The following is a 72,089-nucleotide window of genomic DNA, read 5'->3' as shown; positions in this document are numbered from 1 at the left end:
AATGCAACAGGATGCTGAGAGAAGTTTCCAGGTCATGTCTTGACCAAAGTGAGTCCATTTACATGAGAAATACTTAGGGGCTAGGTGATGGTGAGAACTACTGAAACCTCCACCTTGTCCTACCCAGAGGCGTCTACTTCCTCTGGCTTACTTGATCATAGATCCCATGTGCCGAAAAACAAGTAGGCGGGGAAGGAGACTGGCCTGGCTAAATAGGGACCTTTGGCTGGACGTCAAGAACAAAAGGAGAGTCTAAGACCTTTGGAAGAGGGGGCAGGTCTCTCATGAAGATTATAAGGATATAGCAAAGCTATGCAGGGAGAAAATTAGGAGAGCCAAAGTGCAGCTAGAGGTCAACCTAGCTACAGCTGTTAAGGATAACAAAAAATATTTCTATAAATTCATTAACAACCAAAGGAGGATTAGGGAAAATCTCCCTCCCTTACTGGATGCAGAGGGAAACATAGTCACAAAGGATGAGGAAAAGGCTGAGGTGCTCAATGCCTACCTTGCCTCAGTCTTTAGCAGTGGAACTAGCTGTTCCCTGGGCACCCAGCCTCATGAGCTAGGAGACAGGGAGGGGAAGCTGAATGAGCTCATCACAATTAAAGAGGAAGTGATCAGTGGCCTGCTACACCGCTTGGATGCGCACAAGTCTATGGGGCCGGATGGGTTACATCCAAGAGTGCTGAAAGAGTTGGCAGACGTGCTTGCCAAGTCACTTTCCATTATCTACCTGAAGTCATGGCTAACTGGGGAGGTCCCAATGGACTGGAGGGTAGCAAATGTAGCTCCCATCTACAAAAAAGGCAGAAAGGAGGATCCAGGAAACTATAGGCCTGTCAGTCTGACCTCGGTAGCAGGGAAGGTCATGGAGCAGATCATCTTGAGTGCCATTACAAGTCATATAATGGACAACCAGGGGATCAGGCCTAGTCAGCATGGCTTTATGAAAGGCAGGTCCTGCCTGACGAACCTGATCTCCTTCTATGACAAGATGACCCGATTATTGGATGAGGGAAAGGCTGTGGACATAGTCTACCTAGACTTTTGAAAAGCATTTGACACTGTGCCCCATAGAATTCTCATGGAAAAACTGGCAGCTCATGGCCTGGATGAGCATGCGATCTGCTGGATCAAGCACTGGCTGGATGGGCGGTCCCAAAGAGTGGTGGTCAATGGAGTTAAATCCAGCTGGCGGCTGGTCACAAGTGGTGTCCCTCAGGGCTCGGTGTTGGGACCATTTCTGTTTAACATCTTTATTGATGACCTTGATAAGGACATAGAGTGTATCATCAGTAAGTTTGCAGATGACACGAAGCTAAGCGGGAGTGTTGATCTCCATGAGGATAGGGAGGCTCTACAGAGAGACTTGGATTACATTGGACCGATGGGCCAACGCTAATGGAATGTGCTTCAACAAGGCCAAGTGCCGGGTCCTGCACTTGGGCCACAACAACCCCATGCAGCGCTACAGGCTTGGGGAAGCGTGGCTGGAGAGCTGCCTGGCAGAAAAGGACCTGGGGGTTCTAATTGACAAGCGGCTGAACATGAGCCAGCAGTGTGCCCAGGTGGCCAAGAAAGCCAATGGCATCCTGGCTTGTATTAGAAATAGTGTGACCAGCAGAAGGAGGGAGGTGATTGTCCCCCTGTACTCAGCACTGGTGAGGCCACACCTTGAGTATTGTGTCCAGTTCTGGGCACCTCAATATGAGAGAGATATCGAGGTGCTGGAGCGAGTGCAGAGGAGGGCAACGAAGCTGGTGAAGGGCCTGGAGAATAAATCTAATGAGGAGCGATTGAAGGAGCTGGGACTGTTTAGTTTGAGGAAGAGGAGGCTGAGGGGAGACCTCATCACTCTCTACAACTACTTGAAAGGACATTGTAGAGAGGTTTGTGCTGGTCTCTTCTCACAGGTAATTAGCGATAGAACAAGAGGGAATGGGTTCAAGCTGCAGCAGGGTAGGTTTAGGCTGGACATTAGGAAAAAATTCTTCACGGAAAGAGTGGTCAGACACTGGAATAGGCTGCCCAGGGAGGTGGTGGAGTCACCATCCCTGGATGTGTTTAAGACTCGTTTAGATGTGGTGTTAAGGGATATGGTGTAAGGGAGAACTTTGTAGAGTGGGGTTGATGGTTGGAGTCGATGATCCCAAGGGTCTTTTCCAACCTAAATGATTCTATGATTCTATGTAGATTTATCCTGGTGCATGTTCATAAGATGTGACATAGACCAGGAGCAAAAAACTCATTTGTGAAATGAAAGCTGAGCTTTGACTCCACTTTTCCTGCACTTTTCAGGTCTGTGAGAACCCTCCTGCTAACCATTTGGCAAGGCCTGAAGTCTAAGTGGAACAAGAGTCCATGAAATCTGTCTATCAAAGTTTACGGTAACCCCTAGTAAATGGGCAATATTTATTTTACAGGTGAATTCAGACACCCTCTGCTAATCTACACAAAAAGTAAAATGATGCTGTGAGCAAGCATGTCAGGTTCAGCTGGCCCTGGTGGCTGAGTGATGGGCTATCTGCACAGTAGTGAACTCCACTGTCGTGCCCTAACATAGAAAAGTCACTAAGATCTGGGCTCGTTCGACTCCAACACCAAAAGCAAGTACCACAGGGCAATGCTGGGGTAAAACTCTACCCTGCACAGCTAATACAAGTCTCCCTATGTCTCAGTTTTTGACCTTGAAAGGTCCTTTTATGACAGGTTTTTGTGTGTTGTGTGCCACGCCGCAGCCCTTAGTGGTTGGCCACCCGTGTGTATCTGTCCCTACTGCAGCAGTGTGAAGCATTGACCCTCCTCCAGGCAGACCCTTAGAGGAGATCAGTGAGCAGCAGCTAATGACATCTGGGCTTCTGTCCTCTGTCCTCTTTCTGTCCTCAGCTGACCAATCAAATGTGTGTCTGGCTGAGGGGTTTTCTATTTTTTGGTCTTTCGTAAGCTTTTTTTCCCATGCCAATTCCCTGATGTCTAATATGGAATAAGCCAATACTTAAGCCTCTCCTATCTAGCCACTTATTTTAACAAAACCTGTAACAAACTTTAACAAAACTTTTTGACCCTGCTACTGAAAATGTACAGTAAGTTCAAAAATTAATGAACACAAGAACTAAAAGGCAAAATGCCAAAGATAAGTATGTAAGTCCATTGAGGTCTCACAAGCTTTGCTGCCCTTAGAATTCAGATTAAAAGCCCATGAAACTTCTCCTTTTGTGTTAAATTAGTCAATCTTCTTTCAAACCATTAGGCAGAACAGACACCTTGTGAAGAATGCTTAATTCACATTTTTGTAATACATTGCCCTGGTTTAGTTTAGTTTCTTATATTCTACACAAGAAACCGTATACATACAAAGTATTTAGCTATTCATGTAAAGGGATTTATCGGGCATAAACATTTCCATGTTTGATATTTCAGTCGTGCTCAAATATCAACACTTATTATCGCTTTTTTTGTATTTCTCCTCCTCAGAAAAATATTATTTGGGATGAAGTATTTTCCTTCCTTATTCTTTATAGTTTTTAATTTTCTGGTTGTTTTCCTTTTTTTTTTTAAACTAACTGATTCATTAACACATTTTACAAAGATGTTGTGAAGTACCTGAGAACTGTATAATTTACTCCACTGTGCTTCAGTTTCATTGTATGCAGAACATCCGTATCAGATTGACAGCTCCTCAGGCTGAATCTGCCTGTCAAAACCAGCAAATGCTCTTTTCAGTTTTCATGTCTGAATTGCATTTTCAGTATTTTAAACACATACTACTATAATGATACTGAAGAAAAAAGAAATTAAAATCAAACGTATCAGCTGTGTGGATTGTCAAGACTCGCATAAACAGAAGATGTTTTCTAATTTCTTTAAGTTACAGTGTTAAAATTCATGACACTGACCTGAGAATAACTGTTTTAATAGGTCCACAAATGAAAATAAATCCTATGCAGACAACATATGCATGATTATCTTCTCTAGCTCGTGCTGATGACTCTACTGAGAAGCAGTATGGGTCTTTTACTATATTCCTAAATTTTAGTGGCAAAACACTATCCCGTTGCAGATTATTCCCATAAAATTATTTGATAGATATTAAAATAAAAATTAAATTCAGTCTGTAACAACCTCACATATATAAACATACAGACAAAATTAAAAGATCGGTATTATTCTTTAATTCTAGCCCTTACGAAATAATGCAACATCCACAGTCCTGCATACCAGACTGGCCGCTGTGAGAGTACTCTGTTACAGAAAACGTCCAACACACTGCAGAAACCAAGGAGGGCAAATCTCCGGTTTCTGTTCTGCAGATCTATCAGATCACAAGCTGCCAGGGCAGGGACGGAGTGCAACCTAGAATAAACCTGCATAAACTACCTCTTCGCCCTCTGTGCCCTACCAGAAAGGATTTTTGCCCTGTTTCTGGCTGTTAAAAAAATGCTGCATAACTCATCACTGCCTGCAGCCCCGCTTCTCAGAAGAACTGCCATTCTAGACGTCTTGGGAATCCACAAATGATTCTTCCAGAGCTGCTACACAGAACACGTAGCCAGCAGATTTAGGAGAAATTCATGGAAACTAGCTGTGCTGTTACACAGCATCTGCCCTTTGTGTGCTACTTTACACGGTCACTGTGCAGTCATTTATATAGCCACACTTACTTGGGTTGTGTGACATCTAGTTTACATCTCATCTTGCCTAACTAGAAATCTTGGCAACTGTAGAAGACTTCTAGCACTTCCAAGGTTAGACATCTATTTCATGCTGTTTCTTGCTTCAGTTCATTTTTTTTCTTTACTACTTCTCACACCATTGAAACTGCTAAGAAATTCCTTAGACATTGGATTATTTCATCTTCCATCATTTACTGAGACCTTGCTACAGCATGCAGGACACCAGCACTGACTTGGTGTCTGAAGTGCTCCTCTATCACATTTGCAAAGAAATTAAGCGCTTTATTGTACACATTTTTTATACTGAAGCTATGATTTATTTTGCTTACATTTCTCTCTGATAAATTTTCTTCTCACTTTATGATGGGGATAGGTAAGCTTTTCTTTTCCCACAGTTGCTCCTATGCTCTCCAGTCCTGTGTCACACCCAATCTAGACTCCACCTGATTTATGTCAGCCCTCAGAAATAACAGGACCTTTTTGGGCTGTGCTGAGATCAGAGCAGCTCTTTTGGGGCAGAACCATGAATATTTAAGTATTAGTTAAAGGCCAAAGCACTGGACTGTTAACGATAAGCATTCCAAAAACAACCATGACAAATAAAGTGGCCAAGAATATGTAAGAGGCCTTTTAAAATAACAGTTCTGAGCTGTGTCACTTTAACGACTTTGAATGCTATGATACTTCATAAAGAAGAGGCCCATAATAGCTGAGATGTTTTGAAGTATCTAACTGAATCCATGTCTGCAGAGGATTATGAAGAGCAGAGGATTCACAAGTTGGCTTCAAACTTGATCCCACTTGGCTTTTCTTATGTTAGATGTAAGAGTATCTCCAAACTCAGCTTGGCTCCAAAAAAGATCACAATATAGGAAACCAGAAGTCCCACATTTTCCCAGTCTCCTTAAATACCCAAGAAATACCCACAGAAACAGCATGCATGCTGAGCAGCTCTCAGCTGAAAATGAGAGGGAAGAAAGAAAAAAGATCCGGGTGTATTAAGTTCACAATAGCCAACATTGTGATACAACTGAGAAACAGAGAAATTCTGTTCTGTCCTGCCATTATAGAGTGAAGTATTGATGCTCCTACGTTTGTATTAAGATCTCATCCTCAGTGTTGCAAGCATTGCTGTTCAACAGCTTCTATAAGAGGAACATCCAAATGAGAGCAGATGTGAAGAACGGCTACTAGGATGGCAAACAGAGAGCCTTTTCACCTAAGGAAGCTGGAAGAGTCTGGTTTCTTTAGTCCAACAAAGTTAGAGCTAAGGGGGAAAAGGCATAAGTGCCTTCTACAAGCAAATTAGGGAGGTATTTGAGCTACTGAAGCAAAGGATAGACTTGACAAAAGAGAAAATAAATATAAGCTGGCCACAAGTAAATTTAAACAGGGAATGAGATTGCTAACCCTCAGAAGAGTGAAGTTAAAGAGTTTTCGGGTAGAAGCAAAGTGGGTAGTTGAGCTGGAAACTGAGCTTCCAGATGGCTCGCAATCTCTCTAGGAAAGCAACTGCCCGCAACATCAGGCAAAACCTCGTGATTCAAGCAGTGCCTTTGGGCCCTATTTCATACAGCCCTGAACACGGCAAATAGGAAGAAAAAAAAGTTGCAGGGCAGACTGGAGACCCCAAAATATTTTGTGCAGATATTTTACTGAAGCCAAAACATAGCATCAAAAAAGCAAGTCGCTGTGAAGTGGGCTAAGGCTGCTACTGACAAGTGGGAAGGGAAGAAAGGCTCCTATTTTCCACAGTGAAAAGATCTTGTAGCCCCAGTAAGTAACTGTGGAAAGGAGACAGGCTCAGGGAACAAGACTGATTAGGACATGGTAACTGTTCAGGCTCTACCTTAATAACAAAGAAGTCTTTAAGAATTCTCCTGCATGAATTAAGATTTCTGCACAAAATATGCCACATGCTTACACAAACAGTCTCTTATTTTCTACATGTTTTTTTTCTCTACTGCACCTTAAAATAAATAGTGGGGGTGGGGGGTGGGGGTGGAATCTAATCTGGATTGAATGAGAGCGTTGCATTAGGGAAAATACTGAATGTTCCCATTCTTGAAGACTGCAATTATTAATAGATGGAGGTAATAAGAAAGAGGGAATTAGCTGCTTCATGTAGCTGCTCTGAGACTGGAAATTCTGGGCCAGAAAATACCAAGCACACAGAAATGCCCTGTCATTTAGCATACGAGGCAAGGCTGAGACCTCAAGTCGCTGAAGACTAGACTGCAGGGGAAGGGGAGGAGGCAAGGTCACTGAACCCCTAATATATAGAACTGTGGCATCTAAGGTATCACATGAACTAAAGCCTGGGGGAAAGAGCATTAAAAAACAGACTACATCTGTCTATGCACTAAGAGTGATGATCCCTGTCAGCCATGGTTTCCTGCAGGTATGTTCACTGTGACAGGTGATAGAGGATTGGTGAAGTTTTGCTGGTGAATATTTGCCTGATGTCTGACCAAAGCACATAAAGTGCAGAGCATGTCCCAGTACAGTGCACAGGTTCCCAACTGCGTGCCAGGAATCTACTTACAGGGACAGAACAAGAAAAACAGGAGTCAAAAGTGAAAAGCCCTTCCCCTCTGTTAAGTGGACATAGTGGAAGAAGAGGAGTTCCTTTCAAAGGTGGATAAAATAGTCTTGGAGTCTGAGCAGAGGTAACAGTGGTGCATCTATATCCAGAAATCACTTTGCAGAAACTCTGTTCTTCATAGGACTAGGGTGGGAGAAACAGTGGCCACCTTGCCCGGCCTCTCTGCTTCTCCTGAAGAAGGAGAAGGTTTCAGTAGTGCAGGGTCCACTGCCTCAGTGGAGGCTTCCCACAGAGTGGTTCCCCTCTCACTCATGCAGCCCTCAACCAGCCATACTGCATGTTCAGAGAGGACACTGCATATGTTCATCCTCCGAAATCCTCACAGTCCTCTCCATTAACAATGTGAAACACAGAACCACAAGGCACCTGAAGTTGGAAGACATTTCTGGAGATTGTGCAATTCAAATCTGTGCTCAAAGCAGGGTCAGCCAGAGCAGGTCCAGTTTGATTTTGAGTATCTCCAAGGAGAGAGAGTCCACAATCTCTCTGAACAACCTGCTCCCAGTGATTTTTCATGCTAAAAGTAAAAAATGTTTTTCTTATCTTTAAGTTGAATTCCCTTTATTTCAGATTGTGCCCATTGCCTCTTGCCCTTTCCTTGGGCACCACTGAGAAGAGCTGGACTCCATCCTCTTTACTCACCCTCCACTGTGTATTTATACACACGGATAAGATCCCCCTGAGCTTCCCCTTCTCCAGGCTGAACAGTCCCAGCTCTCTCAGCCTCTCCTTGCATGTCAGACGCTCCAAGCCCCTAACCATCTCCGTGGCCTTAAAGAGCAGGTTTGTTGACCTATGTAGCGCAACTTTTAAAACGGGATAGTAGGTATAATGTTATTTGCCACTCTTAATTTAAATTAGAAGATGGTATGTCACTTTCCATTGATGTTATTGTTAGAGATTACAAACAGGTTTTGTACTTTGAAGAGAGAGCGTATATTTATGATTAAGTGCTTCCTGAGTGTTAACTTGTTATTGAAGGAATAAACGTTCTTACAGACATTTGGGTGATCTGAACCAGAAAGGAACACTATATTCAAACTATTGTTTTCCAGAGCAAGTTGCCCCTCCACGATCTAGTGCAATTGCTGTTTCTTCTAAGAAAAACAGGGTCTACAATTAAGACATGTTAATAAATCTCTGAGAAATGTAGTCTATAAAGAAACATTGCTTTCATTCTTTGAAGTTACTTGGACAGGGTTAAGAGCACGTGTGCAGACATCACAGCGTTTGCAGATAATATGCAATATTTTTAGAAGGAAGTAGGCTCACGTATTTGTGAATAGAATATATGACGATTTCTGCCATCTGTGGGAATGCACATTAAGGCAGACAAAGATTGCATTCGTCATATTGCCTATGTAGTTTTGTGAATGTATAAGGAAATTAGTACACAACAAAGCTCAATGTTTTTGAGAGGGCAAGATGACCAGATTTTGAGGCATACTTAGCACCTACTGAGAACAACAGCTGATGGGTTTCTAATACTGGTGAAGTTTAACCACAGCAATTAAAGGTTAATTAGTTTAAAAGAAAAAGATGGTTTGTAAATCACATTCACTTTGGATAATAAGCCTTAGATGGCATCATTTGAAACATCACCTTTTATTTCGTGAGATTGTAGCTTAATAACTTTAAACTTAATTGAGGTGGCTCGAGCCAGTGCTGCTGTGGTAATGGAAATGGAAGCAAAGATTGGCTCAACACCCAGTGTTTCTCTCAAGCCACTCACAATATTTCATGGGTTAGGGTCCCAGATTTGAGCGCTCCAGCATAAAAAATTGAGTCCTGGAAACCAAGACGTTACTTTGTATTGACCAGACTACAAAAAAAACCAACCAACCTTCTCCTTGTGAGTCAGTTTCGGAGGGCTCAGGAGAGGGGAGGTTGTGAGCCGGTGCTTGGGGGGAGGGGAACATGAATGCAGCAGAAGATCTTGCCCAGCGGTTCCCTGGCAGGAGCCAGTGCCCGTGCCACCAGCAGCCCTCATGGAGCTCCTGGGAAGCTCAGGGGAACCAGCACAGGGGATCCTGGCATTTGGATTCACGTACAGGGCAACAGTATTAGTGTGGCAGCTTACACATTTCTTCCTGGTAGGGGAGTCCATATGAAAGCATCCCATCTGGCCTTGGTCCCCTTTCTTATCCGACTTGCTTCAGTTTACTTCCACCCTCAAGCACCCTCACGCTGCAGTTTGAGGCAAGTATGTCAATCAGCCTGAAATAAAGCTGAAGCTCTGCCTCAGGAGTGCTCTGCTGCCTAATACCTGTGCTTTAATCACAAGGTCTGACAATCCCAGCTGATGATCCCACAGTACTGTACCGCACTCTAAGAAAGGTACAGCATGGCTCCATGCAAAGTATTATATTTAATGAATATAGTATATAAAGAGCAGAAGAAGGCCCATGGCAGGGGTGTCAGAACTAGATGATCTTTAAGGTCCTTTCCAACCCGAACCATTCTATGATTCTGTGATTCTTGTGAATTAAGGATTTCCAAGTGAACACCTTTAAGGGAAACTTAGTTGAAATAAATGGGACAACGTAATAGAGAAATTATTAGAAAATCTGAAAACTCCCTGATTAGTCAGAAGAAGTAACAGAAATTCGTGTTCAGAAGAATTCTGAGCACTTTCTCTCTGTGCTTTGGGGAGGGGACTCTGTCATCTACCGAGAAATCTGATGAAGCGAGACTGAACGGGTCATGTTAAAAGGCGGGAAGCCCCTCCTATTCAGAAAGCAGCTTACGAAAAAAGAGAAGCTAATTTTTTTCTTTCACTGTATTTTACATGTCTGTAAATCTGATTAATATAATCAACAGCTTATTTTTGAAGAGTAGAAGCACGCCTTTACGCGTTTCATGAGTAGCAATCGCAGAAATCAGACAGTTATTATTATCCCTATAAAATGTACTCAAAAGTTTAGTCTTTTTGAACTTATTTATGGTAGCCTAATAGATAGACAGACTAATTCCGAATTTTACACAGCGACATCTGAAAGTGAATTTTGATTTAGTAAAACAAAACCAGAGGGATGACTTTGGAAAATTAACTACTGAGTTTCTCTTACACACACAGACACACGCACACACACTCAGATTCACCGTGACTTTGAAGAATTTGAGCAAGAGCATAACTTCATATCTGTGTACAGTCAAGCATCATATTCTTCACTAAACTTGCCATTGGATATTTTAAGAAATGCCAAACAATATTGTACTTCCTGTGAAGAACTGCTGCCTGCCCAGTAGTAGTTAAAACAAGACTAGCACTATCACTGTTAGGCAGAATACTGGAGTCAGTCAAGAGACCCAATATTTTTTTCCCTTTCTAACACTGAATATATGATCTGCAGTTCACTGGGGTCTGTGCTGCTGTATTCCCAATTATGACTTGGCAAAATTGTTTTCCCACATCTACAAGGGACTTTCTTCACAATAGATGGAAATTGTGACCTGAGGGCTACGCGTTTTTATTCCACAGTGTATTTCATTCTACAACAAGCACCCACTGAACAGTAAGAACTAATCTCTTGCTAATCCTGTAACTGACGTACAAAGACAAAAGCTCAATTTCCAATCCATGGAAAGTTTATTAAGTAAATTATAAGGGGTTGCAAACTGGCGGTGACTCTGTGGCGAAAGGTTAAACCATCAACAATTTCGAACCTAGCCTAGCTTGATTTTCACTTCTCCCTTTTACTGCCACTCTGGTAACTTAAAGAGAAGTGGTATATGCTTAATGGTTCTTGCAACCTATCCAGAACAATTGTAACGTGGCACCTACATCACTATACAATTGTATGCCCTGGCAGCCCTCTTAGTTCTGTTTCTTCTTCTGGAGATAAAATAAATTTGTCATTGGCCCAGCAATTACACAATTCATTATAAAGAGATGCCCACAAAACCCCTTATGTCTCAGGCTCCTTTATCCTCTAGTTCCTCCACCAGGAACCACTGGAAGGAATGTTAACAGGACAACAGAAAATATTTTGTCATGAATATGAAGTGGATACAGCCTCTTTCCATGAACACATGTTCTGCCTTTTCGTTGCAGTACCCTCGCATTTAATTTATTCAATATTTAGCAAAATACTCATTTTTATTTCCTTTCTCTGCTTTGATCGTGGAACGTCTTCAAAGAATATTCCATGTGCACTGTTCACGCAAGTGCCTTCATTTAATTGCTCAGGTAATTCACCACATGTGCTCAGCAGGCTGGGGGAGCACCAGAATTTTTCTGGCATAAATGCTCTCGTGTGAATGGTAAATTGGGAAGTGATGAATGAAGCACTTTCTGTTGAGTTTGCACAACCACAGACACCATGGGCACAACCAGGAACAACAACAATACACGCAGCTTAGGAATCTGATTACCATGGAATTGTGCCAGTGAAAATCAGTCACTCAAAACTCTCGAAAAATGCACAAAAAAGGAATGGTACAAAGAAAGGCAAAATTAATTCATTTGGAAACCGCAGAAGAACACGGGTGGCAATTGCTCCCTCCTGTAACACCTATTCCAACATCTATTATTCTATTCAATGATGTCTATTGCCAACCTTAAGTATCAAAATGCCTCCAGGAATCACGGTTTACCATAATATGAAGAGAGTTCAGATGATCTTAATATGAGGTTGGAAAGGAGCATACTACAATGTATAAGAACAGAGATGCACTGGAGAGGCAAATTGCAAAGACTCCTCCCTGCAACAGCCCAGGACGGTTTCCAGTGTGCCATTGCTATTTAGATAATGTTGTGACAGGCACTTTACAAATTACCCGGAATTTATGGGCCAGATCGTGACACCATTACTCATGTTGAAAACCAGCATATAACGGCAGCAGCCCCACTGAAGTCAGCAGACTACCAGACCTGAAGTCACGAGCAAGGGTTTCACAGTCTAGTTCAACTCCGTCCCCGGGCAGATAACCTATGCACCCGCAGACGTGTAGTCAGGTTTTGCAGCAAAGGTACATAACAAACCTGAAGAAATGCTCTCCAGCAGCAAAGTGGGGAAGGGGAAAACCGGCAGGGAGGGATGCTGTAGGCTGCTCTAATGCTTTGTTATGCTTCCTGGCTCCAATCTTAAAAAAATAAGCATCTCAAGGGATCCAGAATTCCACCCACCCCCCCTTCTTCTTTTCTTAGTGTGAGATCAACTACAGTTTTCTTAAGGAAAAAAAAAATAGACGGCGATGTTAAGAATATTGCCTTATCAGTCAGCTACATACAAGAAACAGAAGAGTTGTCAAGACAATATTAAAGGTTTTAATGATATGCCAATGCTCCTTTGGGAGGATACAGGCTCTCTAAATCTTTTTTGAATGTGATACCAACTTACAAATTACCCACATCTCATTCCTGTGTTCTCCTTTATCTTCTCCTCCACTCTTCCTCTATGATTGCTATAGTTTTTGTATTTTTATTTTCTTTGTGGAGTTAAGCTCTAATCATACTTGATCCTAGCCATATTAGCTTCTTTTTCTTTATGAAAGGGGAAGACTCTTATAACCACAGCAACAAATTTCTTTGTGACATGATTTATCTCATTCCTTTTTATGGCGGTGAGGCTTTTTTCCTCTTTAATTACCCAACAGAAGCAAAGCCTCTCATCCTTTCCTCATCTTTATGTACTTTGCTTTCAACCAGTTCCAGATGACAGCACGGAAGAAAGTTTTCCAGCTCAGTGCAGCCACCTCCTCTTATATATTTGGGCTGACTTGCACTGTGGAGAACAGGCTACAGAGTTTGTACTGACCACCCAGTAGGAGCGTCTTCTGCTATGAGCGCTTCTTGAAGTAATATTCCTTTTCCCTGTATTAAATTGGCTCTTCCTCACAGGCTCTGTGAAGACCCCAGCCCTTCCAGACCTTAGCTGTGGAGTGAGGTCTCATTCTCTCAGATCTCATCTGCTCACCCGCTAATTGCATGCTCTGCAGCATTTATTGGCTGACTCCTCTGTCCTTCAGTCCCGCAGCGCTCGAGCTTGCCGAGCACTCCCAGCTCCATCCTCTGCCTTTGCCTTCTTTGCCTCTGCCCTGTGGTGCCCACAAGCACGTCCTGTAGCTCAAACGGCCTGGCAGCATGCCGCAGGAACATGCTTTGATGAAATGGTCACAAGATAAATTCAGCCATTTCTTTTCCCTCCCCGGCTTGCCCCATTTTCTGATGTTTATCACTGTTTCCATGGGAATTGCCTTTCTCCATTCAAGACGAACAACTAATATTCATATTTTGGAGGGGCCAAGCTTTCTCTGTCAAGGAGCAGCTGTGCCAGTGGATGCGTGCAGCCACGAAATGACAACAGGAAGGTCTGAGCTGGGTCACCCACAGGCGAACGCCTGGATTTGCCCAAACGCGGCGTGACGACAAGGTTTGCTTTCAAGGACTTGCACAATTCCCAGGCTGTAACCAGCCCGGGGGCTGCACTGGCACTGGAGGCTAAGCAGTTTGGTAGTCTCAGCTGCTTCTGCTGCCTTCTGTCCTCACCTGCAGAAGCTGCTGCCACCCCTCAGCACCTTTGCCCCTCGGTCCTGGCACCGGCACCGCTCCTGCCCATGGCGGTGCAGTGGGAAGCCCAGGCAGCTGCCTACCTTCTGCTGGGGCACCACCGCTCCCCTCTGGTGAGATGGGCATGTTTTTTAATGCTGCCTGTGGCAGGACTGTGTTTGGAGGGGGAGAGGTCTCGATCTTGCACTGCTGCTTGACAGAGCTCCATTTCCCTTTTATTTCCCGAAGAATCACGGCCAGGGAATCCCGAGCACCCCAAAACCTCCTTAAAAGCTCAAAGGGCCTCGGCAGAGCAGCTGTAACTCCCAGTGGCACCAACTTTGGCAGATTCTGAGTGCCGCGAGTGGTCCCTCAGCAGCCCCAGCCCTCGGCAGCTCTCTCGGCCGAGGCAGGGGACGACTGCGCAGGCACAGCCGGCTCTGCCAGGGGCCCGGGCAGCCCTTGGGAAAATATTACTGTAATGAATAACTGACTGACATTTAGCAACGCAAAGCCTTTTGTGCAGCTAAGGGAAATGTCACCGTGCATTTTCTTTTCAAGGAAGCGTGTGGGCCATGCTTTACAGGCGGATGTTTGCTGAGGGGAGAGGGGCACTGGGGAAGGGACCTTCGCTTTTTTTGCAGCAAACAGAAGCAAAACTCCACCTTTTTAGGTGAAGGTAAATATGTCAAACTGCTGACATCAGAGGGGAAACTCCTTCCCTCTGTGCCGTCTTCACCTAGCTTGCGTTGCTTTAGCAAAGCCAGAGGTTGCTAAATAACACATGGAATGAAAAATAAAATAGCCCATAACTCTGCAACAGTTGGAAGGGATTTTTAGCTCATTCTTCATCTCTTTCACGTGCTGTGTTGAAATATGAGGCCAAGAAGGAGGCCAAAAGACTTAAAAGGCCTATCATGAGGTAATTCAGCCACAAGCCCCGAGCAGGGGAACACAATGATAGCACTGTGCTCGTTGTTTGCACAGAACTTGAAAAATCAGAGCCCCATAGACCCTAAAATGCACAATTAAAAATGAAACAACTCCTTGGGGCCCGGAGATTACCCACATCTCCTCCTCTGAAAATGCTTCACTCAAGTGTCCTATAAAATTGGTAATTGCTTGTGGCACCTGCACGACGTAGCTGTTGAGAAGAAACCCATAAAAGAACAACTGAGGTTAGGTAGCCGTGCTTACCATTGTGTCCTCCAGCGACCGTCACATGTGCCTGTGCCTTATGCAAAGGGCAGAAGATTCAAGCAGCAGCAAGCAGCATGTAAATGGTCTTCCCAGCCTCAGGAAAGGCAGACCTTTCCCACACGAGGGCCCAAGTTCTCCAGCAGGACCCTAGAAGGGAATCTTCCACAGAGGAAAGGGGGTCAAAGAAACAGACTGCATGGGGTCCACCTCTTGAGCAAGCACAGATCTGCTCCTGGGTTTACTTCCTTATCGAGGCTCTTGGGTGGTAAAGGCAGAGCCCAAGAAAGCAGAAGGCAGTGGTTTGCCACTTGGCCACAAGGGCAAATATGGGCTTATGCCACTTCTGTACCCCCATGATTTCCCCAAGGAGCAACCGCCCCCAGCTGACAGAGGGGTTCCGGGCAACTTCTGGCATCTAATGCAGATGGAGGTAATACCAGCCAGGGAAGAGGCAGTGAAGAAGTCCTCAAATCCAGCGCTGAGATTGAAACCCGAGGCCAGTACACTGCAAAAAACAGGCCAGCAGCAGGTGGATTGAAACACAGGGCAGTGCAGCGAGCACGGACCCAGTTCTTAGCAATTGCTGGGTATCACGCATAGACATATTTGTAGTACTCATGGGATGGCAAACATACAGAAGAAATAAGCAGAATTACAAAACATCCCAGCCTGTTAGGATACCTACTTACTTGCCAAGAGGGCTACCTGCCCCGCAGGTGTTTCTGGCAGGCCTTCCATGCTTAGCCAGATCCATTTAACTGAAATGGGGAGGGTGTCACAAATGCTGTGTACTTATTTTGCATGCTTGATCCCACAATCATTGCTGATGTGGCATTTACAACTGCAGAATCCAACTGTATAAAAGCAAAAATCAAAAAGGAAAAATTAGCTGTAGTAAGTAATCTCACTTCCCTGCTCGACTGAATCAGTGAAACAAAGAGAAAAATAGACCCTTTTTGGAACGACTAAATACATACAGAAGAATTTTATATTAAATAAGCTCAAAAACACATACCAAATTTAAAAACTGAGAACTCTAGCTTAAATGATAGCTTTAAAATATTAACATAGGATAACAGTCACAGTTTACAAAGTGGATAAATTAAATTATTCATACCTTCCTTCTCGAGTGCCAGTCATTTTAGCTGCTGTCTTCAACTTACACTTCTCAACAACTACAAAACAAGCGAAAGGGTTGTTGGCAACCTCACAAAACTACCTTCTATTTTCTTGCAGTCACAGCAAAACGTTCATTTAAAGATAAAACCTAAACATGAAGACAGTAGCTGTCTCAACCAGATGGTGGCACTATAAGCACTTGCTATGATAAGCGCATTATATATAGGAAAAAAAACTCCAAACCAAAAACAAAAAATAAGCCACCGTAGCAACTGCAGTATCACTTTACAGCACTGCACCTTTTAATTTATGAGAGACCTTCACAGATGGCTAAACGTACATGAAATGCCTGTGTTGCCCAAACCATTAGCTTAATGAACAGCATGCTGAAAAGAAATAGAGTAAGAGTGTCTCCCAACATTTTAAAAAATGCTTTCAAAAGAAAAACAAAATCTTTCTTTCCCCATTCCCTTTCCAGTCCAAGTTTTTCAAACCATTCTCAAACAGCAGGGAGGAATCCTAGTGGGCTGCCAAATGACCTCTCTCACTGCATCATATCAGCACATGGATATCAAAATCTATCAAACACAGAAAGTGCGGGCCCCGACTCAAAACTGTGTCTTGAGCAGATTAAGTGGCAAGGTGTACAGGAAAGTGATCTGGTATTCAATATATCAGCAGCAGCAGCAATTTGTGAAATGTACAGATTACATTTGCTATGGCGTATGAAGCAGAAAAGTAAGGAAGATAGAAAATCTGGGAGGAAAGCCTGGCGCCTCTGGTGGCAGTGGGACTTTTGCCATTGACTTCTGTATGGCCAAGATTTCCCCTTAAGGGTCACATCAAAATATACAGGACCTGACTCTTTCAAACAAGTGTGAAACCACGTGCATTGGCAGAGCTGTTCCTGGTTTACAGGAGGAAGAGTGTCAGGAAAATCAACCAGAAAATGTCTCTGAAAGTACAATGGATGCTCTGCCTGTTGGAGGGAAAGAAGAGAAGCATGCAGCCCTCCAGACATCATGCTAACCAAGATCCCCTGCTAACAAAGTTACTTAACATTTTTCTCCTGCTTTTATTGCATTTGCCACTGATTCTTCAGAGGCTTCTTTGCCTTCTTTCATGCGTCATTTTTGTGGGATTATTCCTTTTTAAGAACTATTTATTGCTTTCCCAGATTAATCTCTCGACTCCTCTATTTTATTACTCTTTTTTGTGGAAATCGGAAAATACTCATTTTGTTGGTCAGTATTGCTTCTCTTCTCTGACATCAAGGAATGACACATTCGTATATACTGCTTTAAATTAATTGATTTCAAAGTCTTTAACAAATGAAGCCTGTGACATTGCTGGTTTACAGATGGGGAAACGTGAGAGAACTCAGAACCAGAACAACAATTTAGATACTGATCCTGCAAACCCTTGTTCATATGAATAACTTTACAAGAGCATTTGATGTGGCTACTTAGATACATACAGTTACTTGTGTGCAAAAGTGTTTGGGGACCCAATCCTTATCCACTAACAGTAGCTGCAATTAGCTTCTCTTCTCCTTCTTCATCTACCTTGAAAAAAATTGTAATTCTGGAGCAAAACATTGTTTTTAGCAATAGCTCTTCAGAATGGGAAGTAGTAAAATCCAAAGTTGTGATTTAAAAAAGTAATTCTAATTTACATAACAGTCCAAATTAAAAATAAATAAAGGATTTTCTTTTTTTTTTTTTTTTTTTCTTTAACCATGGAAAACATAGAGTAAAAATTTCCCTGGTCATTGTCACATTGAAAAGTCAAAATTTGTGTTACCAAAAAACTTCTCAAGTTTGGTAGCACCAACAGCATGTTTGAGGTTACACAGGAGGTTTCACCACATGACATTTCAGCTGCTGAGAGGTGTGGGAAATACCAGGGATTTGCCTCAATTATATAAAGATACTTTGTTCATAGCAAACTCACTTTTTTTCACTGCATTGTAAATGAGAAAAACTATGTAACCAAATACAGAAGGCTAACAGCCATGCTCCCAAAGGAACGACCATATTTTAGAGATGCACGGCACACATAGGAAAAGGCTGAATATCTGGCTTCTGATTCCAGTTCTCCTGAAGGAATATTTTTTTCAACCTATACATTTATGATAGACAGACGAACAACATGGGGAAGTCAACAACTTGCCAAAGCCTGATGAATGCGAAAAATGTTGTTTCTCTCTTTCCTGGACTTCCTGCAGACAGGCGTATTGCTCCAGACCTCTGGGGACCCACATCTTCCGTGAATAGCATAGCAGATGACCCTCCCCTTTTACTATAGAAAATAACCAGTGCCATCTCAGAAGAGAGATTCCTTAAAACTGATAGCATTACTGTGCATACCCACTGGACTAAAAATCCTGCTTTTAGGAGGGATGTTCTGTTGTTTTGATCAGGAATCTGGTGTGTCCTACCTTGCCTCTTTCTCCCATGCTGGGTCAAATAACAGGTAACAGCAGATGAAACAGAGCTCCAGAGTTCTACAGAAGACTGGAGAACCCGAAGCATCACATTCATATCATTAAATAGGATGGATAGAGTAATTCTTAAATTAGACCAAATATTCTCCATAAAGCTTAAATCACACCCAAAGGATATAACTTTCTACAAAATATGCACTTTTTTTTTTTTTTTTTTAAATCCTGGACTAATGAAAACATGGTGAGTTACCTTGCCTTACATTTATAAGAGGTTAATTATTACTGTGATCAGTTCCTTCACTGAAATGAAAATGCTCTGAATTAAGATGAGGGAAGAATGGGTATCAGTCCACAAACTTAACCTATATATATGTGTGTGTGTGCATGTATACATACACACACTTTATTTTTATTTTTCTAAATTTTTCTTCCTAGAATGCAAAGAAAGCTAAGGACATGTCTCAGAGTGAATAATCTGACTGACTAAGCATTTCCTTAAGGAAACAGAAAATGAGGAATTGTCACCATAATTTGCTTCTCGCTTTGCTCAGAAAAATAAAAAATTATTTTTACTTCTGGTTTCCCAGTGAAAAAAGCCCACACAAAAAAAAAGATATCCTCATGGGGACATGAGCTCACTTCTGCACACTCCAACATGCTAGTCATTCCCACTTGGTTCCTCTTGTTCAATTGCTTATCCTTGCTCAACTTACAGAAAATGAATTCAATGGGTCTTTATCAGGCTACCAGAACAGTAGGGAAATAGCTTACATTTCCCTCTGATATTGTTCTGCTCTACTTGTTGAGGCCAAAGCATTCAACAGAAACCCATCAGCCGCCTTACAGGAGATCCTCAATCACCACACTGGAGGCAAAGTTGTGATGAATTAACAGACAGCTCCAAACTTGAACTCAACAACATCCTACCAGCCAAGCCCTGCAAAGGTCTTTGTGCAGAAATGCATCACATAGAAGAGGTTTGATTCAACATACACTTTAAGCAGCCTTCTTCATGTCAGACTCATTTCTCCCACTCTTTAGCTTCTCTGCCGGATCTTTTATCTTTCCCAGAGGTGATCAGATGAAAAAGGAAGCCCATAAGGAAGAACCACATAGGGCTGTGGCCCATTTACCAGTATTGCAATGAGGACCACTGAGCAGCAAAATTAAACCATGGTTTGCTCTGTGAGTCTAGCCTGCTCGTGTGTGCATGCTTTCCTGACGGCTCACCATGTTCCCACTGCTGGTCAGGAGCAGGACCACCGCTGCTGCAAGCAGGACAGGATTCAGCCCCAAGTGAGATCACTGGGTTCACAGCGAGAGGCTGTTTCATAAGGGAGCGCTGCCGGGAAGAGTACCAAATCACTCTTTTAGACCCACTTCACTTGCTAATTTTAGCTTATCATTAATAAATAAATAGTTATTTCTTTTCCTGTATTTGGTCATTACCTTCCTCCTTTAACTGGAATTTATAGTTCAGGATAATCCACATACTGTGATGTAAAGCGGAACAGCAAACTTAACATATTTTCCACTTAAGATGCTTCAGTTTCCTCTGACTTAGGCTTTCGGCTCTTGTCAGGCCAAGCTCCCTTCCTTTGTAGAGCTCGGACCAGAGTAGATAAAGAAAACACTGTCTGCTTATCTGCTTGATGATACGTGATCCTGAGAAGCGGCAAACTTGGGTAAATGGGTCCATCTCCAACCCACGCTCTGCCGGGCAGGTTGCAGCGCTCCTTCTGCCCAGAGCACTGGGGAGATGCTGGGAGAGCTGAGGAGGACAGCAGAGTAATCCTGCCTGGAGCCAAAGCAAACCATGTGAGAATCAACTATCTCCTACAAAACTGCTGCAATGCACAAGCTCCATGGGCCCACTTGCAAAACAGCATCCCTCAAGCCTCAGAAAATGTCCCAAGACAGCCCCCAAATCCCTAGCACTTCGTTCCAGAGCGGTGCAGGAGAACGTGCCCAGCAGTAAACTGCCTCAAAATCAGGCAGTCTGGGGGTTTCGGAAGCTCACGATATGAGAAGCTCAAGACATGAATTTCTTCAGGCTTTATTTCCCTACATCTGCCTGGAGTGCAGTCTTAGCACTAAATTATATCACTAAGTAGGACCAAATTTACCCTTGCGGTTCTTCAGAGATGTACTACAGTGTAGGGACTCTCAAAAAAGCATTGGTTTGCTCAGCCTGAAACGCTGTGTTCATTCAACCTCGGGTTCAAGTTGTTTTCAGCAGCATCATGATTCCTGGCCTGTCCTCCTTGGGGCTGGGAACCCTTCAAATTTCAGGGCTCCCTGGCCACCAGGGAAGAAGGACTCCTTGACGGTTGATGGCTCCCTGAACAGCTTTGCTGTTGTCCTTCTCAAATTACAGCAGGATAAAAGCCATGCAGCTGCACATGGCACCTATTTCACAAACCCGTCAGAGATTTCAGAGCGGGAGAAGAGTTGATTCTGCCCACTTTATATGCAAACCTAACTTTACAATGAATTTTTTTGTGAATTGGGAAAGATGACTGTTTTTTTGGCTAGCTTTGTACATAAATACTAAAAACTCTCTAAGCAACAGCTCTAAAACAGAACTGTGATAATTCACCGCAACCATCAACACTCAGGAAATCGTACACATCTTTTAGTGGCACCTCAGACACAAAAACAGACTCTCCCTGGTGCTGTAAAACACAGAAACTGAATCTAGATTAAAAATACATACCGCTATTATGTACTATTGTTGCCAGGCTTCAGCAGAACTAAATCATCCTTCTACTAACGGAGAAAGCAACCTCAGCTAAAACCGACTGGAACAACTAAAGCAAAAATCAAAAGTAGCGGTACAGAAGTGACTGCAGAGGGAAGATAAAAGCCGCTGACAAGAACAAGCCAGGCTGTGACACAGCCTTGCACGAGCTGGCTGCCTCATTACAGGAAAGCCTGCAAAACCCAGGCAGGCTCTCAGTGTCGATAAATTAGAAGCAAAAACGGAAAGATAAAGCCCACTATGAAGCCGAAGGGGAACAAGCGCATTGCTCCAAAGAGCTGCTCTCCGGCTGAATGCTGAAACTACGAAGGAGGCCAAGGCAAAATCGTTTCTTCAAGATGTCTGGGAAAAAAATGACAGACCTTTAATTAAAAAGTTTGTGTGTGGGAAAGCTGTATGTGGTCCCAGATAGAGGGGAAAATAGCAGACAAACTTCTTGCTAGATGGGCAGCCTCGTGCCAAACGAAGACTCAGGAACTGACAGGCAGACATAGAGGACGCAATCCCAGGGCGAAGGGAGGTGCTTGATACCCTGGTAGCTAAGTCTGGCAGCTACTCGAGGGTCTCTAACTTTCAGACTTAGGCAACTTAGGTAGTACTTACCCAAGCTGAACCCCTCGCAGCGCGGAGTGGGTCCGCGCAGCCTGAGGCTGAACGCTCCCACCTCCACTGCAGCCCTTGCACTGCACCACAGCTCCTGAGGATGAAAGGCTCTTTAATCATCATGCGACACTCCCTTTTTTTTCCAGATATAGGTCACTAATCCAACAGGAGGGCTGATAAGCAAGCCTAGATTTTAAAATCTTGTTCCTACTTGCGTCTTCACTCCGATGCTTCTGCTGACAACACGGACATAGGTGAGACATTTATGAAGTGCCCTGATGGCCATGATGTCTCTGTGGAAGAGGCAAACCTTGGCACACCATGGGACAGGGCACTAAGGACTCACACTGCTCTCACCCCGTTATTGGATCTGTGAGGGTGGGTCGTCATGCCACATTGACAACGGAGGACATCTTGGGAAAGCCAGGGAAAAAGACTTGCTGGAGGCAGTGGCAATCTAGCCAGAGGAAGAGAGGTAGAAAAAAAATTTAAAGATGTTTTCTTTTGAAAGGGTGAATAGAATGACGACTATTCTTTCTGCTCTTCAAAGGGATCCTACCTCCAGGGATAAAAACCTGAAAGATTAGGAAAGAATGAGACTCAGCAAGGTAAAGTCATAACTGGAACGAGAAGTGATTATTTTATTCTGCACCTTTCTGCCTGACTTTTGAACAGCTATGAAAAAAAGTATCTTCATTTCAAAACTTCCTGAGGCAGGAGCCACACCTTCCATCACAGATAAACTCTTCCAGGTAATCCCATCAAAGCCAAGTCCCGCTTACCTTGTTTGCTATATAGAGACCCACTGATTCCAAATTACCATGTCCTTCTTCAATTCATCACCTTCAGGAAGGAAATATTCTTCTGGAATGCACATGTATTATTATCCCCACACAAATCCATTTCTGAGGCATAAAAGCCCCCCAACCCTTGCCCTACAATTACCTATGGCAGTGATTAAAACCTCATTTAATATAATAGCAACATTGAATATTTGCAGCAAGTATCTGACACTAGCCAGCAGAAGATCCAATCAAGATTAGAGGCTGTGGTGTGATTTACTTCCTGTCAGAAAGCTCTTGGTAGCTGAGAGTGATTAGGTTGGAAAACCTCTCTGCATCATGTAGAGCAGGCACAAGTTCACAGGCAAAGGTCAGAGGTAGCTGGAGTTTGCTTGCCTCCCCCGCAGACTCGTAACTGCTCATATAAAGAGGGAGGAAGACAGTCGAATGGAGCTGCTGGGAATAGCTCAAAGCCAAGGGACCTCTCTTCCATAAGTATAATTCTCCCTAGGTCCTTCCTAAGCCAAGAGGAATGGCAAGGCAGGAGGTAGAGGAGACAGAAGTAACATCTGTACATTGAGGGAAAATGTATTAAGGCATATGAGGTGCTAAGATATTATGGGAACAGGACCATGTAACTACCTCTTAGGGGACCTGCACAAAACAAGATATCTGCATCACAACATCATGTGTAGTGGTATGCAACTGCCAAACACACTGTATTGAGCAGCAGAAACCCTGTATAGAAAGCCAGGTTTGATGAGAGAGAATGATTAGGAAAAGTGATGGATATGGTTTGTCTAGAAGATCACACAGTAAGATACAAGAGGAGCAGAGAATTTACACCTTGAAAATGCCACATCAGAGCTTTGTTTATTTGGTCCTACAGCTGTGTTATACATTTCCTAAATGGCTAGCTTCCAAAGAATAGGCAGGGCTTTCAGGTGACCTACCTTTACATGCCAACAGGTAAGATACCTGCACAGGTAGCAAGTCACACAGGGCTCCTTTCACAGCCAGTGGGAGCAGCCAGCAGGCGGCAGTTCATCTGACCTCATCCATACATGTAGTAGAAGGAGATGAATCATGCCCTACAGGTGTCTGAACTTCCCCACTGACTGCAGGTGGAGCCTAGATGACTAACTCTGACACAGATATTGAGGACACTTATTCCTGGTCAGATTAATCTCTTCCTATCCCCCTGTCGCCCACTCCCCACCTCACAAGCGTCCACGTGCCTCAGTACTGAAGGTATGGTTAGTGCTTTAAGTCTTTTTGAGAGTACAAATCACACTTGATGGTTCTGTCCCCATAGTCCAATCCACAGACCCACTTAGAAGGACTTTTGGGACTCAAAGACATCAAGGATTTCATCTGCCTTCACCCCCTAGTGGTTAGTGCTTCCTGGTCATGCCATGTGACAAGGGGACATGGATTCATCATGTAGGTCACGTCACCCTCCCTACTCCTAGCATCACTGCTCGGCCCCAACCACGCTCTCTCACATACAGCTCACTGAAGCAAAGGAGGCTCTGCAGAACGCTGCTCCTTTCAGGTGGGGGAATGGGCATCCAAACACGCAAGCTCAGTTTAAAAAAAAAAAAAAAAAAAAAAAAGCCTGCTTTACCTTAGCGATTCAAACTTTTCTAAAATGCCAGATTCAATCTCAGAGCCACGTTCAGCAAAACAGAGAAGCGCACGCTCAGTTTCAAAGTTTCAAGCAGGCATGGGCTAAGGAAGGACTTAAAGAAGCAATTTGCTCATGTAAGACGTCCACGGGGCATCAGAGCCTCTGCACAGCGCTCCAGCTATAAATACCTGCCCCTACTGAAGTCAGCGGCAAAGCTGTCGCTTATTCAACTGTGGCCAGAACTTCACCCCGGTCATCTCTTTGTTTTTGTGCACGGCCAATGGGCAAATATTACAGTTTGAAGTCAGAGAATTTATTACCCTGTAAACAACATTTTGATAAGCCACTTGCCCTTCCCTGTTCCTAGTTGAAAGACTAACTTTCTTTTACTACACAGTAAAAATAACCCTCTCATATCACATTCAGTTTCTTTCCTACCACTCCATCAGAATGTTTGTTCTTCTTTATCACTGAGATCAATATTTATCCATGTGGGTGGAAACTATTCTCTCTGCTCACCATGCTGTTATCGCATTAAAGTTTAACGTCACTAAAGAGGTAGTAAAGGACAACTAAGCCTACCTAACCAAAAAGGCTTTATTTATTTAATTAAATAACACATTTTACTGAGAAAGCCAACCATATTGTTCCTAGGCGGGATCCTAAACACATTTTTCACAGTAACGAGCCTCTATTGACTGTCCTTCTCATAATATAACTCCACCTTTGGAAGTGTCGGGCACAATCTGGTCTTATCCTGGCTTCACACTACTACAGCAGGTAACTTCATAGTGTTGCTGTTGACAAAGATACGCAAAAACTGGAATCGTATCTACCACCTCTCTATTTACCAAATACCCTTTTTTTTCAGCTTCATAGTTTGCCAACAGTTTTTAAAGCAGAGGAGAATTAATGATTTTTTTTTTTTCTTCAAAGGTTCTTCTAGACTGTCTGCTGAGAGGAATGTCTGCTCCAAACTCCTGGGCCAGCACAATTTAAATAAGTGGGTTTGTTTATATATTTTTGCGAACCAATACATTATTGAGATCACTTTCCAATTTTAACAAGCATTCTAGTAATTATTAGCCACTGCTAGGTAAACTCTGAAATGGCTTGGAGTTCAAGTTCAGTTCAGATAAACATACAAAAGTTCAGATGCTTATCCAACTGCTTGCACTTCTTGAGTCTGCAGAACAAGTCTGGAGACCTATCAGGTTCCCCATCTCCCTTCTCCCACATGCCACGTCATGCCAAGAATGCTCCAGTTGCATTTTTTTCATGGTGCTTTTGCATGCCTGGTTTTGGTCCTGTGCAGAACCAAGAAATAGGAAGGTCTGTGAAAGGGAAGATAATGGGCGAGGCCTTGAAGGAAGTTCTCTTCCTCAGAAAACAGGGTGTTTTCAAGAGCCTGCCACAAGCTGTTGAGTGAACTATCCCTTCAAACAAAAAGAATTTAATCCTACCTACAGTTTATGGACCAATAATACCTTCCTCCACACCTCCCCCTGCTGCCCGAGCTAGGATGCCTGTCCCTTGAATTGGTCTGAACTTTCTGGGTGCCCACTGCTCCAACCACTGGCCCACTCTGGTGCCTTTAGCTTCCACTTGAACCCCACTGGTCTCTAGACACGGAGCTTCAATCCCCTGGAGTGCCCCACCTGCCAAGTGTGCTCAGAGCACACCACAAACAAGCCCAGGTTCCTCACCAAAGGCAGTCAGAAGGATTTCTTTTTAAATAGCGCCATAGCAGGTGGAGGTGCCCGGCTAACCAGCTTTTGACCATACCTGCCAAGGAAATGAAAGGGCTGGAAACAATCCACTACAGTCTGTGGGGAGTCAAGCACGCTTTCCAAAAAAGGCACATTCATCTCCAGGATGGGTCACCCCGTGTGAGGAACGCCACGCTCGCCTGTTAACGTTAATGTCCCCGTGAACCCAAGAGGGCACGAGCCGTCAGTGTTGAGACACGTGAGCAAACCGCAGTGCAGCACCTGGGGATAGAATAAATGTGAGACCAGGGTTCACAACCCCCTCTGAGCCCTCAGGCCCTCCGATAACCTAGTGATGAGTAAGAAAAAAAATATTCTACCTGAAGTGGTACTGGGGCATTTTTCACAATGCTCTTGTGCAGGCTGTCTTTACATTTTGAGTAATATGGAGGCCTGTTTTAGTTATTCTTCAAAAAGCAGTTTATCCAGCCTCAGTAGTGATTAGCTTGTTAGGAGTACAGGCACCAGAGACAAAAATTGGAGGGGGAAGGAGATAGTCTTTTGTTTGTTTGATCAGCAAGAGCATCAAGCTGCAGTGTGGATGGAGGTTGCTAAACTGAGCACAGCAACGTAAGTAAAACTGGATTATTCGGCCTCGGGGCAGCCCTACATAGTCTCACCCATGAGCAGGAGAGGACATGGGACACAAATTGCATGCTCTCCATGATGCCCTCACCACTTACCTGCTGGGAGTTACTGCACCACTTTGTCTCAGAAAAGCTCAGGACGGTTTGGGAAGAAGCTGTCACAAAGCAGGCCTGGGTGTGCGTTAATAGGATTATGTTTCAAAAGGCTGAAGAGTACAGAATTGTTTTGCCTGTATGAGTAGTCTGTGTGCTCAGGTATTAGTAACATCACTACCAATTTTGTTTTTCACCTTTCTGTTTCAAAACTCAGCAGAAGTACTTGGGGTGACGATATCTGCAGGAGCAGAGAGAGCGAACATTTATAAAAACGTGTGGCCCAACACACCTTGCATAGATAAAAATGAATTGCAAAATCAGAAACTAGGTCTAGGCACACCTGCCCTTCCAATTTCTGCAGAAGCAAAGAGGAGATGAACAAGGATTAGTTTGCGGAAGATGCCCACCCACACTGACACCCCCTCCTGCCATGCAGAGAAGGGCACTGCCAACACTTGCAGTCCCATTGCAGCTATGCCAAAGTTTGCTCTCTCCCCACCTCCCCTTCAAACTCCAGTTACAGAAACCAAAAGACCACGTGAGGATTTTCATTTTCATGTTTTGTTTTGAAGACACGGGGTTTAGAGCTCTCATGGTTTCAAAGAACAGCTTGAAAAGATAACACAAATTCATCTCACAGGCTCTGAAAACAAAGCCAGGAATGCTTAGCTTACATAAGAAAAATAAGAATCACCATTTTAAGCCCACCTGTACTTCTGTGTAGCTATGCACTGTTTTCTCTCTTTTTTAAGATATCACATGGCCATTTTTGTTCTAATGAATTATCACATTCACCTCTTCAAAATATGTTGAAATACTTCCAAAAAGGTGCTAAATGAAATCTGTTCTTTTGTTACAGCGAATTGCTAGGCACAACTCCGTATGGAAACGGAGGAAAGTCACTTTCTTTAAAGGCTTGTTTATGTAAGATGGTCCCTACTTTACTCATGAGATGGAGAGAACAGACTCTACACTTTGCTGCAGGTATCTCTTCTTTCCTTCTCAGAGCCAGTGAAACCAGAGCAGGACGGATCGGTCTGTTTTCATGCGTGTCCCACGGATTGCATCATGTCTGACAGAGTAACTCATGTTCAGCCCAGGCTTGAATCCATCTGTGTGGTTTCGCTCCAGGCCGGACTGCCCACCTGGTGCCACCTGGATGAAGCCATGGGGCTGGAGCCCATCTATGCCGGGATGTGCCTTCATCCACCGAAATCCATTACCAGGGCATGCTGCTGTGGCTGTGAAGAGCAAGACAATTAAAACCAGGAAAAAGGAGGTGCAGGGAAATGGGAAGATTAATCCCATTGCGTTACGACTTTTCTTATTTAGTGAAAAGGAAATACAATTAGGTGGAACATATTAAACACACCTACACAGATACCTAAACATCTCCCTGGTGCACTCGAATTCCTGCCTGTAGATGAAACAGGCAGGCACCACTTCCTTAATCAAATTAGAAAACTAAACTTAAAATTATCCCCCTCCAGAGAGATATTTACACCTCCAAAGACATTCAGCAAAATAGAATATGAAGCTGAAAGGAAATCACTGAATTATTTATTATGGTTTTCTAATGGTCTAGGCTTACAATTTCAGACAGTAAAATGTACAGTAGAAAATGACTGATTACAGTGTACACCGGAAATTTTGGGGAATTAAAAGAAAGCTGCTTTGCATAATAATTGCACACTTCCATTTCTTGTGGAAAATTAAAAAGCCATTGCTCCTCACTAAAGATGACTATAATTGCAAATAAGGGAGTTTGGGGATGGGGGAGGGAAAGACGAAGGATTGGAAGAGAGAAAGAATGATAGCAAAGATTCATTATGAGTTTGGGAGGTTAACGTACCGAATTAGGTGATGCTCCAAAACAGCTGAGGGCAAGAGGAACAAAAATCACGCCCCTCCAAAATGGGTCAGACAACGGGCCACTTTCACTCAAGGAAATGAAGGCGTGCTTCCGTAAGCTCACGTATGATGAAGTGCCTCCCGGGTGGTGGGTCTTTCTCCTTGCGGGCTCACAGGAGCGCTCAGTGCTGCTCGGCGCAGAACCTGCAAGGCAGAATGCACACTGAGGGTGCTCAAGCAAGTGTGCCTCCTGCCTGGGGAGCAGGACAAGGCGGCAGCTCTGTTGGCACCCCATGAAGGCTGCCTGACGTCGGAAAGCCCCGAGGAGATGCCTCAGTCAAAGTGCTGATGAGGACTAAGGGAGCAGGGTGTAGTGCTTCCACTGCAAGGAACTTGTAGCGTGATGAGGGAGGAATCTGGGGAGCGAGGAACCATTAGCGCTACACGCAGGGGCACAGGGAGTTTACACAAGCAACTCGCACTCGTGAAGTAGAGAATGCAGGGACCAATTACATGTTCTGCTGCACACACTGAGGACAGCTTCTCTCCCTTCTACAACAGCAGAGTTTAGATGCAATCTAAGGAGACTCAGAAAATCTCTCCTCTGGTCCTCTGACAGACTTTCACATCGGAAGCAGAAATCAATCTTTGTTGTCAATAATGATGCTATGTAGGGATTTCTTTAAGTCTTGCAGGTAATAATATCTAATATTTTATATACCAAATGTTTTTATATATAAATATACCTATTGCATTTAAACTTACATAAGCATATAAGCAAATACGTACTTTTATACATTCCTATTGCATTTATACTATTCCTTGCATTTATACTAATGCAAATTTATACATGCTAAACCTTTTCTTGTATTTGTCTGTTACATATACTCACTTGTTTCATGTTTACATCTGACTAAAGATAATAAGGCATCAGTAAAATAGCCTACTGGCTTCCAAATTCCAAGCAGTAAGGAAACGAGGTTTACACCTTTTTGTTAGGTTAATAGACTGGACACACAATCATGCCATTGGTGTGCTGACATTTGTAACACCACGGTGTAGAACTTGCACCTGAAGGCTTTATCAAAGCCAATATTCCCAAGTAGCAGGTAACCACTATGACTTATAGCCTGGGAATAGTCCCAAGTTAAGGACAGCTCATGAGGAGGCAGGCGATTCCTGGATCCCGTCCCTTCTGAAGACACTCCAGGAGAAAAGCTGGGTAATCTTTACAGGGATTTCTGCAGAATGCAGCTTATCCTGCCTGTCCCAGACACACACCCTGACACACGCACTGACCCACGGATCACTTCTAGACATGGTCAGAAGCTCATGGAGATGCTGGCACACAGGCGACTGAATTCCCAGAAGATAAAGGCTATGGTTTAGAACTTGTATTCTGGAAAGTTCCTCAAGACTGTCAGGCATGAAGCGAAAATAAAAATTAAGAAACACTAGTTCATACCCAGCAAAGCCAACACAGTGCTCTGCCTACCTGGAAATCCCCCCAAACAGCCACGGCACACATGCAGAACAAGTCTGCGTGTCAGACTTGCCCACATTTTTGAAGCTGTCAACATTGGCAGGTCTGGGCTAGAGAGAGTTCACCATCCCTAGAGCATCACTTCTTTCTGGTTTTCAAAGCGAGAGAGTAGACTTGTATCAAGGCAGGAAAAGGAACTGTATTTGGCTGGTATCTCAGTGAGGTTTCCAGTCCTACTGCCAAGACAACAAAGCGCCAGGAACCTGCAGAGAGACCTATCCAAGCTGGGAGCTGCCTGTCGCCCACGCAACCCTGTCCTACCGAGCTGCCTCTGCCACCCTCTCACACTCAGGCCCAACGACCGAGGCATGGAAAGCCACTCTCCCCAGAGCAAGGTGGATGCACCATTTGCTCCTCCTAAAATACAGGCAGAGCTGAGAGTGGTGTTGTGGGCGGAAGCAGAAGAGGTATCGATGGAGAGCTGGGGAAAGACATTGGAGGACATATTTCCAGACACGAGAGCTGTGGCATCGATGCATTTTCTCCGAGGAAGCCCATATACAAATGAATGACAGTTACATAAAGATAATCTCAATTTAAGGAGTCAGTACAAAACCAAATTACACAGTGGCTGTGCAGTAAGTGCCAACGTAACGGGAGGTTTTCATTTTGGGGTCAGCTGGGAAATTTCAATATTTTTTTTTTCCCTTTGTTCTACTTCCAGTCATCCAAAAGCATGCCAGCCCAAATTTCTGACCATAGATTATGTAAGTGACTTTCCTTGTAGCTCAACAAAAGCTGTTTCTTAACTGTGGGAAAGGCATAGAAGAGACTTCTTCCCCTCTGGACAAAGCGCTTTGCTTCCAGAGCTTTCTTGTCTTGGCTAGCAGAGGAGCTAACTCAGCACATAAAAGATAGACTCCCATCAAGCCTGCCTTGCTTATTTCAAGGCTGTTATTCTGGGATGGTGCTTAAAGGAGCAGAGACAATTTACATTATTGGGGGAAAATTAATGGCATTGACCGAACCAAAGCATGGCACTGCTGAGGAGTAAGCACAAGACAGCCATATCAGCTCAGGTAATACAAAACAGGGTATGTTAATATAAATGCACCCACACATTTGATTTTGTAACAACATTGAGAACTAGCGAAGTTCAGCTTCTATACAAATTGGGTAAAAAAATCTATCAGTAGACGAGAGGGGCTTGGCTTCCACAAGAGATGACATGGCTAGTTCAAGTGAGAGTGTGTGACAGCCCGAGTGATCGGGAGGAGGCAAACACGGGACGTTCCTTCTTTGTTTCTCACATTGCAAGCTGTGGAGAGAAGAGGAAAGAGGTTTAAAACACATGCACACACACGTACGCACTTTTTCATGAAACGCATAGCTACACTGTGGGATTCATTACCATCGGATGTTCTGGAAGCCAAAAATATAACTGGAGAGATTAGTCCAATTCATGGAAGAAAAGCCCACCGTGAGCTATTAAACACAGAAATACAAATACGGCCTCCGGGCCAGGAAGTCTCTGTGCAGCGACTGCCAGGAGCAGGGAGGATGCGCTGGAGGAAACGTGAGCGTGTGCTTGCCCCCTGCTTGCCCCCTGCGCTGGGTGTCCACTGTCCGGAGAGGGGACAATCAACCAGCTGGCCTTTTGGCCTCTTGCAGTGAAGCTCTTCTTCTATAAGGGACTGAATGCTTGGGTCAAAACCTTCAGTCACCCAGGAATTCGTATCATATTCAACACCCTAAGTGAAAAATTTCTGTAAGCATTTAGGCAATTTCTTTCCATTTCCATAACTCTTACCAAAAAATCTTGGGTTTGCTGCGTCTGAGGGTGAAGAAATAAGCGTCAAAAACTTCCTAAAGCAAGTACAGCTTTCTGGGGAAGGTGGCCAGGCTGGAACTCTGGATCCCCATCTCTACCCACCCACCCTGTGAACATGCCTGATCATCTGACCATCTCCAATATTCTGAAATACACACGTACACCCAGAAATATATGTTCAGTATGTGCGTGTTCAGTAGCTGTTTGGGGGGATTTCCAGGTGGATTGCTCCCTAAAGTTACAGTACGGTCAGCCCTGTCTCAGCCTGGGAAAAAAGAATACTATTTGCCCTTCCACTTTTCTGTATCTACCACGCTTATCTGTATCTTCCATTCTTTCTGTATCTACCTCTTACCATCAAATATTTATAAATATAAATTTTGAAATCTCCAGGAATGTAAATATCTGGAATTACCCAGAAGTTTAGGCAACTGAAGCCAATGTTTTACCATCGTACATGTAATCAATTCCATTCCCGAAGAGGCCATGGGAATTGATTTTTTTTAGCAGTTTTTATGAAACGCTTCGAATATCATTTGTTAAGTGGAAGCAGCCATTGCTTAAAAAGGAAAGAGATATGTGCTTCTTATGTAACTCACTGAGTCTCTTTTTCTCTTGTTTTTGCCAAGATCTTCTAGATAATGGTGTGAATTGTTTAGGCAAGCTCATGCAGCCTACAGACATATGTACATACAATCTTTGAAAGAACTTTCTGTTCCTTGTTCCCAGGTACACACCATACCATGCTGCATATTTTAAAAACCTGCTATAGCCTGTTAATGGAGTGTGGAAATAACCCTGGAGGATAAGGCACACAGAGTTTATTACATAACTTAAGAAATTTTGGCCAGGAAAAAATGTTGATCCTATTAAATAGGTTTTAATGAAGTCAAGATTTAGGTGATTTTTATGATAATATCTTCATTCCAGTTGCTGTTTCAGCATGCCAAGTTCTGTATCCCATTAGCCCCTTACCAAAGAACAAACTGTTATTGGTGGACTTTATTTTTAATTTTTATTTTTAAAGGACAGGATGGGAGGTTGCTTATGTTGGCTTTTTCTTGGTACTATTATTCCCCCAAAATCTGATTATAAAGGGAATTCCAGTGAAGCCATTAATAAATGAAACAAAAATAACTAGTTTGGAAAGAAATACTCAGGGATTGTCCTCATTGCAAAATGTATAGCCCAAGTGTTGCCTTTCAGTTGAGGCCTACTTAGATATAATGATCTTTACTTGCATTTAGTACCTTTTAAACCAATCTTAGCTTCCTTGCAGGAAGCACAGGCTAAAGCTTTAGCTAGCACACAGTTTCAGTAGTTAACAAGAGAATTTTGGCATCTTTGTTCTTTCTGGGTACAAGTAGTCATTAATGACTTCCCCCAGCTACCCTGTGTGCTGAGATAATACCCCTGTAAAAATTCATAAAATAAAGTCAGAATCCTGCAGAGACCCCCAGGATAAACCCCTCAGCAACCTTTGCACAAAACATGCTTGAGTACAGGACCAGCACGTAGCCGAATGCTCACATTTCCTTTCATGGAGGGGCTGCTTCTATCCACACTAAAGCAAATTGGGAGGGAAAAACACCAACCCAAACTTTAGTTAATTACACTGAACTTAAATCAGCGATGAAGACATACCCTTTCTTTAACAGCAAACTGGAAAAGACCTTAAGCCATGTCATCGGTCGTAGCACAAAAAGGTTGTGTTTTTGTCCTGGAGGGATTTTGTTGCTTCATAGCAGAAGTTCTTGACTATTTTGTGTCTTGGCTTGAAGAAGCACACTGAACTTTATGTTTTCTGCTGCAACTGACTTTGAGGAAGTGCTAAAATGGAGATGCTAAATGAATTGCATTGAAAGCCTTGCTTTTCCATTGAAAATAGTTCACTGCATACCATGGCTGAAAACTCATTATCTTTACGTGTCGTCTAAATATCTTCATCCTTTTCACGGTATTTGATGAGGTATTACTTCAGTCGTGATGTTTATGCTATTTACTGAATGTGCTTGATTATTACAAAAACGAAGCCATGTCTCCAATTTCTGGAGACAAGTGGAGGAAATTCCCCTCTTCCTACAAATGCAACCGCCCTAAACCATGTACAATGTGGACTGTATTTTTCCATAGGTAGTCTGCTCTACATTCTGCCCACCTCATGTGAATTAAGGTTTTCCATTTTATGTAGGAGTCCCTGCCACTGGGATGGGACCCACAGCAAAGCTAATAAATGAGTACCAAGACAGATCTCCCAATCCTTCTACCCCATAATCTCTCATCTGAAGTGAATTTCCACGGGCCACATTAGCAAGATCCACAAAGGTTTCTTGAAGTGAGTGGCTGAACTACCAGATGCTTTAAGTTTTTGACTTGTAAATTAACCAGCTGGTAAAAGCATCACTAGAAGAAAAGAATTACATAAAAACCTATGCAGTCTACTAAGTTCAAAGACAACACAGCCTGCCTGCAATTCTTCTTTAATATCTTTCCACATACTTTTTTTCCCTCTTTGCCCTAGGATGTTCTGATCCTCACACTTCATGAGGATCAAAAAAACCCATAACCCCTAGTGATGATACATACAATCAAAGAAAGTATGTGGAGATATATATTGCATAGACCTCCCGAGATAGGCTAATACCAGTGTTCAAAAAGAACAATAATGAATGATATAATAAACACATTTGAGACTGGGTATGATCAATTACACTCTCATCAGTAAAACTAATGTCACAGAAGGTTGCAAGAGCTCCAGGTAAATGTCATGGGGCAGGATGCCAAGAGCTGTGACTTTTTTAGCTGAAGAAACTCTAAGCTACATTAGCATCAAGGAAAAAAAAAATAAATGAAACAGAGCTTCATTATACCAGAGCCGTTACATTACTAATCTGTCTGAAGTACAGTGCAAAAACATATTTGCTTGTAGTTGCAAGTTCCATTTCTGATTTTACTCCATCAAGGTCACTATAATCACACTTGTGCAAATACCGATCTCTCTGAGTCCGAAGTTGGGTAAGTTTTGTTCTAATGATAATATTTCAAAGGTGGCTTTTCAAACCCATCCTTCCCCATGACAGTTGAGATTTCACATGTGATGGTTACTTTCAGGCCTCAAAGAGTTAAGTTTCTAGTGTGAGACTAGCTGTATTCAGAATGAAACTTCCTTCACCCATCATCACAGCAAGTGTATCAGGATATTGCTGCTACAACAACAAAGCCTCACGTGTTTTAATGTATCAAAAGAGACACTTCCTGACCAACAAGCCCTATCCATTGTGTTTCTGGTCTAATTTTTAAGTCAAACTGAGTACGGAGACATGCAATAGGCACAACTGCATTCAATAAAGGGAACAATGGATAATGACAGGCTCTGACAATGGGCTCTGACAAACCTTGCTGCTGCGGGTTTCTTATCACCCCCATCTGGCTGGCCCGCCCTTCTGCTGGAGATGGCCACCCCGCGGTGGAGGTGCCAGAAGCCATGCGTGTGTGGGTGTCTCAGTAGCTTGCCTGCTCTGCTGCGGTTCACAGCCTGCAACTGCGAATGGGCTTCTTTCCCAGGAAAGCGGGGTTATATGAAGGCTGTGCAGCAGAGCATACTCTCACATTCCCTCCTGCTGGCACCGTTTTGGGAGCAGTAACCTCTATCAGAGGGGTAGGAGCAAAACAGCTAGAGGAGGCAAGAACCTCTTAAACCACCACCACTGTTTTCTTGGGGAGCATGCGTCAGTCTTTAATATACCCTTCGTGACTTGTCATTATGCCTTGGTTTCACCCTAGTCCTGCTGAAAACCAGCAAAAACTTTGCAACCGATTCCAGAGGGAGCAGAAGTCGGGTCTTTGCTGTGGACCGCAGCAGAAAGGACACTAAAACTATTGACTTTGTGCTGTTTTCCCTGCCTTCTTTCCCACAGCTAAACAGAAGCACCCTTCATGCTTGCTTGTGATCCTAAAATGAGTAGCAGTGACCATAGGAGCTTAAGCAAGTGAGCTTAGAAAGGCTTTATGGCCAGCTTTTGAACGTCTGGTGAGTACTCACTTCAGCGCAAACAGCAGCCAGCTGGTTCTGGGCTCTCCTAATCTGGTATTTGCAGTGCTCCTCGCTGCCAGATGACATTTTAGGCTTTGGATGGTTTCACTCCGTTTGCTTGGTTTGGTTTCAAGTTTACATACAAACAGCCACTACATGAGACGCCAAAAACTTTGACTCAGTTCCTCATCAGAAAACAATTTTGTACTCCCACACCAATCCCACAAATGCTTCTGACTCTCTAACAAAGCAGCATTAAAAATGTGCTCCCTGTCAAGGCTTAGGGCTAAGGTATGGTCAGTGCCGGAGGACCCCTTCTGAAATGAGAGGGTACAGAAGGACCCCAAGCCACCAGCTCTTAAATGAAGTGCCCACTGTTGCTGCTATCTTCTCTTGGGACATCAACTTTTAGTAGCTTTGTGAGGCAGGTGAAACCTCAATGACATGCTGCCGTGAAACACCTGCCATTCTGCCTTTTCCAACCCCGCAAATTAATTCTTACACGAAAGGACTAGTCAGAGACCTATGAGCATTACCACATACTTGATTGGTACAAACGTAATTATGGCTGAGGTAGAGCTGATCTAAAAATAAACCTGTGACTTAAAACTACAAGAGATTTCATACCAGGAAACAACTGGTCCTGAGTGCCAGGGGACCAGTTCAGGCAGCTGATCATTTTCAGACCCTGGGTATCTATGATGGAGAGCTTGTTGTAGGGGTACTGGAAGAAGGTCCAGGCTCAATTCTCAGCTCCATCAGGCAGACAGACAAGTTGCTTATCCTCCTTGCCTCAGTTTCCCACCTACACACAACACAGTGTTGTCTTCCTCTCACAACTCGAGAGTGTTTCCGTGGCCATGTAAAGGCAGATGTGAGCTTGCTCTGCTGGGGCTCAGCGCTGCCCGCAATCTGTGCAATCATATCACTGTAGCATAGCTGGGGAGCCGTGACCTTTCTCTGGCTTCATTATTTACAGCTCTGATGGGCAGGGTCTATTTCTCCTCATATGTTTATGTGGCATGTAGGACACAAGAACAAAAATTTCCATTGGGACTCTCTGGGTGACAATACCCTGCAAAAAACAATGTGTGCCCAAACAGGCCCAACAGGATGACCCTGTAGGGAGGTATCGGGAGGCTGAGACACAGGGATGCCCAGAATGTAAATCCACCCGGCACAGCCGGCGAGGGTCTGGCCACAGCAGCCCTCCCACACCAGGGATGCTGCCTGATGCTGCCTGACGCAGGCAGAGGGCAGGAGGGACTGGCCCTCCTCCACACCTGTGAGACTTCAGCCGAACAGAAAACAACAAAAGCAATCTGCCTTTCAGAGTTTATCTGCAAGACAACCCGAAGGAAAGTTAAGGTGTAGAAGTGTCAGGTCACTGAGCTCAAGACGAAGCGTGTTGAAACCCCTGGAGAGCAAGGTAGACCGTCCTTGAGGACTACACGAATCCAGTTACCAAAGACTTTCTGTGTGTTTTGTGCAAGGCGACCTGCTCGTTTTGACTAAAGCAGGTTTTAGTCCTCCCGCCCCCACTCCTGCTCAAGGAACAGGTCCACCAGGCGGTGTGACTAGGGATAATTTTGGATGGGGAAGGCAGTGATGAGCTCCGTTTGGCAGAGCTGCAGCTGGGAGAAGGCACACATCCATAACCCAGGCTTCAGCCAGGGATTCTCATTTTCCCCACAGAAATTGAAACCTCTCATATCAGCTTGAGCCAATCTGATTCTGATAAGTTTATTTTGTTCTGGTTTTGTCTGGCTTTGTCTGAGCAGCTCTAGCTCCAGCTTGAGAAAGCCAGTCTCTCCTCCTACTCCTCTGAATTTTCTTGCTGCAAAGAAGCAACCCAGGCTTCTGGATCCAGCAACCAGCAGCTGGACTGGGAAGGGAGGAGAGGGGGACTGGAACTGGCTTCTCCTGTGATGCACAGAAATCTGCTGAATGATTTTCATAACCTGACTGGTTTACCTGGAGGTAGAAGGAACACCGATTTTTCTAAAACCTAGAGCTCACTTCAGCAATCATATTCCTGATGGGGAACTGAGTATGTGATTCCCAGAAATACCATGAATATCAAGTATTCCTCCCCTCCCAACCCCCAATTCCCTGTTAGCCCAGAGAAATATCCTGCGTGCTCTCTTTGTCCCTGGAGGGGCAGCACTGAAGCAGAAGTGGGGAGGTGGGGGCAGGAGATCGGCTGCTAAATCTGTATTTCTCCACGAGGAGCAGGGAGATGGAGGCATTTAGAGAATGCCACCAACAACAAACACCAGGAGCTTTCCAGACTGTCTTTACACGTATCACAGACAAACAAACAAACAAGAAAGGCTTTCAGATGTTCCCCCTACTTTTTACAGAGCACTTTAACGCCAACACTAATAATTCCCAGAGGCTGTCACAGGGGGGAAAAAAAGCAGGAGTTTTGTCTATGATCTAAACATCAAACTGCAGATCAGACTACAGCTGTGCACCTCAATAGCTAAAGTCTTTCCGGCCCAGGAAGCTGAAAAGCTCACCCTGTCCAGATGTTTCCACAGGACGCTATCAGTCGTTCGCAGGGAGAGCCCTTTGAGAAGATGTCAAAAGACTCGATAAAGGTTAGAGGCAGCAGAATCACACCCGCCTCCGCCAGGCAGCGTTCCCAGCACTGGCCTGGGAAGCGCTCGTACCAGCAGTTTAACACCTTGGGTTAGGAAACAAAGAAGAATAACAGTCTAAATTGAAACCGAAGGAAGCTAGGCAGAAAACAATTATCAAAACTGGAATTTGGCCAGGGCTGCCTGGGTGAATAGTCCTACTCTCGCGCTTACACATATAAAACGCCATGAGATAGTTATGAACGATGAGCAGTGAAGATCTCGATTTTCCGCCCCATCCAAAAGGCTGCAGAGTCCTATTCGGGCTTCAATGGGACAGAGTTTCATTAGCGGTTGAGAGAAAGGGTGTCAACTACTTAATCACCAAACTGCTTCCTGCAGCACCCACAGTCTCTGTGATGAAATCTCACCAATTATTGATTAGTCCCAGCCCTGTTCAGCGTGTAAGATCAGATAAGGTCACAGCCTGAAGTGATTCACTGGTAACATGGAAAAAAGGCTTCATACAAGTAGCAACGTTCATTAGCTACACTAATGGAAAATATGCATTTTAGAGGGAAAGAAAAAACATTGCCAGGATTACTGTTCTAAATCCAGTTACACATAGCTAAGCATGAATGAGCACTTACACATAGTTCTAAAATTGTTTCCATTTTGGAAAAAGGGAAAAAAAAGAAACATACTAAAATGTCTGTCTCAGCTCATAGGGAAGATCTGAAAGATGTGTGCCACTAATACTGTAGCACTAGAAGAGGGTTTCCAAAGACTGCTCAGACTCTTAGATAGTATTTAACAAATTCATTTATCACGAGTACGTGTAGTAAATTCCATCAGATCACCCAGGTGTTTATATAAGTCTTTCTTTCAAAAGTATCAGATACCACTTACACTGACTCATCCATCTACTTATCCTTTTTCATTTGTGTGTTGTCTTCTTCCAGATTGCAAACAACAAAGAACAGTGACTTTGATTCTAATTATTTCCCCCCAACACAATATTCACTAGCTATCATAATAAAAAAAAAGTCTCATTGGAAGTTATTTGGTGACAATCAAAACAAGTGAAACACAACAAAAAAGTATGATGAAACGTATCAGCCAGCAGTAATATAACCACATTTTAGTCCAGTACAGCTTGTATATGTCACAAAGAAGAGCTATGCTAAGAATGTTTACAAATATAGAGATGCGAATACTCAGGCTGGAGTTTATTGGCACACGGAGGAATTCTCAAGGGGTTACAGTTTTCCGGCAGCCGATATCTTTCATTGCATCACTGGGAAAAGGGAAAACTGCAAGAAACGTGAAAGTCTCTCTTGAAACAGGTAATTTTCTCCATTACATATTGCTCCCAGGCTATGTTGGCCTGTCGTCCCCAGAGCTGCACTGTTAATAAGGAAGGGGCATTGAAACAGCCGCGTTGCTCTGCTGGAGTGGTGGGCCCTTCCGAGTTTAAGGATGATTCCTTCAGATTAAGACAAAGAATCATCTTCTGCCACTGCTGCAGCCCCTTTGTACTTCTTGGAGGTCATAAATGGTCTATAAAGCTGACTGCTTTGCTACCTGGAAGTTCTTCTGCCATACATGGAATCTTTGCGCAGTGCTAAACACACATGGCATATCTGTGCCATTGTTTTTGCAATCCCAGAATAGCCCTGTTTTCTCAGGAGAGGATGTGTGGACAAGGAAACCTGTACGTAGGCAACTTCTCAGACCCTTCTTGCAGGACACCATTCCCCAGCTTTCTTCCAGGAATTGAATTCCCTCCCTGGGCAAGATGCATACACAGGAATATCCTCCTTTCACTATTATCCTTTCTGCTGAGGCTTCATGGAACTCTGAGGATGAACATGAATCTCCTTGACTGAGCAGCCCACATCACCTCCCAGCACATGGAGTCAGAACCTCAGAGCACCCTTTCTGGGGTCAGTGGCAAGGGAAACCTAACTGCTTGTTTTATCCGAGCTTCTTTCCACACTATGGCGGAGAAATCCACATCCTACGGGCCATGTCTATGGCATGCTGGGAGTCTACTGAACATCATGGTCTCTCCCTGTGCTGACCTGCAAGCTGTCATACTGCACAGGGTGCGTACTGTGGACAGCATCATACTTTGCTTGTCTTCTCAGCGGGTTTAACTCATGAACAGGCAAGAGTTTCAACTGAAAGAATATTAATTTTTCCTTTCTTTGTGAGTGTAAGTAATGTGAAAAAAATTTGAGATAACACTGACCTAAGATACCTTTATCTGAAGAGCTGATTGTGTCCTGCCCTAGGCCATCAGGACGATTAAAATGGAAAAAAAAATAAATGAGCAATACATTTAGGCTTCATCCACAGAGCCAGACCTTCAACTGGTGTGGACTGGCCAAATTCAGTGAGAATAGGCCCACTCAGCTGTCTTGAGCATACAATGTGGAAGACTATGAAATCTTGCTTAATTTTAGACCTGTGTATTTCTGTACATTTTAGTACTCCTGTACCCTCAAGACCCTATTCCCATTTGCACTGAAATGATTTAATTCTGCAAACTTGGACTTGCTTCCTCCTTTTCTTTCATTTTGAGAAAGGTGGTCCTCTCCCAGCTCAGCTCGCAAGGTCTGGGGTGCACCTGCAAACCCCTGCCTCATCCCAAAGAGAACCTCTCACTCCCTTGGGAGCCAGCAGAGGAGAGAAGACTCGACCTCCCTCACCAGCTCAGCAGACAGCTATTCATGTGTTGATACAATATATAGGAACATTTTAGCCCCAGAAAGCTGAAATTTCAGTGGACTTCATGAGGTGAACGCATGGCTTCTGCAAAAAAATGTATGCTACAGACCAGACAGAGCTCCAGTCAACCAAACTAGTGAGTGTGGGCACAGCTGCCCAACAGCACCGCTCTTGTTCCAAGGTCCTACCTCTAATGATGGAGAAAGTAGAGCCCAACTTCATGAAGTGGGTCTTTGTTACGGTAATAATTACTGATGAGTGTCACCTTCTCCTTAAAAATGACAGGAGAGCAGCAGAGAGACACAAGCCAGCAAGAAATGCTGCGCGACAGTGCGAGGAGACACATTTCAGAGTCGCACAGCCCCATAAAAGCAGAGGTGAGAATCTCTCCCCTCTCCCTGCCTTCCTTAGCCCCGGCTTCTGTGTGGAGCTAGGCAAAGCCTTGCTGGGGCTAGGGCGAGGGGAAGCCTGCTGTAGCCCTCCTGCACACTTTCCAGAGGGGAACCGGGGTGGCCACTTTGCCAGGAGCAGGGCCAGGAGGAGGAGGAGACGGAGGGGAGCTGCCCACTCCCCGCAGGCAGTGGGCAGGCAGGCATCCCGCATCACGCTCCGGGAAGGATGCTCCTGCGCCCTGCCGCTGGGGCTGCTGACCAGCCTGAAACGCCCTCCCCACGGGCCAGCCCCGTGCGTGTCACCGCCGTGGCCATAAATGGTAAGTGTTACTGGCAAAAGCCGTTTCTGTAAGCCATAAAATGACCACATTAAATAGGAAGGAAGTTAAACAATTATTCCTGTTGCTTAAGGTATGGGCTGACAACATCAAAAGGATTGATAATTAAAAATACAGTAATGTTTTCCCAAAGTCTCTTCCACTCTTATTTCCTCTTTCGGGCTTTCCGATTGGTGTTTTACGAAGTGTCATTTTATCAACTTCTAAAAATATCTCCAAACTGGTTAGGAGCCATCCCCCCGCCACAGGACACTGAATCGTTCTGTTTGCTTCAAAAGCACAAAGCCTTCTTCGGCAAAGCCCTGGGGCAGCGAGATGGGTTAGCTGTCCTGCTAGGGTCCCACCAATGCTGCTTTGTGCATATGCCCAACGTTAAGCATGCATAACTTCCATGCAAGTCACAGTTTTAGAGTGCTTCATAGGGTGCTGCAGCACTGGAACAGGCTGCCCAGGGAAGTTGCGGATGCCCCATCCCTGGAGGTGTTCAAGGCCAGGCTGGATGGGGCTTTGAGCAGCCTGGTCTAGTGGGAGGTGTCCCTGCCCATGGCAGGGGGTTGGAACTAGATGATCTTTAAGGTCCCTTCCAACCCAAACCGTTCTGTGATTCCATGAAATGGGATTTCAGGAAAAACGTAGAAAGCAATTATCCAAGTTCTGGAAAATGCATGTGCACTCCTGAGAGCAAAATTTGGCAGTAACTCTTAACTCCTCTTAACTTTCTTGGGGTATAAGCACAAAAGCTAAGCTCTTGCAATAAATTATTTAACTGAGCTTTCAATTAAATAGTTGAACCGACCTATCTTGTATAATGGTCTCCAGTTCCACAAACACAGCAGGTTTTTAAAAAGAAAACAAAAACCTGTGTAAAATCAAGACTGTTTTACAGCGAGCTCACCTTCCACACAGGCGTCCTCTATGCCTGACACTACAGACAAAGACTCTCCAGTCCAAGTTACAGCGTATCGGCTCAGCTACAGAAAGAAATGAAAAGCTAGAAGAAGAAAAGAAGAAGAAAAGAAAAGAAGAAGAAAAGAAAAGAAAAGAGGAAGAAAAGAAAAGAAAAGAAAAGAAAAGAAAAGAAAAGAAAAGAAAAGAAAAGAAAAGAAAAGAGAAAAGAAAAGAAAAGAAAAGAAAAGAAAAGAAAAGAAAAGAAAAGAAAAGAAAAGAAAAGAAAAGAAAAGAAAAGAAAAGAAAAGAAAAGAAAAGAAAAGAAAAGAAAAGAAAAGAAAAGAAAAATGCATTAGGCAGCATGTGCTGGGGCAAGTGTACTACAGCTACCCATCCTCGATGAGGACCTCCAGCTCACCCCTGAGGTCCCAGCCTGTGGAGATCCCCTCCATCCCCAGGCTGGGACCTCGAAAGAAGGGGCTGGTGCCACCACAGCCCTCGGAAATCCCCAGCCCTTTCTCTGAAAGGTGCCCCATTGATACTTGTTGGTATCATGACACATCTTTTCGGCAACCGAATTGAGAAAGATGCAGATAGCATCACCCATCACCACCTGACGACAGCGTTGAGCAAGACACCCAGTCGCTGCCCTGTGTGGCTGGGGGCCGGCTCTCCTCCACCGGGGCTGGCTTGCTTGGAGACCTTCCCATTTACACCCCGCTCTGAGTCACCCACGTTTCCCCGGGTAGAGAGGCAGGGTGCTCACACCAGGCTGGAGGGCTGCCCTATCTAGGCCATCTACCTGTAAGCAAAGTGCCGTCGGGCTGGGTTGGGGCCGAGCGAGCCCCTTGGCTGGCCCTGGCCAAAGCTGTGGAGGAGGGAAGGGAGGCTGGCTCTGGTTTCTCCATGTTAGCTGATCTCCTCCTCTTGATTTCTCCCACACGTGGCGTGCTTGCTCCAGCCGCAGTCTGCCAAGGAGCGCACGGTGACGGGGAGGTGAGTTTGCCGAGTGTGGGTGTTAGATTCCCTCACGCCTTCCTGAAATAAATAATCAACCGGGAGCGTGCCAAGGGAGGTGCGGAGGCCACGGGCAGCCTGCCGTGCTGCAGCTCGTATGCAGCCGTACGGATGTGGAAGAGCAGGCTGTGGGAGAAGGACTGTTACTCTCCGAGTGGCACTGTCCCGACCACACAAATTAAGGTTTATAAATAAAAATGATGAAAGCCAAGAGAGGGAAATGTTTTAATAGCTTGAGGATGCGTGTGGACAATCTAAATTTGCCGTGCCCTAAAATAATCTATTGGGTGGCACATCATTTACCAGTTCATACGACCTCTGAAAATTTGAAAAAAAAAAAAAAACAAAAAAAATATGCATTTCATACTTGCACCACCTCACCTAATTCATATTTACAAAAATAAATACCAGGCTGATGTTCTGTCCATCTCTACCTAGAAGATTAGCAATTATTCCATATTTTCAAGAGGCCGTATTACAAATAGTCAGTTCTAACTAATTGCTTTAATTATTCAACCCCTGATTTAAATGCAAGTTTTTCAGCATACTGCTGGTGACTTAATTAATTGTAATTATGTACAAGTCACGTTCCAGATATATAATCTTTATAAATGATAGACAGATGAGTAACGATAGGAATCCAGATCCCCAAATACAAGTTCAGCCCCCAATTAAAGAACTGTGTGCATCCCAAATTGAAATGCTGCATAATAATTATTTCTATAAATAATAGTATCTAGAGAAGGAGCTGATGACAGAGCTGTATCCCAATAATTAGGAATGACTCCAACTTTGTTTACTATTCCCTAGAGATGCATGCCTATTGATTTTGTTTTTAAACGACCAGTTCATCCAAACACCTCAGAGTATGCTATCAAATATTCAAACTGTTTACTGCTCTTCAGAAGTACCACCATCTCTCAGAGAAGGCATTACCAGGGCTGAAGCAGTGTGTTGCCCCAATAAGGGAACCAAAACATTAGTCAACAGCATGATATATTAACAACATTTCTTAGAGCTCTTCTCTTAATTACTGGTTCACCAAAAGCCATTTCTGGCATGTTTTTAGCTCGAAAGAGTAAAGTTAAATATGCTATATTTTTAAGTGAAACTTACAGTACATAACTCATTAAGGTGTGTTGAACTGATATTTAAAAGTTGTTGAGCTAATTTAGATGTTTTGCTATTTTTATCATGTTTTTACAAGGAAATAAGTGATCACAGTATGTTTCAGGTGACTGTTCTCCTTTAATAAATTTCGACCCCCTGCCCAACTGCAGCCACATTTGGCAGAAGACGGGAGGTCTCAAATGTATTACGTTCCTACCCCTACCGAAAATGAGTGACTGGGTAGAGGAGGGGGACCTTGTCAGTGTCCTCACTGGAAGAGAAACCTTGTGAAGCTTGAATTTATTGGGAATCCACCACGGAGAGACACAGGAAACACAGGCTTCCTTTAACTATTGCTAGGCTTTAAACCCGTATCCCGCAGAGAAGCAATAGGAGACATAATTCTTCGAACGGACATTTGTCTTCCCTTTGAACTGTTGCAGTCTTTGCTGTCTCTTCCATCCAAACCTGCCCCACGCAAGCTGTACTGAAAATGCTGCCGCTAAAGTCATCCTCGTGGTTTGTCCCTTAACACCTTTTTCCCCAAGGCTTTACATCACATTAGCCACAGGCTTCCAGCCCTTACCAGAGATGTGATTCATGAAACTTAGTCCTTCCTACATGCCTGCTTTTGTACCTTCTCACCTGGTCCCACAGCCCCCACTGCACTCCAGATCGGAATGACTCTGCTGTTTCGTCCACCTGACAAATGCAAAGCAGCTGGTTATCCACTGGGTTTCTTCTAGAGCGCACAGAAATCATGTTTTAAATAATGGAGTTGGAGAGCCAGTTGGTATCCTGTACAAATTAATTCACTTCTCCTCCTGTAAACCTTGGCTTGAAACCTGCCACTTACGCATTACGAAGTACAAGCTATTCTTGCGCTCCACTGCCTTCTTTAAACTAGATGGCGGGTCTTTGGAAAAGGAACAGATTTCTTTGCTTGTACAAAACCTGACCTAATAAGAGCCTCACAGAGTCCCTGGAAGGAAAAGCAAGCATGAAAATTGAGACCCAGAGGACAAAAACAAACACGGAGCATAATTGGTAATTTGACCTTTGCAGCTTATAAGGAAGTTTAGGGTTAAGAGCTTTACAAAGTTTGTTCTTGAATTTACCGTTTACAGAAGATGTCAAAAAGATAACTAGGAAAGATTTATTTTTTGAAACGCACAGACAAAAGATTTGCAAGTCCCAAGTTCCACACTGCTAAGCACATATGCTTAAATCACTTAAGATCATCGCCTGCATGATTAGTATCATGATATCAGAAAACTGAACATATCTCCTATCCCACCACTACTGGGTATGGAGAGTACTCTCCATCACGAACATACGTGATATACCGTCCACAGTGAAATACCAGAAACATAGGAAATTGGAAAGATTTAGGTAGGGAGCACTGAAATACAGAAGACTGCCACAGCAGGGAGAAGAGCTCAGAAGATACACTGCCATTCTTCCCACTGGGACTTCTAGTGTGAGGTCCCCACGTCACCTACAGACATGGCACATAGAATCACAGAATGACAGAATGGTTAGAGTTGGAAGGGACCTTAAAGATCATCTAGTTCCAAGCCCCCTGCCATGGGCAAGGTCACCTTCCACTAGTTAGGTTGCTCAAAGTACCATCCAACATCAAAAATAAAACAAAATAAAAAAAGCAAAAGGAGGCATTAATGATCTTCCTAAATAAAATAAGATATCTGATTCACTCTCTAGGGATAGATAGGTGCCCATTTTCCATGCCTGCTTGCTCGTTCCTGTTAAGATTTGGCAAACCTAAGTATCAATAGCAGCGGCCATTTGCCACATAGGTTCCCAAACGAAACCGCCAACTCGCTAATTAATAGAGTTTGAATAGCCTTCAGACAGGCATGACTTTCAGTCACTGCTGATCTCGTTTGGACAGAACGGGTCCATTTGGCATCTCCCTGTGAAGCCTGGGAGTCACCCAGCCCCACCACTTGTAGGCTTGGCAGTGGATTTAAGGCTGGTCCTAGGAAAGGAATTCTGCTCTTCAGGCAACCCTGAAACAGCAACACAGGCTGCCTCTCACCAAATATCCCCGCAAGAGAGCTGTCTTAGACAGAGCCTAGTACAGATGAGAAACCACCAAGTAGAAGTAAATATTACACTTTACCAAAGCAACAAGTCGTTCTGCGAGCAGGAGGAAAATGATGCCTGGCTCCCATGACTTGGCGTCTTAGGGTAGCTTATCTCATCTCTAATAAGATACGAACTCTTATCTCAAGCCTAGTAAAATGTGAGCTCTGATCAAAGGTTCTTGTTAATAGCATTTATTTCTTGTGAGATTCTCTGGAAACAAATACAGTTGAGGCCACCTTTCTGCCTTTATCTCCATGGGGGCACTAGCTCTGGTGTCTTTTATCTACTCTGCTGCCTCTTATTTCTGAGTGGTGTAAGAACTTTATTTCCCTCAGATCATGAGATCCTTCCCAGATTTGGTTAAAGTTGACCAAAGGGTTCAAAAGTTGTTTGGGGGAAACAGGAAGCCAGAAGAAAAAAATGGCTGAGTGACTCCGTGACTCTCATTTCCTTCAGCTAAATCCAAGCTAAAACACTCCCTTGCAGAGAAAGCATGAAGCCATGTAACAAATACTTGATAAACAAACTTTTTCTTTAGGGCCATGTTCCTCCCAAGGGAAGAGGAGGGCGTACATGAAGAGCTGGGAGAATGAAATATCCTAGAAAAACTAAGTTCCTTTAGGTGTTTTCAATATCCTTGAAAACAGCAAAAGGACTGAAGTGTGCTCATTTAGGAGCTCTTCACCACCTTCTCAGTAACTAAACTCTCCACCAGAGCGTGTAACAAAACAACACAGGATACAGAGACCTAAAGAAAGTGAGGGAAGCTTTTATTGTCAAAATGTCTGATGTGTGAAGCAGATGGGTTACTTAACGATTTATGGGACATTCTATACACGGTTCTCACCTTTTTTTTTTCTTTTTTTTTTTTTATTTTTTGCAATAGGAGACACTGCTACTACATAAATGCTGGCCCTTGTGGGTGAGAGTCCAGCGAGTCCCTTTGGGGAAGCATCTTCACAGCACTGCCCCAAAAGCGTTTGGTGTTTGAAGGTGCCAGCGGCCAGCAGCAAAACTCAACCAGCCAGAGACGGGGCTGCAAGCTGCAAAAACACTGGGAAGGGACAGAGGGTCCCAGTGTGGGGAAAGGCTATTTAAAGACGATCGCCGACCTTAAACCCCGGCACACGCTGGGTGTGGGTTCCCAGAAACGCCAGGTTTCTGTGAAAGCACAGAAGGAATTTAAAGAAGGTGAGATCAAAATCCCTGTCTCTTAAAATCTGTTCAGTTCGCTTCCTGCGTGGCCAAAGCGTGTGTTGCCTTGAGATAAGAGCCCCACACAACAGTCAGCTTCTCCTGGGTTTAGTTAGGAACACTAAAAGCAGTACAAGTTCTGCTTAAAGAAACCCGATGGAAATCAGCAGAGCTCACCCGAGCAGGACCCGAGAGCGTATTGCTTCCAAAGTTCAGTTTCCATACATGGGCAGGGTTAAAGCTGTGATGTGGGTAGCAATCACTTGGATGACATCGATAAAAAAGCAAATGAACGATTACTGTAAAGGTCATAGTAGAATATATACAGTCATTTAAAGACTTCTGGGCAAGCATCGGCTTTCTTTATAAATCAGCCATGTTGAGAAAACCAGTTTCTTTTGAGATTGCACTACAGAAAAAAAAGAAATGATGTGGATGCAAGAAATTTATTTCTCCCCTAATTAAAAGACTTCCAGTGCTGGGAAAAGGCACAAGAGCAACAACTTCCTCTGGCTGCTTATCTGCCCAAGGCCAGAGAGCCATCCACTTCACACCTGCGAGAGAGCAGCGACTCCCAAAATCTCGATGCTGTCAGCGGGACCGACTCCTCAGCTATGGAAACACTCATCTGTGTGAGGAGAAAAGCACATCTGGCCCACAGAGGAGAATTCATGCTGGTGGGGAAAAAGCTACATGGAGATTTGTGTAGAGAGGAACTGCCTACAGTGCTCTCCCACAAGATGAAGCCTTTGCTTGATGTGTCCAGAGCTCCACCAAAACCCACTGTTTGTACAAAAGACAATTTAAAATAAAAACATGTTTATGAAAAAGAAGAAAAAAAAAAAAAGCCAGGAGCAAAAAGAATGCAAGGGTTTGATCAATCATGGCTAGTTTTTGCTTGTTTTTATTTAGTTGGGGTTTTTTTTCCAAAGTACAATTCAGAAAGTATTTTTGAGACTGATTTTGTTGTTCCTGGCGGGGCGGGGGGAAATCCCCAGTGCCAAAGCTCCAGCAGATTCTCATGGGCTGAGAAAATGATTTCCCCCTTACTTTGTGGCAGTCCGGCACAGGCTGTCCCCCTCAGAGGGTTCGCCAGCCAGCGTGGACAGAGAGGTGGTGGTTTCCGTGCTGTGTGTCATTAAGCGCCTGCGGAGCGCTTGCAGCCTCTGGGCTTCATGCAGGGCCAGACAACCACGGTCGCACAGGACAGGGACCCGCGGCCACACGGGCGGCCGTGTCACATCCTGCAGGAATGTCTGTTTTGCTGGGGACATGGCTAGCAGGGCAAGGGGACCACAGTGCCCCGAGGTTTCTGCCACAAACAAAGCTGCACACGGGGTGAAGCAAGACTTATGGTTTGTCCTCTGTTTGACACTGGGGCGGGATATCAGCTTCCCTGATACCCTATAATCCAGTTCCCCCCAAAAGCTAATTATTTCAAACACCAAATACAGAATTTGCTTTCTAGAGTCAATCAACACAATCAAGCTCACTTCTTGCTCTGCTAATAATAATATTCTTACAAATACAGTATTGTTGTCAAGATCCCCGGTAAACAGCATATGCCATGTGTTCTCCACAAATATTAGGCATACTCCTGCCCATCCCTTCCATATTTCTCCCTCATTTGCTGTTATGACAAAGATATTCTTTAATGAATCTTAATGACTCATCTCAAATGTTGTTTTTTTGCATTCTGATAAGCACTAGACAGGGGTGACTAATAGACTACATGCAACACCTAGACAACGTGAGCAATTCAGTGTTTGCTTAAACCATATTGGATACTGATAACAGACATAGGCATTGCACCTGCTCCATTGTAAAAAAAAAAAAACAAACAAAAAACAAAACAAAACAAAACAAACAAAAAAAAAACCAAAACCACACAGGAAAATAAAAGAAAGAAAGAAAAAAGAAACCAGGATAGATATAGCAACTGCTGCTTATATTTGTACAAAGCGAATTTCTCTTGTCAGTGTTCCAGAGAACGTATGTTGTGGCTGTTATAAAGCTTCCCTCTCTTGTAAAAATGACTAATTTGACATTATGCCCCTGGGGAAGTAAAAGCACAAAGACAGACAGCTTGGCTAAGATGGGGCAGTGCTTCACAGAGAAGATGTGTGTGAACCAAAGACGGGCAGTTTTCCAAGTCTACCAATGTATGCACCAGTGGACTCAATGATGCATGCATCCACTTACGGATAAAGCTGACATTGCCTTTCCTTTTCCTATTTCAGCGAGATTGGGACTAAATTCCTTGAGATAGGAGGGCCTGAACAGTCTTCCTACAGAAGAGCAGGTCAATAAAATGGGATATGGGTCTTGTATAGATGTTACTTTAGTCAATGCCACTCAACAGATGATGATTTTTTGCTCCAGACGCTTCAGGCTGAGATCCTCAACACAGAGTGGGATGAATGATCCTGATTACAGTGGTCTACGCCTGAATTTTTGCTTAGGTCAAGAAAGAGGCCAGCAACTGCTCCTTCACCCTTAGTACTGAAAAGTGCATGTCCTGTAGGTCCCAACATGTAGCACCTGCCAAGATCTGAATGAATTTCAGAATATTGTGTAAACAGAGATATTCTTCTTATTCACTGACCACAATGAGACACACCGCCGCTCTTTATGTAAGGACGTGTATATGCACTAAACATGCGGTAAGAGGGACACATGGATGAAATCATAGTATTTTTCTTGCCAGAAAGAAACAAGCGATTAGATATGACTCTGCGCTCACTTTCTGTGCCACAAGTTCTGCCACCACCCAGCGCTTGGCTTGTACTGCTCACTACACAAACATAAATCAATGAGATAAAAAACCGAACCAGGACTTTGCTCTGGAAGGTAAGGGATGAGAACAGAGTAGGTTGAGAATAATAAAGAAGGTAATAGAAAACATAAAAGATGAGCAAAATTCTATTACGCTGGCGCTTGGGCACTCACAGGCAGGAGTATATGTCAGTAGGACAAAAAATAATTTTAAGTCGCTGTTCCAAAAATATACCCAGTGCTCACACACGCAGTTCCACTTACAGAAGTACAAGAGCAGCAGCAGCAAGCAAGGCTTCCCAGCAAGGGGCTCTCCCTTTCCGTGGTGTAAACATCCTTATCAATACACCTAGGGCTAATGTAAGCTCTTAGACAGTTTTGACACCTTACCAAGTGCCAGCAGGCAACTTTTACAGCCACAGAAGAGCGATGCAAGACTCCTAGATTTTTTGGGTGATGGGGGAGGAGAAGAGGGGAACCGTACCCGTCGCAAGATGAAGTACTGCCCTTACTGGTAAGAGAAGCACGCCGCTGCCCACAGGGGTGGGAGAGCAAATGTGGTGATGAAGGGCACATCACAGCAACGAGTGAGTCGGACGGGAGAACCATAAGCCTGTCCACAAGCAAGGTAATTCCTAAATGAAACCAGCAGTACGTGAAATGCAGAGCATAAAAGAAAAAAGCTCTGCTGCTAAAGGAAACTCGAGTGTCCCTTTTTGAACACAGTCATCCAGAAGCAATTATTAAACTCTGCTGTTTCTGAATACACTTGGCCTTAAAATATTAACATGTGCTTTTTATTTTATGCCTCAGACTGCATGAAATGAATTAAATACACCCAAAATGGTATGAGCAATCCCTTAAGCACCAGCTAGTTTAACGACTAATCTTCTGCTTCAGTATGAAAGGTAAAGGCTTAGGTTTTTCAATCATATGAGACATCCTGCAGTTCATGTGTTAGGCATCTCTCCTGTCCGCTGGCAACATTATTTGAGGCATGCTTGTTACATTTTCACTTAATTAAAAAATCAGAAGCATAAGGACTTCAAATTTTTATACTTTACGGAGCTGGCAGTTTACTTAATTGCCTTCAGTTTTATGAAGGTGCACCGTAGCGCTTTATGGGGAAAATGTAGCAATTTCTGTTACTGCTCAAACATGCTGACAGAACTTTGACATGGTATTTTTTCTCTCCCCAGTAATTATTAATGTTGGTTTGCATGTGCTCAGAATAATGACACGCACATGAATAACTTGCTATACTTTGTGACTCACTGAGATGCCTTCGCAGAAATGATCTTGGTCACACTTTGTGCACCACACAAAGTGGGGAGAGCTTTTCGGTGAGGACAATTGGAGGTAGTTTTTTTTTATTTTATCAGTGAAGAATATAAGTCTGAGTGAAAGGTTGTTTGATATCCCCCTTTCCCCAACCCTGTATAAATATTTTGGTTTAGCTGTGTTTGAATGGCGGAGTCAATGAGTTTCATCCTTTGTTTCAATCATAATAGCGTCTTGTTTGAAGCTGCTACTTCAAATCAAGATAGCTGGGCCTTTATTTTTCAAAGATGTTATTTCCTGAGACCCTTTAGGCTGTGATCTTATAGACAGTCACTACCGGAGCTTCATTGTTAATTGTCTTTTAGGGGCAAAAAAATATACAGCCTTTTCTTTCAAATTCAGGATGACTCTGTTATTGAATGCAAATGAACAACGAGGCATCTCCGTTACGGCAGGGATGCGAGGAGGAGTGGGAGAAGGCAGAGGTCTATCAGCCACAAGCGCCCACCAGGCACCCGTGGGGCTCCCCCAGCACACTCACGCTGCTCCCCACGCTGGTGGCAGAAGGAGGAGGAGGAGGAGGAGGAGAAGGAGGAGGAGGAGGGACACGTGCGCCCCAAACATACTCCGGCAGAGGAGCTGAGCCAACATGCAGATGAGCAGGCAACGCATACTTTGACAGCACAAGAGGGTTTTCACTCCCGTGTGTCCTCTCCCGTGGCGCAAGAGAAATTCTGGAGGAGTAAGTCATAGCTGCTCCAGAGCCCTGGCTGCAATGCAGCTCTGCCACATACCTGCTGCTTCACGTTCCCTCTTTGTGCTTTAAACCTCTACATTTTTAGGACCTTATTCCCCCTCCGTGTTGGCCCCAGTGAGAATACGGTGTGTAGACACTGAGTGAAGCCCTTCCCTGGGATGCCCTGACCATCAGCTGCTGCTCTTCTCCTCCTCCCCGCCTTTGCCAATGAGCTCATATACTAACATTGCAGCTGCTCAAATCACAAACCTGGGGCTAAATTATCACCTCAGACCACCGCCCACTGCTTTCAGTGCAAAATTTCATGTACTTACATACTTTAAAAAAAATCTAACAAGTTTCTTTACCTTAATTTACTGCAAGAAGGTAACTATCCAGTGTATTTCTGAGACACCATTCCAGAGAAAGGCAATTTAAACCTCAGAAACAATCCCTTGACACTCATTTGCAGTGTGGGTCCTCATTAAAACAAGAAATTTATGGGCAAGCAGGACTGAAGAGAAGTCTTATCTATCTGGACTAACACAGAATCCCAGCAGCAATTTGCTCTTTAGTCTTTATCCCTTTTCTTTCCTTTTCCCTTTCCAGCCACTTCACTCTTGAGTACCACAGCTAGTTCTCCCTCACTCCTGCAAAAAACAAAGGCACCAGTAGCTCTGCAACAACAACCAAAAAAAAATCTCAAAAATGTGCAACATGGTGCCGATACCATGATTATTCTTAAGTTTATACAGAACTCCCCCTTCTGTCTCTATGGCTGACAGTATGCCAACACAGACATGCATTTATAAGCGCGGGTTAAGAGCTAAAGAAATTGTGAGAAGGATGGACGATTCAAAAACAGAACAAAGCACACAGGTACACTACAGAAGCAAAACCAAACAAAACCTATTTTTTCCTTGGCTGTCTAGCTTAAAGGTGTTACATTTTGAAAACGATCATTGCAGAGGGATCACAGAATTATAGAATAACTCGGGCTGGAGAGGAGCACGGCAGGTCTCTATTCCAGCCTTCTGCTAGGGCTGCTCGGGGCTTTGGACAGTCCAGATCAGAGACTCTCCACGGATGAAGCTTTCACTAGCACTGGGAACATTTATTTCCAACTATCCGATTGGCATTTCCCCTGCTGCAACCATGCACCTCTGGAAGACTCTGGCTCTTTCTTTGCTACAACCTCCCATTAAACAGTTGAAAATTGCAACAAGATTCCCCATTAGCCTGCTCCTCTCCAACTAATGAAAGCCAGCTCCCCCAGCCCCTCCTCATACACCACGTGCTCCAGCCCACTAAGCATGTACCACTTCTAATGGAGCAATAGTGTACTTGTATGCTAACTATAAGTATTATTTAATGAAATTGAATACTCTTATATAAGAAGAATTGCTTTAAAAATAAGAAATTTAAATAGAGCAAAATATGGCTCGGTTAATAATTTTGCTCTGGACCCCAGAACTTTAATTTAGCAAGAAATAAATAACTCCCAGCCTTTCATCTTATCTTTTTGACAGATGTTTCCCCTATATAAAGGGTGGCATAATTGTTTTTGTCAGCATTATAATTAAAATTGCTATGCAGCTGACATACAGTTTCTAATGGTTTCCCTTAGGATTATAACAGATGTTGCCTTATTAGATCCGGACTCTCCTGAAGTAAGAAATGTCATTGGTATAATCAAGACACTTCTTCCAGTCTCTCAAAGTAGACCGTCACAATTTGCCTGGTAACATTTGACCCTAAGGAATGAAATATATCCCACTTTTCTAAGGAGAAACTTTTCTGAAGAGTTTGAAAGAAATACTAGAGAATCTTACTTGGGGGTAACAAGTTGTATGGTCCAGCTTTTGTTGTGGCCAAAAATAGCTGGAAAATATAGGAGGAGGGAGCCCTGACAGCTGCACCACCAACAGCCAAAGAAACTATGGCTTTTAAATGGCAAAAATAATCACAGCTTAGGCGCATGGCAAAGGGTCAGTTGAAATCTGTTGAGGAACTGCGAAGTAGCAGTTACTGGGCTCCTATTACAAGAAAAGTTACAACCATATGACACAAGTGTTAATTTCAAATGGGAGTTAGTTTAAATAAAGCAAGGTGTAATAGCAAGCCTAAAGAACAGCTTTTTAAGTGCGATTTAGGTCCCTGGTGTTCACTGAAAATCTAGGGAAGTCGACGATGGAAGCAACAAGAAGCGATGCCTCCAGCTTGTTTTCTCCTGACAGCTGGGTGGTGTACCGCTCCCAAGGACTGCATCTGCCACCTGTGAGGCGGGTGCTGCGGGACACGGGCTGCCGTGCAGGTCCCCTGGGCACCCACAGTGGGATGGCTGCCAGATGGACACACTGTGGCTTCTTCCCGGCCAGAGCGTGCGGCCTGAGAGCCTGCACACAGCCAGGTCTCAGACCAAGATGCCATCAGGACATGGCTCCAAACCACAGCCAGGACGGGGAGCTGGGAAACACGCGTGGTTACCCTGTAGCTGGGTGCGTCCAAAGTGTTTAATACCACCTAAAAGAAGCCAGTGGTGGGCCATGTGGCGAGAGATTCAGGAAAGTTAGGTGGCTCCAAAGAGTGTGGAGCAGGGTAAGAAAACCAACCCGTATCTCCCCTCTGCCTGCCCACCGGGTCTCTCCAACCCCTTGTGGGGGAACTCACTTTGACAAAACAAATTTAACAGAAAGTTACTTTTTATTTTGGTGGCCTAGAGCTCTCTGCACCTTTCCAAGGGCTATCAAATTCTTTTCAACGTCTGAGGAACGCAGCTCCGTTTTACTGACTGCGGCGCTCAGATCTGCAATTCTCAAGATGGAACTGTTGGTGCAGCTTTCGCATTGCGTCTAGTTTATGTTAAGAACTACCCCCAAAAAAACTGTAGAAGATGCAACAAGGCATAATCGCTAAATTTCCGCAGTAGCAAGCGTGATGGTTTACTTCTGAAAATAGAGGATTTATACAGACGCTTGGGGTTTATGGGTTACTTCTCCCAATCTTATCTATCTCGACGACAGGTATTAATTGGGTTAATTCCCCCGATCTTATCTATCTCGAGGACAGATGTTAATTAAAAATACCCATGGAAAATGTCCAGCATGAATAAAATAAAATAAAATAAAATAAAATAAAATAAAATAAAATAAAATAAAATAAAATAAAATAAAATCTGTCTCCCTGAAAAGAGCCGAGACTCTTTTCCTCTCCCCGTGCCCAGCCGCACCAGGCAGGGAGGAGCCGCCGGGACGGTGGCGCAGCCCCGTGTCCGTGGGGCAGCCCCGCCGTGCCGACAGAGGGACCGTGCCGGCACCCTGGCAGCCATCAGCGCCGCCTCCGCCGCCGTAGCGACGACGACGACGACGACGACGACGACGACGACAACAACCGGGTCCGCGGCGGCCGGAGGGGCCGGGCTTGGCGGGGAGGCGGGTCCCGGCGCCGCCACCTCCCCCCGCCGGCTGAAGAGCGGCTGCGAGGGCGGGCGGCGCGGCACAGCACGGCACGGCACGGCACAGCGCAGCACGGAGCGAAGCGGCACGGCCGGGCACGGAGCGGTCGGCAGCGCCCACGCACCCACAGCCGGGCACCCGCCTTCCCTCCCGCCCCCCTTCGTCCTCCGCCTCCTTCCCCCCCTCCTCCGGGACTCTCCGCTGGGATCAGCCCGCCGCCGCTGTTGTTGTTGTTGGCCGTCTCTGCCACATCGAGGATATTTTGGCTCCCGGAGAGGCAGCGGCGCCTTTTTTTGTGTGTGTGTTGGACGCCGCTGGGGAGGGACGCCGGGCTCCGGGGCCAGGTGAGGCGGGGGCGGCCGCGGTGGGGTCGGGGGGGGGAGGGTCGCCGGCACGCACCGAGCCTCTCCGCCGGTGTGGGGTGGGCGGGGGGTTGGCGGCCGGCCGGGGAGACCGGGCTTCCCCCCCGCCCCGAGTGAGCGCCCCCGCGGGCCGAGGGGGCGGCGGTGCCCGGCCGGGTGTCGGGGGGGACCCGGCGGGGATGAGCCCCGGTGGGGGAGGGTTGGGGGTGGGAGGCGTTCGGAGCGGCGATGGTGGGGGATGGCTTGGTGAGGGCCCCCCGGGGGGGAAAGGGTTAATGGGCAGGCTGGGGTCGGTTAGTGCTTTAAAGGGACTTAAAAAAAAACAAACCCAAAAATGTTGGGCTGTGTGATCTCCCCATCTTAACTTTTATGTGGGCGAGTGTGTCATATGTGTGAAAAGTCATCCCAGCTTCTCGGCTATCGCCCGCCTCGGTGCCTGGGGAGCCCAGCGCTTGTGTGTGTGTGTGTGTGGGGGGGGAATCAGCGCTCCGAAGGCAGGCGGGTGTCCCTCAACCTATTGGAACGAAATCTTTTCGTCTGGAAAACTTGCCGTTTCAAAGCAAAACGACAACCAAAGGCACCCCCAAACCCAACAAAAAAACTACCTCAGCGCAGCTGTGTTGTGGACACCGTCGTGGTTTAGTTCTCCATGTGGGTGATTCTCAGGTGAACCCAGCTGCGCGCAGGCACCTGGCTGTTGCTGAAAAGAAGTTGATCGGAATTCAGGAGTATTAGTTAATAAGTGCCTGATCCTGTTGACCCTGTTCTGGTTCACCCACTCAGCTATGCGGGGGTGTCGAAGAAGGTGTCCTGCCAGTTAAACCAATTATAGCTGGCGAGTAGCAGTCATCAGCATTAGTGGAGGAGTTGGAAGGGACGAGGCCCAGTCACACCGTGCCCTGCTCTGGTGTCTTTTCTGAACTTAAAAACAGCAGCTTTGGAAGTCGGGCAGAAAGCCAGCTTTAACCCTTTGTGTTGGGGAAAGCCGTATTTGCCTGTGCAGTTCCGCTCCTCTTGCGATACCTCTGCAAGGGTTTTGGATCTCGGGGCTGGAAACCGGTACTGCCGATGGGAAGAAAACTGGTGTATGACGAGCAAAGGCTGTAGAAATTCATAACAGTGTGAGGGACCTGGTTGGAAGAAGAAAACTGAAGTGTTACAAAACAGGCTAAAGATTTTCATATGCCATTAGACCAGAGCTCTGATGTCTAGTTTTTTCCAGAAGCTGTGTAGTGCACAGGCAAGGCCGCAGAACAAACGAGCAGCCTAGAAACAGTGGCTTGGGTTAATGAGCAACGCCATGTAATGAAGACTTCGTATAAACCTTTTGTCTTAGGACCCTAAACGTTTCTAAAGAAACAACAACAAAAAAAACCAGGAAGGAGAGAATCCTTTTAGTCAATGGGGGATAGTTCCAAACAGGATTAGTATAGAGGCCAGGGTTGCACCTGAAAAGCATCAGAAATCTGATTTGTGGCCCTACCTGGGGATCAGATCTAAGTGTACTGCAAATAGGTATAATGTTTTCACAAATACTTTCCAATGGGTAAGGCTTACAGCTAGTTAACCCTAGATACCAGAGCAGATTTCAAAGGCAAAACAAAGGATGTTAGAAATGGCCATATACTTTTGTTTAAAAGCCCAGCCAAATGCAAGGATAAACAGTTGTTTAAACTGTGGCAAACTTAATGAAAAGATTAGGATGCTTGCTGAGTGAGACTCATGCTGTGTAAAATTCTTTGCTGCTCAATGAGATGTGTAATTTAGATCAAATATTTGTACATGCTATTTGAGGTGAAAACCACCAGTCAGTAGATTGCACTTTTGGGTAACATTAATGAAGTGTAAGTTGATTATTTTTTAAATTTCTTTTTTTTTTTTTTTCAATGATAAACCCCATACATCTAATAACAGTGAAGTTGAAATAGGCCTTTCAGGTTAAAGACTCTTGATTTTTAAGTGATTGACTATAAAAGGGGATGAAAGGGCTCCTGGTCTTTGGCTCTTGGATGTTTTTATTTTCCCCTTTGCTTATATGGGTGGCTTTTGAGTGTGCTGTCATTTTAACAGGCTGGGCTTATTCTGTTAAGCTCCTCATTTGCCGTTTCTTTCTGAGTTTAAGTTTGTATTGTGATTTCTCCTTGTGTTACCATGGCTAATGAGAGAACTTGCTTGTGATAAGTGATCACAGTTTTGTGGAAATATTAATAGCGTCCTATGTGACTATTTAAACACAAATGCACATTTTCAGACTGTTACTGTGGAGCAAGAGAACTTAGGCCAATGCTGTGAAAAAGGAGAAGGAAAATTGTTGAGAGACAGCTTGCTGTAGTGTAGTCCGATAAGGTATTGTTCACCGACACCTGAATTACAGCATCACGATAAACCTGAACAATGTCCGTAGAACTGGCTTTATTCCTTATGTTTGATCTTTCCCATAGGTCAGTAAAAGGATATAGATCTTATCACTCTTTTCCTTAAGTGATATATAGGAAAACAAGTTACACAGGCTTCATAAAACCCTGTTCCTGGTAGTATAGGCAACGATACAGCTTTGGCTTCTGTAGCATGAACATATTGGTGGTGGTCCCACTATCAACCCTTTAAAAAGGGTATTTTGCTGCCTAATTGTGTTCCTTTTTCAATTTAAACTTAGACCCTCTAAAGCTTTATAAATATGCTAATCCCGTGTTTACAAAATACGCAAGATAACGTGGTTTGGAGATGCTTTACCTTGCAAAGGAAGTGGGTTGCTAATACTGAATATTAGCTTCAATGATTATTCATAATAGGGTGAAAGGGGTGAATGTAAGTAGTGAAGGTATATTATGGTCAGTGTTCTGTCCCTTCTCTTTCTTCCTCGGAAAGCCAAAGTGAATCATGGCATGTGAGCAGGAATATAGTAAGCAAAAATAACACCACATTGAATATTTAAAATAATGGGTGAAAACTGGAAAACATCTCAAAGCAATAGATATTTGGTGGACAAAGGACTTCTGTAGGCTGTTGATGAGGTACTGACAGCCCTCATGTTGGTTATCGGAAGCTAATCGTCCTCGTTTGCTCATATCATAAAACTTAAACTCCAGTGATGCCTGTGAAAAATCTTCCAGTTAGAAAGCAGCTTAAGCAAGATGGGAATTGTGCCCGGGATGTGAGCGATGAGAAGGAAAGCTTCCCCTGTATCTCATTCGGAGAGCTGTTCTGTAGTCTGTACTGAAGCGGTCAGATACATCCGTGAACACCCTCGCTTCCTCGGTAGCAACGTTTGTCATGTGACCCCTCTCATTTTTCAGATGAGTGATTTTGGGATCAGGAACATGGATCAAGTAGCTCCTGTGTCGAACATGTACAGAGGAATGCTGAAGGTGAGTACTCTTGAGCTGTCACCTCCTAAACCCAACTGGGGCATCTCCCAGCTAATGCATTTATTGTGTTCTTATTAATACTAGCACAGGGTTTGTATCACCATGCCAAGGTGAACACAGATATTCAGGTTTTAATTGCTTCTAACCTCCAATCTTCTTCTAGAGTATCCCCACTGAGTTCAGTGAAGATGTGAAAAGCAGAACTGAAATAGGAAGATGTAAAGCTGTGACCCCCAACCCTCTCCCCCAAGGAGGCTCCCTCCCTCCCTCCTCCAAATCCTAAGAATTTGAAAATAAGAGGTAGACTAGAACTGAGATGAAACTTGTTGGAGTTGGTAGAACTTTTGCCTAAATAAAGGTTACAGGATAGACAGTAAGGGTGGTCTTTATATCTTTATCTTGATGAGGCTGGCAGAGGGCTGTTCTGATATGACTGGTTAGGTCTGATTCAATGCTTAAGAGTGTTGTATGAAAAAAAAAAAAAGTAGGTTATTCACTTAGTACAGGCAACTATGTGAAATGGAAGTCCGATACGTTGTAAGAAACCAAAGGAAGTTTTTAAATATATTTTATCTTCGGATAGACTGTGCCTGTTACCTTGTTTTGAAAGGAACTTACAAACCCAGGACAAACGGGAAGCAGACTGTAGAGGCTCAATCTTTAAGGGCTTCCCTCCTCCCCATTCATGCAAGTTGCTTTTTAATCCCAGTATCAGTTTTTCTACACATCATTGCTTAATGTAAACCAAATAAAGGTTAGGAAGATGCTTTTCTGCTCTCATTAACTTTGAGAAATGTCCATATTTTGAAGAAGCAGTGAAACAGCGGTATGCTAACTTCTCTGATGTTTTATGTCCCTTCTTAGCTTTTTCTCCTGCCCACGACAACAAAATCCACAAGAGATCACCCCAACTTAACAGCTGTGTGCTCTTTAACACAGTGGTTGTTTATAGGCAGTTATTCGGTCTTCAGTTGTCATACAATTAAGTCAAAATTGAGACCTGTATTCTAGGTAGCTGTTCACATTTCTTCTTATTTTGTTCTGTAATAATTACTCTTGCGTATGTTGAAAAGCCACATAAAATGTTGCATAACTGACAGGGCAAGCAGAACTTATTCTACATGGGGTTTTTCCCCCTTTTTACTACTCTTAAATCAAGAACCTGCTTAAACATTAATTTTCTCCTTTTTGAAATATGAAACTAGCACAGTATGGATTTTACTCATTCACATGCCACAGCATTTTTTCCAGTGACTCAGGATAAGGGTCAGCTATTTACACAAAACGCAGGAGTTTCCAGATTGTGTTGAAAGAACTTGCCCTTTCTTTTAGGTACCGGGGATGAGTCAGTGCTTTTATCTAGTAATGTATAAAGAATCTTTTACTAGCAGATTTGGCAATTGTTATTAACTTGTTTCGTTTGGATGTGAGCCTTTCCCTGGGTTCGCTTTGACTCTTTCCTCTAGTTGTGGTGGGTACCTGAACCAACCGTACACAGTTTGTCTCTGCTGGCAGAGATTTTTGGCCCAGTTAACCCCTAGAGCCATGATATTGTTTATTTTACCAGCTTTTTCTTCTGTAGAGTGTCTGCTTTCATAATGTACGTACTAGGATGCATTGCAGTTTCTTGTAAAATACAACTAAAAAATGATTATTCCTAGGTTTTTTTTATGATGGTTAATATAATTTGAGGAGGGGGATGACACACAGCACATAGAAAGCACCTGCTGCAAAAAGACTCCAAGCTACTTGAAACATAGTGGTGACATAAAAAGGAAGGTTAGGGAATATGAGGAAACATTAATACTTATTTGCTGTTCTGGAAACATAGTTCAGGTTGCTTTTGCGTCGCACATGAATGCTGCCCGGAAAGCTCTTTGCCTTGTCCTCAGCTAAATCCTCTACCTTGGCGTAAGCTGGCAGAGCAGTGGATGCCTAAAACAAATAAGCATTTGCAAGTTGCCTTTGTCTCCAGCTCCCTGAACTGCAGTAGCTGCCATGAACATGCTGCAGCTCTCCAGAGCAATGTTCTAGCCTCAGGTGCTTTTAAAAAAATCTCAGTGGCAACTTCTAGCCATCCATGCCTCTAGATATTACAGATAGTGGTTCCTTGTGACTAACAGACAGGTTGCATAAGTTGTTTTTAAAGTTATTTCCTCCTCTGTTAACATTCCCTCTTCCCCCCCCCCACCCCTGAAGACTAATGTGGCTGGGGGATGTAGTAATGGTACTAGTATTTCTAGCACACACAATTGCCACAAGTCAAGTTTGAAAGAAGTTAGGTTTTCAAAATATAACAATATTTATTGAGTGTTGCCAATATATCAGTAGAATCTGCTTCTGTCAGGAACACTTTTGTCAGTCCTGTTTACTCCGTTCTGTATAATGAAACTAGCAGTGTTTCACTGAGCATCTGAGCACTTGAAAGGCTGCAAAACGCAGTAGCTGGCAAATCGAGTAACTCGGAAGTATAAAACAGCGAAGGAGTAACATCTTTCCTCAAATCCTGTAAAACTGGCTGCATTAGCTTCAAGTGATGTGGCTCAGATTAAACTTTTCCTTTTTCTTGTCTTTAAAAAAAAAAAAAGGCAAAAGCTGCATAAATCTACTGTAGGTCTTGCACTGGCAGTTGTTTTTCCATAATTTACTGATCCTGCCTCTGCCTTCAAGTACTCATCAAGTAGGTAGTCAATTTAAAGGGTTAAGGAAATAAGGATTTCTTTAAAATATACCTGGAAATATATATACACACACACACGTGCTTTTCCCTATTGTTAAAAGCCTCAATTACAGGAAAACTAAGAACATCCTTACTTGGCTTTACTGTAACCTGCAGAACATGCCACCCACCAAGCACTGTGGTCTGAATGTTACTTGTTTTGTATTCCTGTACAAGAAGCTATGCTATCATTGCGTTTATATTTCAAAGGCACAAGTTAGCTGATTAAAGACAGCGATTGTGCATGACCTCCAAATCTAGGAAATCTAACCCAGCCACTTCCTAGCCATGAAGCTGACAGTGCCCTAGCAAAATGCTCACGTTGTTTTTTATTTACTCTGTTGCTTTGCAGCGCCAACCAGCATTTGACACCTTTGATAGCTCAAACTCTCTCTTTGCCGGATATTTTTTCTCACTAAATGAAGATCAGACGCTTCAAGAAGTGCCAACAGGATTTGATTCTACTTCTTATGGTAACTCTTCACTTTGTTCCTTAGCCCAGTCAGAAAGAAAGGTACTCTTACAAGTGCAACATGGATTTCCCTACAAAGAAGTGTTTTAGTACACAGACCATTAGTCCATATTTGGATTTTATCCATGTGAGTTGCTCTGCTCATAGTTGATCCAGCTTTATAGTTGCCGTTCCCTGTCCTGAAAAGGGATGGGGACTGGGATTCAGTACCCTAATAAACTGACAGTCCATGGAAGAAGACTTAGTAGGTATCAAAGCAGAGCTAAGAGAGTTTATATAATTTTTTTAATTTAAAAGAATAAACTATTATGTGTATTTAAACTTATATTTTAATTATGGTTGAGATGTTGGAAGTATTCTGCAAACTCTTTTCTGCTGTTAAACCCTAGAATGCAAAATCTTTGTTCCCTTTCACCCCCTTCTCCCCCCCGCCCCCCAAGGTTTGTTTTACTCCTTACCTTAAAAACACAGGTGTGGGGATGTTTGGGGGTTTTTTGTGTATGTAGGACAGTACCTACTAAAAGTTGTCTACAAATCCTTGCCTGAAATCCCAGACGAAAGAGGGAGTTTGTCCAAAATGTTGATATTTTACCTGACGGTACCTTTACCTCCCCTTAGGGAAGGGGGGGAAGAAAGCCTCAAAACCTCTGAAAACCACCAGTCCTTTGTTCTAATGTGATTCTAATCAGTCACAGCTCTGGTCAGCAAAGCAAGTCCTAGCAGATATTGAGGATGGGTGTGGTAAAAACAGAAGTGAAGCACGGGCTTGTAATGAGCTCCGCTTGCTGGGTCAAGTGGAGCCTGTAGATAGTCCAGGAAAACCAGAAGAGCCATGCAGCTTCATGAACTGACTTGAAGTCTGCCAAGTTCATCACCTTTATATACCCTGCCACCGTTATGTGCCTCTAACATAGCAGAGCTCCTTCAAATGCAACCTGTGTGTGAGTTCTCAGAGGCTATCAAATGTTCAGGGATGCATTCGTTAGAGAGTTGCTTACATTGTCCTCAAATTACCCCTCCCTTAACGACACCAATCACAAAAGAGGTATCAGTAAAAGGTTTCCTAATCTGAAACAGCTAGGAAGTGTGGTTGGCTTTCTTCAATTCAGAAGCTCTTCTTTCAGAGTAAAAAGAGTCCTCTTCTGGTGAAAACTGCAGAATAAGAAACACTGAGTGGCAGCCAAATTTATCCTTGAAATGGAATCTACTTGCAAATTTAAAAATTAATTAAGCAGATTAGTAATTGGCATAGGATGATGCTGACTTTGGATTTTGTTACATTATTTAGGCACTGGGTACTAGCTTGTTACTGGTCACACCTGTTTGGTTCAGACAATAGAATAATCTATCAGACCGTGTACTTGGGTGATGGGGAGATCCATGGGAAGGTCTGAAGTACAGCCCATTGGAAAGCAGCGTTAAATAGTGGAGGCTGGTTCTTCACAAACCTACTATCTGTTACTTGGCTCTCAAGCTAAATGGAGACTGTCTAGAGTTATAAGGAAGTCTGTGGTCAAACTATAGGTGACAAAATAGGAATAAGCAGTCTCACATTTCCTTTAAAAAAAAAAAAAAGTAATAGTAAAATTTCCCTGCAACAAAGGCACTTTATATTACTGCTAAGAGTAAATGAGGGTCCATGTCATGGAAAGCTTCGAAGCTTTAATTTAGTGTGGTGCAGTTTTATCAAACCAGTAGCACAGACTTTAGTGTTGATAAGTCAAAGACTTAGTAGATCAGAAAATGGATCTACTCTGTTTCTGTTTTTAAAACACTTAGTTTCTAGCATCCCTTTCCTATTTTTCAAATAGCGCAGCAAAAACCTGTCACTCCTTTCACTGGCCTAAAAGTTAATGTATCTTTTTTCCCCTCCACCCCTTTTCTTTCTTGCAGAGTCGAACAACTGTGAATTGCCTCTGTTAACCCCGTGCAGTAAGGCTGTGATGAGTCAGGCCTTGAAAGATACTTTCAGTGGTTTCACAAAGGAACAGTGTCGGCTGGGTATCCCAAATAGTAAGTGTTTTCTATTTATATGCTCTCTTTTTTTTTTTTAATGCTAAGGAGGACGCTGAATAGCGGCTCTTTCAAAAGAGAAAGAATGATGTCAGTAGGAAATACAAGAATGGATCCTATGTGAATCTGGCACAGCTTGATTTGGAAGGACCAGACTTGCTGCTATTAAAAACGGGTGCATGGAGAGCTCATGCTTTGGCAGCATAAGAGAGAATCAAAGTAAGTTGAGGACATCTCTGATTACAAGTGAATACAGAAGGAAAATAGAGGACTGGGGGTTTTTGTTTTATCTTTCTTTAAATTCAAGAATAAATTCATTCCGAATTCATTTGGAACTAAGTAACTTGTGTTAACACATTTTTTTTTTCATTCACTGCGTTCTAATGAAGATTATTTGGCAAAGGTCAGGAGTTATCTCTAAATACTGGATACTTTCTGTCTTGCAGATCCCTGGCTGTGGACTGAACAGCAAGTTTGCCAGTGGCTTTCATGGGCTACCAATGAGTTTAGCTTGGCAAATGTGAACTTCCATCAGTTTCTTATGAGTGGCCAAGACTTGTGCAACCTGGGCAAGGAGCGTTTCCTGGAACTGGCTCCTGACTATGTTGGTGATATTCTGTGGGAACACCTGGAACAGATGATAAAAGGTAGTTACAGAGCCAGAAAGAGCTTTTGTTTTAAGGCTCTTCTAAGAGAAACAGAAATGGAACTCTTTCAACACTTGGTTCACTATGAAGGGCTTTTATTACATGTGAAAAGTCAAAGTGAGCTTTAAAACTTGGTTAATAAAAGCATTATTAGAACTATTAATACATTCTTTGTATGCAAAGCACAGATGCAGATACCTGCAGAAGTGATTCTGTGTTCAGGCTATATACCTATTGCAGTCAGGTTTTATTTGGAAAAATCATTGAAATAAATGAGATTAGGATAATGCTACTGTAATACCCTATTTAAAAAAAAAAAAAAAGACTTGGACACAATTTGTTCACTTATTACAAGCTTTTGGTTTCGGTCCTTTAAGGTAGTGGTTTGAGGTAATTCGGTGAATGAATACAAAGAAGTCAAAGACACCTAAAGGTGTCTTAGGTGAATACTGATGGTATTGCTAAAACCCTACACGCAGTGCACCATGAGTTCCATTGGTTTTGGAGTATAACATTCGGTAGTTGCATACATTAAGGACTTCGACCTTAAAACATGCTGCAATTATTGTTTCTAAGGTTTATATTAAAACTAAATTTTCAAGTCTACTGGAAGTTGGTTGGGCTTTTTGGTGGTGTTTTTTTCAAGAGAGAGAGCGCAATGTAGTGCGCTAGTAAAACTTACGTGAATGGTGACCCCAAAATACTCAAGAGAGTCCAAAGATTTTTGTGGCATACGGGTCAGATCTTTAATCCTATAAAAACAAGTTTTCTTTTTTTTTCATCCTCTCCCCAGACAGCCAAGAGAAAACACAGGATCAATATGTGGAGAACTCTCATCTCACCTCAGTTCCTCCGTGGGTCAATAATAATTCTTTAAGTAAGTATTTTAAGAAATTTGTCTTTTTATGTCTCTGAGGTTTATTCTAAGCATGTCACACATCCAATTTAAAAACAAAACAAAAAAAAAAAGGCACCAGAATAGTTACTGTGCTTGAGGAGAACACTTGACTTCAGTTGCTCCAGCCTTCTTTCCTCATATTGTTTAATTGTCATCTAATTCATATCGGAAATCTTTTGAAGAGCAAAGGCTTTGAGAAAATCAAATTTCCTCTTGGTATGCCAAAGCCTACATCTGTGGAGCAGAATGACCACTCCCACCTCTAGCAAACTGAGTCAAAAACTAGCATGGCTGGGGAGCAGCAGGAGTTATGTTTAGGCCTTTTTGAAGACTGTGGAAGCATAACAGGGCTTTTTGAAAGTGTATGGGACACAGTGCTGGCTCCCTCGGATTCTTTGATTGGTGTTGTATTTCATTCTACCACAGTCAATCTCCAGCTCAACCTTATTACACCACTTAATGATGAGGGCCTTACTCAAAACCACTTAAGCTTCTCCAGCTTTTTCTGTAGCCCTGTAGTTTCCTTGAAGAACAAACAATAGACATATTTGTGGTCAGCAAGTTATAGAGGGAGATTTATTACAGCATCTCATTTGGAGCTCATTAGATGGGGAACTTCTCGTCGACTTCAGTAGCCTTTCCAGTAGGTCTGTAGCATCTATCGCTCTTTCTTAGTCTGGTTTTCATGGGAAAATTACTTCTTTGTCCACAACTGTAGTGAGGTGCTAGACATGTATTTGTCTAAGGGACTGCAGAAAAAAAAAAAAGTTTAATTCATTCTTTTATTTCTTTCTTCAGCTGTTAATGTAGATCAGAACTCCTATGGTATGCAGATGCCTGGATACCCTAAAGCCCTCAGCTATCCCAAACCCAGCCTCCTGACTGATGTCTGTCAGGCTTCCACAGGACCGAATCTCCTCAATCCGGAGCAAGAGTTTTCATTGTTCCCTAAAACCCAAGCAGATGCTGTTGGTGTGAACTACTGTGCAGTAAATCAAGAGTTCCCAAGAAGCAATCTGAACTTGCTGATAGATAATTCTGGTGAGTCATTATCTGCACGATAGCCATGGGTTCAAGGCTGTATTTCATATGTCTTTTCCTCCTTTGCGTAACTTATATATACAAGCTAGATTAAGGGGGAGAAAAAAACCCCAGCCAACCAACACTTTTCTCTTTTATTTTTTTGCTCTATAAAGGTAAGCTCAGAGAACATGAATCTAGTGACAGCGGTGCAGAAAGTTACGAAAGCTCAGATTCGATGCTACAGTCCTGGAACAGCCAGTCGTCATTAGTGGATTTACAGCGTGTGCCATCCTATGAGAGTTTTGAAGATGACTGTAGCCAGTCCTTGTGTCTGAGCAAACCTACAATGTCTTTCAAAGACTATATTCAAGAACGAAGTGATCCTGTAGAGCAAGGGAAACCAGTTATACCAGCAGCAATTCTAGCTGGCTTTACTGGTAAGTAGTGAAGCAAAACGGTCACTCCTCTTCTTGTGTAACATCAATATTCTCTATAAATGTGTGTGTACTCTGGTGATAAAGTTGTGTAGTTGTAAAGTATGCCTTACAACTTAGAGACCACTACTTATGAGGAGTTCCAATTTTAAATATTACTAAAGAAAGCCTCATAGGACTATCCATCCAAAGGAAGAATAGGCAGGTACATCAGAACATGAAAAAGAGGGAAACTTGGACAGAATGTTCCACACTTGTGAGTTTCCACAGGCATAGCCTTGCCTATTAAGACTTTCTTGATGAAATTGTTTTTTCTACTAGAACATTTGCTAAGCCAGGGCCTGCAGGACAGGTTCAAGAGCTTGAAATGCAGCTGATGGGAGGTGGGAATGAGGGGTAAGGGATACACATGAAAGGGAAAGACATAGCTTGTGTCAAATCCTGAGTTTCCATGAGAAAGCTGACTTGTTTCAATTTTAACATGTTTATGAGCAGATTTGTGTTATAGAGGAGAACCCTAGGTTTCTTTCTGATAGTAAAATGGAGTAATGGCAAGATCTGTCCTGTGATATGCGCATGATCACATACGTTGGTTGTGGTGAGAGCTTGCAGAGGTATTAATTGTGGTTTCTGCCTGCCCCCTCTCTCTCAACAGGCAGTGGACCTATACAGCTATGGCAATTCCTTCTGGAGTTACTGACTGACAAGTCCTGTCAGTCATTCATTAGTTGGACTGGAGATGGATGGGAGTTTAAACTTGCTGACCCAGATGAGGTATGTGGCTAATTGCGATGAACAAAAAGATTTAGGGTCTGGTCTGCCATCTGTGGGCCTGGTCTTGAATATAAAGCATTTACACGATCAGACACTTACTGAAATCTCATCATCTGCAAATGCTTTATTGTACAGTCAGGATTGCTCTGGGATGTTCCCCCCTCTCCTCCCACCCAGGGATATCACCATTTGCTTGTAGTTAGGAGAACACGTTGTATAGCTTGAAACTTAAAGGTAGTGTACAAAGTTATTTCTCTTGACAGTGTAATACTGCAGGTTAGCTTACTGAAGGTAGTTGAATCAATGATGCCTGGGATTGCATGAAGGCGTAGGGAAATGCGCTCCACGTATTGCCATTCTGTTAGATACACAGTAAATATGGTAGTGCGGCTTTTAAAATGCTTTGGGAACTTACAGCTTTAGTCATTGAAAAATAAAGAGAATGCATTTGCATTCATTTTCTGAAACTTTTACCAGTAGGAAAGTTACTGCGTTAAGAGACATGATATGAAGTCCACTGAAGCCTTTATTTAAAAAAAAAAAAAAAGGGGGGGGGGGAAATCATTAACTGAAGGAACTTCGTGTAATTCAACTTCCATTTAAAGAGCTGTCCCATACTGCTCAATAGCAAATTAATGCTTAAATGGTGTCACCTTGAGAGAGGAGACTATATCTTCCATAAAACTCATCTCCTTAAACACGTTTTGGCCCACTCACTACAAATAGATATCCTTTTCGCTGATGTGTGCTATCCGCCAGTTTCTCCTGCTGCTGATAATTGTTTCAGAGCGTGTTCAGCTGAGGGGTCAGGCACCAGCTCTCCTCTTACCTGAATTTGAGACATTCAAAGCAAATAAAATGTTCAGACAGAGGTTTAATAACTGTGTTTATCAGCCACCGACTAGAAGAATGCGACTTGAATAAACCCTTTGCGTTTTGCTTTCTTTTTGGGCTGACAGGTGGCACGGAGGTGGGGAAGGAGGAAAAACAAGCCCAAAATGAACTATGAGAAGCTCAGCCGAGGCCTGCGCTACTACTACGACAAGAACATCATCCACAAGACTTCAGGGAAACGCTACGTGTATCGCTTCGTCTGCGACCTGCAGAACCTGCTGGGGTACACGGCAGAGGAGCTGCACGCCATGCTGGGGGTGCAGCCCGACACGGAGGACTGAGCCCGGTGAGGTGGTGCTGCAGGGGCCGAGCTCACGCGGTTGGGACTGTGCCCGGGAACCGTCTGCTGTCCGTTCTTCTGGCTCTTCGGACAGTATTGGGAAATAAGGACCTTAAGCGATACTTTTTTTTTTTTTTGTAACCGGGGAGAGCTGGAAGGAAGTGGCCTTATTTCATCAGTGGCGTTGGGTGTTGCCGTGTCAGGCACTTGGGCGGCATGGAAGTCGGTACAGACCCTAGCTCCATCATGGAGACATGGAAATGCTCTCGGGTTAAGCATTTCGACTGCCTGTGCTGCCGTATAAAGCATTCTGGCTACTTACACTGCCATATAATAATGGGTTGGCTTTAAAACCAAAGGTTGGATGAGAAACCAGTGATGCAGCAGAAGTATTGCTCAGACATTTTAAAGCACCATCGTCCTTGCTTACATCTTGTATCATGCCATTTATTTAAAAATAAAGAACTAATTTATTTTAAATGAGCAGTAAGGAGAATCTATATTAGTCTTGTTCGAAAGCAAGTTTTCTTATCGTTATTACTACGCCAGAAATGTGCTGCATAGGTACCTAAACACTCTGTGTCCAAACCCAGATGTAGCAACCATTAACAAAAAAAAAAAAGGACCCTTTAAAGAAGGGAAGGAAAATCATACCATTTCAATATTCAGTTTGTATATATTCTGTGATTCTTTTTGAAACTTTGTAATGTTCCTATTTAACAGATGCTGTATAGTGTAAATTAAACTAATTGTATGTGTGTTTTGAAATAGGATGAATGTAAACTTATCAAATGGGGTTTTTTTTATATTTGTCTAGGATATACAACCTTCTGCAAATATTTGATTGGCCTGAGAGACAACATAAGTGCTCAGTATGCATGCATATGGTATGCCTATGATATGAAATGGGGGGGGGGGGGGCGGGGCGGGCGGGAGGGAGGGCTGTCTCAGTATTTTGCCAAGATTGAAGCTGGCAATTCTTTGTCCATTTTGGCATTTTTACAAGAAACTAATGTTATATTCTGGGACATAAAGGGCCTGTTTGTGGTTTCTTCTGTAACTGAAAATGAAAATATTAATATGGATAAAATTACCTTTTTTTCCTTTATAAATGGCATATGTTTTTCAACCTCTATGCATGTCCTTTTAAAAAACAATTTATATACAAGCCTTATTTTTTCAGTTGACTTGTCTCTTCTTCCTGCAGTTTATCCTGTATGATTAAAATATGAATTCTATTTTTGGAAATAACTGTGACTCCTTTTCAAAGATCAGGAGAGATTTATGTAGCAGCTATTTTTACTGCAAAAAAAAAAAAAAGGAAAAAAATTCACTGGAAAAATGTACTTTGTAAGAAAGCTTTATTTTTTATCTGAGCTTGATGTACATTTAAATGTGTTGTACAGTGTGAGAGGTTTAAAAATATAAGTCTTTATTAAAACCTCTTGAACAAGAAAATAGTGCGTGTGCTTTTTTAATTTGGAAAATTTCAGAGGCATTCCTTTCTTGTTTACTTGTTGATTCAGCCCTTGTCCATCCTATCACCACTCTAAACACTCTGCAGGATTAAAACAAAAACAAAACACAAAAAAACCCCAAACCAGGCTGACTTACAGGGTTAAGGAGCTCACTG

At 43.6% G+C, this 72,089-nt stretch overlaps 1 protein-coding gene across 2 annotated transcripts; it reads left to right on the top strand.

Moving 5' to 3' along the window:
* The first annotated feature begins 56,633 nt into the window (after positions 1–56,633).
* Positions 56,634–71,361, top strand: ETS2 (ETS proto-oncogene 2, transcription factor). Of its 2 annotated transcripts, XM_054189146.1 has the most exons (10): positions 56,634–56,916; positions 60,231–60,302; positions 63,374–63,494; positions 65,387–65,506; positions 65,953–66,153; positions 66,947–67,030; positions 67,850–68,092; positions 68,248–68,511; positions 69,164–69,282; positions 70,242–71,361. In XM_054189146.1, the coding sequence occupies exons 2-10, from the start codon at positions 60,231–60,233 to the stop codon at positions 70,455–70,457; spliced, it is 1,440 nt and encodes a 479-aa protein (XP_054045121.1). In that variant the 5' UTR covers positions 56,634–56,916; the 3' UTR covers positions 70,458–71,361. The 2 variants fall into 2 exon arrangements, with proteins under 2 accessions (XP_054045121.1, XP_054045122.1); XM_054189147.1 differs by lacking the exons at positions 56,634–56,916; positions 60,231–60,302; positions 63,374–63,494; positions 65,387–65,506 and adding an exon at positions 65,538–65,725.
* The last annotated feature ends 728 nt before the right edge of the window (positions 71,362–72,089 follow it).

This window comes from Rissa tridactyla, chromosome 1 (assembly GCF_028500815.1).
Source record: "Rissa tridactyla isolate bRisTri1 chromosome 1, bRisTri1.patW.cur.20221130, whole genome shotgun sequence".
In the NCBI taxonomy this organism is placed as follows: Eukaryota; Metazoa; Chordata; class Aves; order Charadriiformes; family Laridae; genus Rissa; species Rissa tridactyla.
The sequence above is the reverse complement of the archived record's forward strand: the minus strand, read 5'-3'. Positions and strand labels throughout refer to the sequence as shown.

What these genes read in the sequence shown, in the direction of transcription:
- ETS2 (XM_054189146.1), top strand. Translation starts at nt 60,231, where the DNA reads ATGAGTGATTTTGGGATCAGGAACATGGATCAAGTAGCTCCTGTGTCG. An exon ending in CCTGGAACAGATGATAAAAG is followed by an intron (nt 66,154 to 66,946) that starts GTAGTTACAGAG and finishes TCCTCTCCCCAG; the next exon opens with ACAGCCAAGAGAAAACACAG. An exon ending in AATTCTAGCTGGCTTTACTG is followed by an intron (nt 68,512 to 69,163) that starts GTAAGTAGTGAA and finishes CTCTCTCAACAG; the next exon opens with GCAGTGGACCTATACAGCTA.